The sequence below is a fragment of the Helianthus annuus genome, chromosome 3 (assembly GCF_002127325.2).
Source record: "Helianthus annuus cultivar XRQ/B chromosome 3, HanXRQr2.0-SUNRISE, whole genome shotgun sequence".
Classification (NCBI taxonomy): Eukaryota; Viridiplantae; Streptophyta; class Magnoliopsida; order Asterales; family Asteraceae; genus Helianthus; species Helianthus annuus.
Genome location: NC_035435.2, coordinates 167,948,089 through 168,020,177, shown reverse-complemented (window position 1 = coordinate 168,020,177; position 72,089 = coordinate 167,948,089). Strand labels below are relative to the sequence as shown.

At 38.3% G+C, this 72,089-nt stretch overlaps 3 protein-coding genes and 2 long non-coding RNA genes across 5 annotated transcripts; 2 read left to right on the top strand and 3 right to left on the bottom strand.

Moving 5' to 3' along the window:
* Positions 1 to 8,338: 8,338 nt before the first annotated feature.
* LOC110930668 (phylloplanin-like) lies at positions 8,339 to 9,813 on the bottom strand. Its single transcript, XM_022174015.2, has 2 exons — positions 9,598 to 9,813; positions 8,339 to 8,657 (listed from the first exon to the last, which is right to left on the bottom strand). The coding sequence occupies exons 1-2, from the start codon at positions 9,758 to 9,760 to the stop codon at positions 8,371 to 8,373; spliced, it is 450 nt and encodes a 149-aa protein (XP_022029707.2). The 5' UTR covers positions 9,761 to 9,813; the 3' UTR covers positions 8,339 to 8,370.
* Positions 9,814 to 11,281: 1,468 nt separating this feature from the next.
* LOC110930664 (phylloplanin) lies at positions 11,282 to 12,876 on the bottom strand. The gene is made up of 2 exons (XM_022174012.2): positions 12,660 to 12,876; positions 11,282 to 11,690 (listed from the first exon to the last, which is right to left on the bottom strand). Exons 1-2 carry the CDS (start codon positions 12,820 to 12,822, stop codon positions 11,413 to 11,415), a joined length of 441 nt encoding a protein of 146 aa, XP_022029704.1. The 5' UTR covers positions 12,823 to 12,876; the 3' UTR covers positions 11,282 to 11,412.
* Positions 12,877 to 19,575: 6,699 nt separating this feature from the next.
* On the top strand, positions 19,576 to 20,060 carry LOC110930667. The gene is made up of 3 exons (XR_002588043.2): positions 19,576 to 19,626; positions 19,821 to 19,919; positions 19,998 to 20,060. It is a non-coding gene; the product is annotated as an uncharacterized LOC110930667 (long non-coding RNA).
* A 13,401-nt stretch (positions 20,061 to 33,461) lies between these two features.
* On the bottom strand, positions 33,462 to 35,305 carry LOC118490256. The gene is made up of 2 exons (XR_004888928.1): positions 34,995 to 35,305; positions 33,462 to 33,847 (listed from the first exon to the last, which is right to left on the bottom strand). It is a non-coding gene; the product is annotated as an uncharacterized LOC118490256 (long non-coding RNA).
* A 5,019-nt stretch (positions 35,306 to 40,324) lies between these two features.
* LOC118490255 (glutathione S-transferase T3-like) lies at positions 40,325 to 41,865 on the top strand. The gene is made up of 2 exons (XM_035987735.1): positions 40,325 to 40,775; positions 40,866 to 41,865. Exons 1-2 carry the CDS (start codon positions 40,539 to 40,541, stop codon positions 40,995 to 40,997), a joined length of 369 nt encoding a protein of 122 aa, XP_035843628.1. The 5' UTR covers positions 40,325 to 40,538; the 3' UTR covers positions 40,998 to 41,865.
* Positions 41,866 to 72,089: the final 30,224 nt, after the last annotated feature.

The following is a 72,089-nucleotide window of genomic DNA, read 5'->3' as shown; positions in this document are numbered from 1 at the left end:
AGACGTAAAATGAGCATCACGATCAGAAATGATATCAATGGGCGTCCCGTGACGACAGATGATTTCCTTCATGTAGACCTTAGCCAATTTCTCGACTTTGAAGTCTTCACGAATGGGGAGGAAGTGAGCTGATTTGGTCAATCGGTCAACGACGACCCATATGCTGTCATGACCAGCTGTAGTGCGAGGAAGCTTAGTGATGAAATCCATGGCAATGCTCTCCCACTTCCAAACGGGAATTATTGGTTGTTCGAGCAAGCCAGAGGGACGTTGATGTTCGGCTTTTACTTTGGAACACGTAAGACATTTAGAAACGAAGGTGGCTATATCCTTCTTCATTCCAGGCCACCAATAGGAAGTACGCATATCATGGTACATCTTATCAGCACCAGGGTGAATAGAATATTTCGTGTTATGGGCCTCCTTCATCAGGAAATTGCGAAGATCGTCACGATTGGGAATCCAGATGCGATTGAGATAGTATAGAATACCATCGGGTTTGGACACGAGACTATTCTCAGCACCACATTGCATTTCGTTGTAGAGGTTACCCTCATTAACGGATGTATACTGGGCGTTACGTATGCGATTTTGAAGATCGTGGACGAGTTGGAAACAACGGATACTTTGGACGTGAGTTTTACGACTAAGGGCGTCGGCTACTACATTCGCCTTACCCGGGTGGTATTTGATTTCGCAATCATAGTCGTTTAACAATTCCACCCAACGACGTTGACGCATGTTTAGTTCCTTTTGATTGAAGATGTGTTGAAGGCTCTTATGGTCGGTGAAGACTACACATTTAGTACCATAAAGGTAGTGTCGCCAAATCTTCAATGCAAAAACGACCGCACCAAGTTCAAGGTCGTGAGTAGTATAGTTTTTCTCATGAATTTTGAGTTGCCTCGATGCGTAAGCGATAACTTTGTCACGTTGCATAAGGACACAACCAAGACCAAGGTTTGAAGCGTCGCAATACACAACGAAATCATCGTTACCATCAGGAAGCGTTAGGATAGGAGCATTGCAAAGCATGTCCTTGAGCGTTTGAAAAGACTCCTCTTGTTCGGGACCCCAAACAAAAGGTCTCTCTTTTTGAGTCAAGGAGGTCAAAGGAACAGCGATTTTCGAAAAGTTGGAGATAAAACGACGATAGTAACCAGCAAGACCAAGAAACGAACGGATTTCGGACGAAGATTTAGGTGCGACCCAATTTTTCACAGCTTCGATTTTTGCGGGATCAACGTGAATACCAAGTTTGTTGACAGTGTGACCAAGGAATTGAACTTCTTGTAACCAAAATTCACACTTGGAGAATTTGGCATATAGGTGTTCAGTACGAAGGAGTTCAAGAATAAGGCGCAAGTGTTGCTCATGCTCTGCTTGCGTCTTGGAATAGATGAGGATATCGTCGATGAAGACGATCACAAAACGGTCCAAGTATGCTTTGCACACGCGGTTCATTAAGTCCATAAAGACAGCAGGTGCGTTGGTCAAACCAAAGGGCATGACCACGAACTCATAATGACCATAACGCGTACGAAAGGCGGTTTTAGGCACATCTTCTTCGAGTACTCGAAGTTGATGATACCCAGAACGAAGATCGATCTTTGAAAAGCAGGTTGCGCCTTGTAATTGATCGAAGAGGTCATCAATGCGAGGAAGAGGGTATCGATTCTTGATAGTAAGCTTGTTGAGCTCACGATAGTCAATACACATACGAAAGGATCCATCTTTCTTCTTGACGAACAACACGGGAGCGCCCCAAGGAGAAGTACTAGGTGATACGTGGTTGAAAGCCGGTGATTGTAATTGTTTAATTTGATGTTTTTACGCAAGTTTTAGTTTCGAATTGCCTACTCTTGATTAGATTTGTGTTCTACAGGTCTATGGGAGTTTAAGGAGCTTTTCGGGAGCTTTACGGGTCACCGGAGCGAAAACGGAACCATCGGGAAGCGACACGGGTCAACCGGAAGCAAGAAATGCGATAAAGCAGAAAAATCAACATCCAGGCACCGTCGCTGACGCCCATTTGGGCCGTCGCCGACGGTCTTCATACATCACCGTCGCCAGAAAATGTCCGTAGACAGGAAGTTAGACCGTAGGGCAAAAATAAACATGCAGGCACCGTCGCCGACGGGGCTTCAGGCCGTCGGCGACGGCTCTTCAATCTCTGGATCGCGAATTTTCTTGTTTTGGGGTTTGGAACGAGCAAAAGGGGGGTTGTTGGCCATCAATTCGGGAGTTACAACATTTTTGGAGTTTGAAAAACATCTTTGGAGCCATTATTCATCATCACTTGACTACCAATTGATCACCATTCCATCTACCATCCAATTCCACAACCCGAATCAAGAACGAGAGCACCATCATCCTCTTGATTCAAAACCCTAGTTCCATCCCTCCATCAATTCACCACACCATTCATCCATCCACCATAATCACTCACCTAAAACCCTAATCCTCATCCATCAATCCATCTTCAAGCTTCACGATGATCCAATTCATGCTTCCAACATCCGGTGATCAAGTTTCTTCGATCATGCTTGGCTAATTTCTTGGAGGTTTCACCCCGGTGTAGACTTTTGTAAGGTTTAGGGTTTATTATGTTTTCTTAATGGTTTTGTGACAACTTGAATTGCGTTTGAATCTTAGACAATTGTCCTACGTTGGTATTGAATTTGCAAATTGTCGAGTGAATGATTAAATTTGACTTTGTGAAATGAATGCACGTATTTATGCTTTGTCTTTTGGTAGGATTTGTTAGTTCAAAGTAACGAAGTGTATCATGGTCCGTTGTTTACAACGTTGATAGCGATTGACACCTAAGCTTTGTGATTGCGACCCGTTAACGAACTATTTCAAGTAAAGCTAATTAAAATACATAGTAACCCTAAGTCTTGCAATTGTTGAAACCGGGTGTGAGCCTTGTTTTCTTCTTATTGCTTAAACAATCATTTTCACTTCTTGCATTTAGTAGTTAATTTTAGTTAATCGTTTTAGTAATTTCAACTCACATCTTTCAATCAAATCAAAATATTCGAAATCAAGTTAGCAAGCTTCATAAAAGTGACAACTATTCATCATTCAATCAAATCCGCACACAAACCACATACTCTTCGTGGTTCGACCCCTTGCTACCACTAGCTATTTGTTAAGGGTAATTAGGGTATATAAATATTATCTTTGACCGGAGCGCGACATTCCGATCACTAGGGCGTATGAAGCCTTTGTTAAGAAGCTCTTGAAGTTGACTCGAGAGCTCTTGCATCTCAGAGGGTGCTAAACGATAGGGGGACTTAGCGACAGGCGTAGCGCCAGGCACTAAATCGATGCGAAAATCGACAGAACGAGCAGGAGGAGGACCAGGAAGGTCTTCGGGAAATACATCCGGAAAGTCACGTACAACAGGAACGTCACTTATGCTTGGGCCTTTATCCTTCTTTTCCACGATGTGGGCGAGAAAGGCGAAGGTACCCTTGCGTAAGCACTTGTTTGCCTTGATATATGACATAAGCTTAAGGCCTTGAGAAGGCTTTTCACCATAGACGTGTAGAGAATCACCATTTGGAAGAGGCAAGCGAATAAACTTCTCAGAACAGACAACTTCAGCACGAACTCGCCCAAGCCAGTCCATACCTACTATGACGTCGAAACTACCCATTTGCATAGGTATGAGATCGATTGAGAATGTATGATCGTTAAGGATTAGAGAACAATTGGAGAGAACAGAATTGACATTGACGGTTTTACCATTAGCAACTTCGACAGCGAAAGATTTTGGCAACTTAGAGCGTTTACACTTGAGCAAAGACTCGAATTCTAACGACACAAAACTTTTATCGGCACCAGTATCAAATAGGCATGAAGCATAGACATGGTTAATGAGAAACGTACCAGTGATGACGTCGTTTGCATTTTGAGCCTGAGCTGTGGTGAGAAGGAAAGCTCGACCCCTAGCGGGTTCTTGAACCTGTTGTTGTTGTTGGGGTTGTGGCTGTGGTTGTTGCTGTCGAGGTTGTTGTGGTTGATATCGTTGAGGACACACATTGGCCATGTGGTTGGTATCACCACACGTGAAGCATGCTCGCACAGGAGCGACTTGATTTGGAGCCAAAAGAGCTTGGTTTTGGTAGGCCTGTGGGGGGATACGACAGTATGGCGAGAGATGCCCATACCGGCCACACTTGTCACACTTTCGACAATGAGCGTTTGGGGGGTGATGATATCGGCATTTGTCGCACTTTGGGTGCGTTCCAGTATAAACCTTGCGTTCACCATTGAAAGCAGGCACAGTTTGAAGGGGTTGTGGGTTTGGCGGAGTGACGACCGCGCAGTTTTGGCTTGAAGCCTTCCGCTTCTTGCCTTGGTTTCTCTTAGATTGCTGGGAGGGTTTAGACTCATTAGGAGAGTCAATGGTGGCTTGGTGCGCATTCTTTGTTGAAACCTTGTCAAAGGTTCCATGAAGAACACAATTGTTGTTAAGTTCGGTAGCTATGCGGTACGCGTCTTCAATGGTTTGAGGGTTGGCAGATGCAAGATGGTTTGTTAAGGAAGGTGCAACACAACGAATGAACTTGGCCACGGTTTTGGGGGCGGTTTCTACTTGACCAGGGCATAGAACACTAAGCTGTTTGAAGCGTGTAATCAAACCATCCATGTCACTCCCTTTTTGCGTGAGGTTCCAGAATTCATTTTCCAACTTTTGGAGTTCGTGAGGGGGACAAAAGTGATCCTTCATAAGTTGTTTGAGATCGTCCCACGGCATAGCGTGTGCGACCTCGTTTCCTCTCTTGTTACGCTCAGTTGTCCACCACTCAAGTGCCTTTTCACGAAACACACCGGTTGCATTCAATGTTCTCAACTCGTCAGGGCAACCACTTTGTAAGAAGGTAAGCTCGATGGAGTCAAACCAATTCATCATGGCGGTAGCGCCATTCTTGCCGGTAAATTCTAAGGGTTTGCAAGCCATGAATTGCTTGAATTGGAAGGTGGCTTTGGGTTTGTCGGCCTTTGAGTCGACCGAACCATGTGGTGAATCGGTTTGGATCTTGCTAACAATGTCGGGTAGGACCTTTGCAAATTGTTTAGCCATAAACTTCATACAATCCTTTTGGGACATGGCGGAGGAGGTCGAACCCTTCTTTGACCTTTGTCTCTTGGATGAACTAGAAGACATCTAAAAGATTTGAAAGAGAAGGGAAAGGATGAGACTTTGATCATTAATTGAAAACAAGGTTCGTGTATGCAACGCAAGTAGATGTTCAAATACCAAGTAAAGTTCACATAAAGCATAGGTTCCCAACACACATTCAACATGTATAGCACATAAGTTGCGAATAGGAAAATATAAATTTAGTTGGTTCATGAGAATTATTATTGTTTGTGATTGCGATAATGTGCGACATGATTAAAACGACATTTCGAAATGAATGAACGTTCAAGTATAAAATCACATATAAATTGAGATACATAAAAGAGAGGCTCAATAAAACATAGGAATGTTTCGGGTAGAGAAACGTCGACAATTCCAAAGTGGGTCGAAAGTCCTTTCGATTTAGAGATATTGTGCTTTGGCCTATAAGTAAGATACTCTCGTCGAGAAGCGATTAACGGTATCTTACCCTTCCGGTTACTACACATCTCTAAATGATTGGAACATTCGGGACTTTGGCGAGAATAAAAATCAAGGAATGGGACTTAATCGACAAGATGCGGGTTTCACCCCTAACTTGACGATTTCGTACCCTAAATGTGGTTGGTACTTGTCGGCCAAAATAAAATTTTGACACTTTGACAAGGGTCCACTAGAGTTGAAATGGAAATTACCATTAAGTTGTGGATGTCACTCCTAGCTTAATGGTGAAATTTCGTGCAAAAATAGATTAAAGGTAGAGTGAGAGTCGTTTACCAAATTGTGGGTTTCACGCCTATTTTGGTAAATTCGTCTCGATAATGTATCAAGAATATATAAAAATATAGCATAAGTGTATTTGTGTTTGCCTTAGGAAAGGCACATAAATTTATTAACAAGAAGTGTAGCTAGGAAGCATGTAAGATAGAGCACAAATGTTTTAAACAACAAATAAGAGACAAAGTTCCTAAAACTATAGACTAGGGCAAAAGCATGGCAATTTTCCTAATTCCCTATAGTTATGGCTCTGATACCAATCTGTCACACCCCAACCAATGGCGGAAACATCGGGATGAGACGAAGTGTGAAGATTGCTCGAGACATCATAACACTATTTGTGACAATAATTTAATAATCCAAGTTTCATTTCATAACTTCAACTAGTCAACATTACAAGAAATTCCAAATACAACAAGTTTAACCAATACAACATGATAACATAACAAAATTTGATACAACATATTCAACCCTAACGTCTATATGTGTATCTAGGCATCAACGCTACTTCTTTTATAGCATCATCATCAACCTGTAACATGTTTAAAATACAATTCAATGCAAAAGCAAAGGCGAGTATACAAGTTTGGTACGTACATAGCATAAGATAAAAAGTGTGAACAATTCCTCATGGCAAGCATATGATTCAAGATAAACATTAAATATGGCATGTGTCTAACATATCAAACCAAGAAAACGCAATATGCTCAAGACATAACCTCAAGTTTACGGGCGGGTCGTTAATCCTATAGCGCTACATATGTCAAGGTTTGGCTCGTACGAAGTTAATGATAAGTTCAACACATAAGAATAACCCAAGTTTAAAGTATCAAGTCATCACGTATACAAGCATGTTATAGGAACGTTCATGTGTTTAACAAAGTGTTCATGTGTAAGTTTTTCAATAGGTAAACATGTTACACCCCAAAAGTGGTAAAAGTAAAAAAAAAGGGGGAAGTACGAGTATACTCACGGTTTACAAGTGGTGACTTGAAGTTCCGAGAGGAAGTTTGTGGATGAATTAGTTCGGAGCACCTTGTCCTTCTACACAAGGAAACGTAGGTGTGTGAGTTTGGCGTATAACGGAAGATTATAGATTCGGGGTTTTTAAAATATAGAAAGTAACATAGGTGAAAATAATCATCTTGTACACATAACTCTTGTTCTTGACACTATTGAAACTCAAAAGAGTTGGTATGATTTCATGGATTCTAAGATCCATTAGAGTCGTAACAAGGGCATGGTCATAGATGATGTAACGTCCACTTAACAAATAACTATTAAGTCATCATCAAGTCTTAGTTACTTAGATGTATACATATAGAATAACTTAGATATTATATAGTTTACAAGTCTTAAGATTCAAGCATGAGGTAGGAGATTAATGTCTCCATTTAGGTACCTCTATTGTTCACCACTACACTTGTTGTTATAAACAACAAGGAGGGTCATGAACATACAAGTATCAAGGTATTAACAACAACTAATCTATAGCAAAACATCAAGTAATGAGTGGATTCTTATGAAGGATAGCCCAAGCTAATCCAACCATCACACATTCAACAAGTTTCACACTTGAACATTACTTGTGGGTAAAACCCTAATTAAAAACAGAAAGTTTATGAGGTTTTAACCTCTGATTTAGATGTCTCAACCATGTTTTTAAGCTTAACCAACCATAAGAGGGGTTGTAAGCATTAGGACATTGGTTTGAGATGTGTTTCACACAAGTTAGATGAAGTTTGCATAAGTTTGAAACAAAACAGAAAGTTTTTGGTCAATTTCGGAGCAATTCCAGGTCTGATTTCTCCAAGGAGAAGTCTAGGAATCGAACCCCATGATTATACAAGCAAGTAGGAAAAAGAATCGAGTGAATCGGATAAGAATTGAGTGAGTTATGCTCATTTTCGTGAAGGGGTGTCAATCTACTCGAACCTTTGCTTTCAGCTACGGTTTGGAGGATGTTTTGAGAGTTTTTAGTGTTGCAAAAGTGGTAGGGAGGCTGGTTATAAGTGGTATTTATAGGGGGAAGGATTAGGGTTTCAATGGGTTGGGCTTTGGAAGTGTTTAGAAGGGGTTACACCTTGAAACTAGCCCACAAAACCCAACTATATGGGGCTGAATTTTGCTGAATTTGGGCTGCCATGTTTCTTTATTTTTTTTTATTTTTTTAAAACATTATAATGAGTAATTTTGTTAGTTAAGTTGTGTAATAATATGCAACAATGTTTCCCCTAACTTGTAATAAGGTGAAATATGAAATAAAACATGATTTAACTAGGTAAAAAGTGTAATGTACAAGTATGTAACATGTTTGTAAGTGACAAGTATATGTCACATATTTACAAGTTCAACATATGTTTGTAAGTATCACAAAGAAGTATCAAATGATCTCATGATTAATCGTATTATGGTGTATGTATAGTATGTAACAAGGAAATGCAAGTTTTCATTCATGATCAAAATCTCGAGTTTACAACGAGTACTAGAAGGAACGAGTACAATGATACAAAGCTTCCAAAATTAGCAACACGAGTAAGACAAGCTATAAATAGAAAGTACAAAACACAGGGCGTTACAGTCGCGTTACAATTCGAGAGTGGTGTAGCAACAATAATCCTACAGGATGATAAAAGGTTGGTGAGAGTAACTCGAAGTGGATTGACAGTGATGTTGAATACTCCCTGCGCATTTGTTACGGCTGAGGCTATCACATTTCCGCCACAAGATAATTCGACTAGAGCATCTGTCAACATGGAAATATAGAGAAATCACAAATATGCATTTGGATTTTTAATTGTCTTAAGTAAACAAAGATAATAACTTGTATGTTTTAAAGTTGCTCTAAGGTTTTTTGCATGTCACTTGGTACACCACCCCTTGTCTCATCCACCACGATTCCCATGAATTAAACCATGGCAACCATGAGCCTACTTTCCATATTTAATATTTTCTTTCCTTTTCACAAAAATAAATTAAAGTAAGATAATAGTGGTTTGAGTCATGACCACACCATTAGGGTAGTACTGGTTTTGGATGATGGATTAAAAGTAGGTGACATGGCGCTGATGTGGAGGGTTATGGTGATCATGAGGGTCATGACCACACCCTATAGCCTAAAGGGTTATTTAACTCAAAAAGGTAATTAAGTTGTTTCTTTTGTTTATCAGAGCTATCTTTATGAGCAACTACTAAAAAGATCAATATCATTAATATTATAATATAATATACATGTGGGGTTAACTTATTGTAGGCCTTAAAATACAAAATACCCTTAACGCAAGAAGTGAAGGAGTGATTTTTTTTTTTTTTGAAAATTTCCCCGTCTCATTAAGCACGTATTTTAGTCCTAGAATAAAAAAAATCATAATTTTACAATAGTGGAGTAATTATGTAATTTTGTAGAGCAATTATAATTACCCTACAATAATTAATCTACTACTGTAAAATCATAATTTTTTACATTTTACAATTACACATGTATCATTCTTAAGTAGTAGGAAAAAAAAAATCCTTCATTCACTTCTTAGTTAAATAGACTTCTTACGAAAGGATATTTTGTATACCAAGACTCATTTTGTATTTGATCTTTACATGTATTACTTTAAATCATGATACTTGAAATTCTCATTGGTTTTAAAGGATGGGGAGAGTATGAACAATGAAGTTGGAAATGGTGGTCTTACTTGCGAAGGGAGGGGCATTAGCACTGCCATTCACAGAACAAGTTACAATGCCGCTGATGTTAACCGCAGCAGTAATAGTTCCGAGGCCTTGAGCTTCGTCAGCTTGTGCTGCTATTAAAACAAGGACCAAAATGGAGACTAAGATGGTAAATTTCATTGCCATTGATATAAAAGAGCTCTTGTACGTGCTTACAATTAAGGGATATGATTGGTATGATGCTAGCTAATATTGAAAGTTGCCTATTTATAAGGATGTTAAGGTATAAGGTAGACTCAAGTTGTTTGAAAACGTGATCATAAGTAATTAACTGTTATTAATCAAATGAGGACTTTTGTGAACCAATCTCTCAAGTTCGCATGGTGTCAGCCTAGTGGTATTTTGGGGGTGAGATAAGAGTTTGGACCAATAGGTCCTGGGTTCGATTCTCACAACGGGGGTTTTCCCATATTTATTGGGTTTCCTCCAGAATTGGTGTATAGGCATTATGCTTAGTGGAGATGGATATGATCGGGTGATTTCGCTGGTGGCACGATGATACTCCAGTGGTCCGTCAGTGATCCAAATTTTCCGTTAAAAAAAAAGTTCGGATGGTGTCATTCAACTTGTAGTATAAATCAACGCGCATGCTATATACATATTGTGGGTTTTCCTTGATTAATAACTTACACTTAAATGCATGGCAATATTTGTTGTGTTTTTCCAAAACCCATTAACCTTTTTATTACCTTTTCATCATTTCCTTATATGTTTCCATCTTTCTAGAATGTCAAGGACCGTTGGTCCCCCATATTTTTCTTTTCTTTGTTTATTTTGTTTCCTTTCTCATCCAGTGTATGTGTATCCCTCTTTTTAGAGAGGTGGGTTTCCTCATTGTAAGATAAAAAAATACAATCAATATCAAAAACCTTTTCTTTCAATATTTCAATTGTTTACGGAATGTGCGTTTTAATGAAGTTTAATTTTTTAAAAAAGATAAGGTAATACGTTTTTCTATTTCAAGTACTTAACTGTATTACATTATATTGTTTATTTTGTTGGGAAAAAGAAGGAAAAAAAAAAAAAACAGAAAGCTCTTTTTACAACGAAGCTTTAAACTATAGTGACACTTGAAACCGAATATGAATTATATATTTGATTGTTGGTTTTTTTAAAAAAAAAAACTTGATATGAAATTTTGTTTATTAATATCTTTACTTGAATATGAGTATTTTCTGACTTTCCGACCTGACGTGACAAGACCCGAAACTTCTAACGTCCGGTTATAATAAACTTCCGAGTTAAGGTTATTTTAGTTTTTGTATTTTCAGTTTTACGAGGGTTTTTAATCGATACGGCCTAGTTGTTCTTTTTTACGAGGATGTTTTACATTTTGGTATAAATTTTGTGGTTCAACGTTTTTACGGCTACTTTTTTTTTTCTGGTTTAATAGTCCCGCCGTAACGTGCGGGTCTTAAGTACTTGTGTGCGTGTATTTTGTATTTTATATTTTTAATACAAACATTCATTTATATTTGTTAATTTGTGTTTGTTTGTGTTTTTTCATTTATGTTCATTTGTGTTCATGAACTATTTGTTTAGAACGTTAACGACCAAACATAAAGGAACACGAACATATTCATTTTCTTAACGAACAGGAATGGCATATCATATAGAGGTATATTAGGTCACTAAACACATCATTACAAGCATTAGGAATTGGAGAGTACTATATAGAGATCAATATCTTTTTTATTGATACAGTATAGAAAGTTGATATTATTATATAGAGATCAACTTCTAACTTTATTCAAACATTGCAGATTAGTAATTTGGAATCAAACAACAATTCGAAATCGTATTGGGACTAAATTCACATTGTTGAGTATCCCACGAATGAAGGTCCCCGCGACTTGTAGCGCTGATTGAAGAGTTCCAGCTGTAGGTAGGGTCGCGTTACAATTCGAGAGTGGTGTAGCAACAATAACCCTACAGGATGATAAAAGGTTGTTGAGAGTAACTCGAAGTGGATTGACAGTGATGTTGAATACTCCCTGCGCATTTGTTACGGCTGAGGCTATCACATTTCCGCCACAAGATAATTCGACTAGAGCATCTGTCAACATGGAAATATAGAGAAATCACAAATATGCATTTGGATTTTTAATTGTCTTAAGTAAACAAAGATAATAACTTGTATGTTTTAAAGTTGCTCTAAGGTTTTTTGCATGTCACTTGGTACACCACCCCTTGTCTCATCCACCATGATTCCCATGGATTAAACCATGGCAACCATGAGCCTACTTTCCATATTTAATATTTTCTTTCCTTTTCACAAAAATAAATTAAAGTAAGATAATAGTGGTTTGAGTCATGACCACACCATTAGGGTAGTGGTTTTGGATGATGGATTAAAAGTAGGTGACATGGCGCTGATGTGGAGGGTCATGTTGATCATGAGGGTCATGACCACACCCTATAGCCTAAGGGGGTTATTTAACTCAAAAAGGTAATCAAGTTGTTTCTTTTGTTTATCAGAGCTATTTTTATGAGCAACTACTAAAAAGATCAATATCATTAATATTATAATATAATATACATGTGGGGTTAACTTATTGTAGGCCTTAAAATACAAAATACCCTTAACGCAAAAAGTGAAGGAGTGAATTTTTTTTTTTTTTTGAAAATTTTCCCCATCTCATTAAGCACGTATTTTAGTCCTAGAATTAAAAAAAAATCATAATTTTACAATAGTAGAGTAATTATGTAATTTTGTAGAGCAATTATAATTACACTACAATAATTAATCTACTACTGTAAAATCATAATTTTTTACATTTTACAATTACACATGTATCATTCTTAAGTAGTAGGAAAAAAAAAATCCTTCATTCACTTCTTAGTTAAATAGACTTCTTACGAAAGGATATTTTGTATACCACGACTCATTTTGTATTTGATCTTTACATGTATTAATTTAAATCATGATACTTTGAAATTCTCATTGATTTTCCGTTACACAGCTAGGCTAGGTTTTATAGGATGGGGAGAGTATGAACAATGAAGTTGGAAATGGTGGTCTTACTTGCGAAGGGAGGGGCATTAGCACTGCCATTCACAGAACAAGTTACAATGCCGCTGATGTTAACCGCAACAGTAATAGGTCGGAGGCCTTGAGCTTCGTCGGCTTGTGCTGCTATTAAAACAAGGACCAAAATGGAGACTAAGATGGTAAATTTCATTGCCATTGATATAAAAGAGCTCTTGTACGTGCTTACAATTAAGGGATATGATTGGTATGATGCTAACATTGAAAGTTGCCTATTTATAAGGATGTTAAGGTATAAGGTAGACTCAAGTTGTTTGAAAACGTGATCATAAGTAATTAACTGTTATTAATCAAATGAGGACTTTTGTGAACCAATCTCTCAAGTTCGCATGGTGTCAGCCTAGTGGTATTTTGGGGGTGAGATAAGACTTTGGACCAATAGGTCCTGGGTTCGATTCTTACAAGGGGTTTTTCCCATATTTATTGGGTTTCCTCCTGAATTGGTGTATAGGCATAATGCCTAGTGGAGATGGATATGATCGAGTGATTTCGCTGGTGGCACGATGATACTCCAGTGGTCCGTCAGTGATCCAAATTTGCCGTTAAAAAAAAAAGTTCGCATTGTGTCATTCAACTTGTAGTATAAATCAACGCGCATGCTATATACATATTGTGGGTTTTCCTTGATTAATAACTTACACTTAAATGCATGGCAATATTTGTTGTGTTTTTCCAAAAACCATTAACCTTTTTATTACCTTTTCATCATTTCCTTATATGTTTCCATCTTTCTAGAATGTCAAGAATCGTTGGTCCCCTATATTTTTCTTTTCTTTGTTTATTTTGTTTCCTCTCTCATCCAGTGTATCCCTCTTTTTAGAGAGGTTGGTTTCCTCATTGTAAGATAAAAAAATACAATCAATATCAAAAACCTTTTCTTTCAATATTTCAATTGTTTACAGAATGTGCGTTTTAATGAAGTTTAATTTTTAAAAAAAGACAAGGTAATACGTTTTTCTATTTCAAGTACTTAACTGTATTACATTATATTGTTTATTTTGTTGGGAAAAAGAAGGAAAAAAAATAGAAAGCTCTTTTTACAACGAAGCTTTGAACTATAGTGACACTTGAAACCGAATATGAATTATGTATTTGATTGTTGTTGGATAATGTGACTTGTCACGTGTCTTGACTCGGTAAGTGGTTGACCGAGTAATTGGGAACAGAAAAGTGGTACTGAAACATGTGTTGGCCATCCGAAACATCTCCACCATATACATTAGAGTAAACATTTGCAGCGGAAGGTGTAACATGATTTGCAGTCATGATGGAAATGAAATTGCAGGACAAAAAACAATGCAGAATGAATAAAGATGGAACGAAATAAGAGAGGGACACTTTCGATAAACAAGAAAATGTCTTGGTAACCGGAAATATTTCCCGGCAATAACTATTTAATCATACATATTTGGCGGTTAACTTTTGGCGGGTAACTGCCATGGCAGTTTGATATGAGAGCTTGACCGGCTTATCTTCCTAAACCGCTTATCATCTAATCTTGTAAGTTAGTGTCCTAATTATATGTCACAGAATAATTACATGTCCGAATACTAATAACAATACAAATATTAAAAACCTAACTAAGTTTAATATTTCTAACATAACCCCTTAAACTTGGTTATGTTTCAGAGCTTGATTCATGACGCTACGGTTAGCTTCCTCAACGGCTCATCTTGCATAATTAAAGTTGAATTTCTTCCGTCGTTTTACTTGATTCCAGTCATCATCTTCAATTCCTGCAAAGAATGCCGCCTGTTCTGACTCTGCACCTTTATAATTTTCACTTGCAGCAACACCCCGACCCATATCATCACTCTTTGTCTTCCTGTGACGTCGTTGAGAGGATTCAGCACCTTCATTCACCACTTCCTTCACGTGCACGTTCTCCTGTACAGTTTTGTATTTATAATAATACTCTAAAACATCCAGATACATTGCATATACAATCCTCATGTAGTCACCATCTTTATATTCGAATCCCTGATCTTTTGCAATGATTGGCCACATGTTCTCGGTAGTGACTTCTCGGTATCCGCCTTCCTTTTCCACCAACATATATAGACTTAAATAAAATTAGCAAAAGAAACACTTTCTACAACTTATTTTAATTTGTAGGACCGACTAAAATTAACTTCAAGCAGATGTAATTCGTGTAGTGCCTAAATCTTAGATAAAACCTCATAATAGCCTGCCTTCAGCAACTTCTAAAAACTTTTTAACTATGATCAACTAATGGTAAATAAAAGGTTGTACGAAGGAAAAAGAATAATCCAAACTGCAAATTCAAGGATAAAATTATTAATATAATATCAAATGTTGGGGGCGTTGACTTTTACACGATGTTCAGTGGTTGTCTCTTAGTTTTTTTAACTTCGATATATTATTTCCCTAACATTCTTTTATTCAAGTTAAGAGTACTTAAACTAAGGTAGGGTGTGTCAAATGTTGGGAGTCGACTTTTACACCATGTTCAGTGGTTGCCTCTTATTTTTTTAAGTTCGGTGTATTCTTTCGCCTAACTTATTTTTTCTAATCATGAGAAAATCTCAGGTTTAAAAAGTTGAGGATTCAATGGACGGTTTGAATGACACGCAGGCATAAGTTTGGTTATAAAATCTCCTAAAATGTTATTATATAAAAAGTCATTGCAATATGTTATCATTCTAGGTATTCGGAAAAGCAGCTGACTATTGCTAAATATTGATGTTTTAAACTAAATATAGGTATAGGGGTCATTCTGTAATTAGTAGATAGTCAGTTTATGTTATAATTAGATTAGTTAGTAAGTGCGAGGACCGGAAGCGACAAGATGAAAGTTTGTAACCTACAAACTTAATCAAGGGACGCCTCTCCAGGAGACGTACCTGTTCACATCGATGCCTACATCACAGAGACAAGGGGACGTGATTTTTCAAGGAGACACACCTCTTCAAGATCAATCTCATCCACAAGTTCAAGAATCGCAACCATTCATGAAGAGACACGTCTCTACAATCGCATTTGTAATCATCACTTTTCATTCAATACAAGCAAGTTTATTAATTCTTGATTCTCAATTCTTTTATATTCAAACCTGTGATTCGCATGTTCGATTTTAGGATTCTAAATGGCATATTAAGGTTTCAAGACCTTCATAAATTTGTATAGAAGAAAAACAGATACTAGACACGAAAGTGGGCCCACTTAGTGGGGTGCGTGTGAAGCTGGCACGATTTATTGTAAGCAAACTCTCTGTCACAGGAGAAGTCCCTTAAAGGAGTGAATTTTTTGCCACACGTTCTAGGGCCCTGGGTGGTAAACGACAGTACTGAAGATGGACCGATGGCAACAAAGGTGACGCAGACAGCAATGCGTCATGATATTATCAACAGGAGATACAATTAAAAAAATAAATGGCCAAAGAGAAGCATTAGAGAGAAGCACTGGTGGCTTTCCAGCCGTCCTTATTTAAAGTTCGCTACTTTGGTAATAACAAAGCCAAATCTTGTATAAACTGATAGCTAAATCTTTGTTTGTTCCCATGACATAAAACCCAATGATTTATTAAGTTATTATACTACAGTCATTATTAGTCTACGTAAATAAATAAGGAAGTTGGGACTTGCCCAAGGGAATACAATTGACAAAAAAAATGGCCAAAGAGAATACGACTGGGAAAAAAAGGCAAGAAAATGAAATTGTCGGAATCAAAAGCGGGTGGAAAAACTCAGCAGATGGCAGACAAGCTACAAACCACTCCAATCCAATTATCAACAATTAAGTTAGGTATAGTCGGTGGACTGATTTGATGCCCACCTACATTTACTTTAAAGAGTATATAAAAAGAACTAAAGTAGAATCCGATCCGAATATGTTCTGTTTATTGCAACTTATAAAAGAGACTGAAATATGTGATGCGCCTATGAAATTGATATCACATAGCCTAAAGTTGCAACTTGACATGCGACTTCGGACGAACAAAAGGGATCATTTGTATAATTGAGTAATTCTTGAACTAAACTTGTATACAAAATTTAACTAAGAATTGATGTCTTATTATTTCTCGGAATAAGATAAAAAGCATATATATATATAGAGGCCGGTTATCATACAAATACTCTAATCGTACATTATGTACGCTACAACAACAACCGTACGATCATCTCATTAAAAGCGCGTGTTTAAACAATTAAATTAATCAAATTAAAATTAATAAAAGAAACCGCCAAGGTTAGAATCGTCCATAGCGAGAACAAAACCCCTGATTATCAGCACACAAAAACTCAAAATCATACCGTAAAACCCAAAATCAAAAGCATTCTCCTTCTCCAAAACATTACCTGCAACTCATTGCGATTTCAACTACGATTCACTGCTACTCTCCATTGCGATTTCAACTACGATTCCATGAATATTGAGAAAAGAAGCAAAGCAAACAACGACAGACCACAAGCGAAGAAGATGAATCCGGGTATCTATTTACATTTGCGATTTAAAGTGTAATATACAGGGGCTTTAAAATCAAATGCGATTTTGTTTGTTTATTAACGTTTATAACTGAAACATATAGTTTTATAACATTATATATTGATAACAACTTCAATTTTGCTAGGGTTTATTGCAGGAATATTTATTTATTAGGTTTTGCATTTTTTATGCAGTTGTCTTAATGATACTGATGGGTGTGCGATATCATATAGGGTTTTGTTGTGGTTTTAATGACATTTGCGATTTCATATGATATGTCGAAGCTTTTTTGTTTTAGGTTAAATTAAATATGCGAATTGATATAAATGCAAATGCGATTTTATATCATATGTTAGTTGTATTGTTTATGATTTATAATGATTGATAGTTTAGGTAATGCTTATGTAACAAATGCGAAATCATAACTCATAAATGCGAATTGATAAAATAACACATGCGAATTGATATCTAACACATGCGAATTGATGACTTGTTGTGCATGATTAACTGATAAATGCGATTTTGTAAGTGCTTTTAACTATAGCATGCGATTTTGTAGAAATAAAATCTGATGAAGACTTTGAAGGACCAATATCAACTCTGATAAAAATTAAAAAGAATAGAAAGAGATTGGTGATTCAAGAAAGTTCAGAAGATGATGATTTTGTTAAGCCACCCCCAAAAAAGAAAAAACATGAGAAGAAAGAAGATAAAAGGAAATCAAAGATACTCACAAAAAAAAACATTCAAAAAAGGGGCAACAGCCTAAAACAGAACATAGAGAGTTTTTTCAAATACAGCAATGAAGCAATACTGCTGAGATGCCAACCTAACTCATATATGGATACTGTTAGAAGATTTTCAAAAAAACAGATAGATGATGTTAGGGATATGGGGTTTGGAGCTATTCTTGATATCAACATCAACCATATTTCGACAAGATTGGCGTATTGGCTAGTGAGAAACTTTGATGAGAAGTTCGATAAGCTAAACATCGGAAACCACCAAATAAAAATAACATCGAACACAGTTTATGAGGTATTTGGATTACCAAAAGGTCCAAAGAAGGTTGAAATAATAGCCGATAAGAGAAAAGTCAAAAAGCAAGACAAAATTGAAAAAAGTAAAGAACCGGGAAATGCGGTCCGGGATACATTCATCCGCCAGTGGGGACAAAACGCGAGACTTACCCATGGCTTAATAGCAAATACAATGGAAAATCAAAGAGACGGAGGGAGTCTGTTTAAATTAAATTTCCTTGTATACTGGATGACTTTCTTTGCAGAAATTACAAAGGCAACACTTGCAAATGATAGATGTTTGCTCGGTGTAGAAGATGTTGAGGAAATAAAAAATCTAGATTGGTGCTCATATCTACTCGAAACCTTGCGCCGGACACGAGCGGGCTGGAAGAACTATAAGATACAGTTCGTAGGACCTGTTGCCTTTCTTACGGTATACATTACTACATTTAATAACATATTTAAAAATACTAGTTTGTTCTTTTATATAATTAAATAATCTTGCGATTTATACAGCTTCTTTACACGCATGAATACAACAAAAAGCTTAACCTGTTTGAGAAAGCCGTGGAGATGCCTGTTATTCGTTATATAACATCTTCAGAGATTGATAAAGTGGAAGAACATATTTCGGATAACGGACCTCTATGGATATCAAGTGAGAGTGAAGAAGAAGAAGAAAGTGAAGATGAAAATGAAGAAGAAAATGAAGAAAAGAATGAAGAAGAAGAGGGTCCTCCGGAGGATGATTATACACTACGACCACCGGTTGACACGACGATAAGCTACAAAAGAAGGACTGCGCGCGCAGTACAAAACGAAGAAACCGGGGCAGAGCCAAAAGATAACGAGAACATTGATGATTTCATGGATTTCAGTTTTGAAATCAATGAAATGTCTCAGATGAACATTGACTTTGAAGTTGGAACGCAGACGCAGAAAATGATGGATTATTGCAACATTCCTGCTCAACTTTCACCGTCGGTATTCTATGACACAGCCCACGAACAACAACTAGAGGCTTCGAGAGCAAACAAAAAGGTAAGTGTAGAAAAATATTAATTTAACTTATTTAACTTAATCAATTATATTTAACTTCTATACTGATATTACAAAATCTGTTGAAAAAGATGAAAGCAAATGTAAAAAAATACCTTAAAATGGTTCGAGATGTTCAAGAGATGAACAACTTAGTGTCAGAGGCAAAAACTAAGTGTTTTTGGGATGTTGAGGTTATGAATGCTTGTAAGGAGTGGGATCAAACGCTTCAGAATAATCCTATCTGTCTGCCACTTGAACCGGTTCAAGAGCATGAACCTGCAGCCTCTCCTGTTCATCAAGAACCTGAAAACCCAGCTTCTGAGGTTCATCATGAAGTTGCTACAAACAAAGAAGGTAGAGAGGATGAAGAAGCACAAAAAGTAAAGAAGCACAAAAAGTAATATCCAGTGTTTTGGTACAATTGGCATCAGAAGGTAACACATGCGAACTCAATATTAACACACGCGATATAATGTAAAAATTCACTAAAAATTATGCATTTGCGAAACCTATGAAAAACACATGTGATACTATCAAAAACATTTCAACTTTGATTTCGCACACGATGTCATGTATACACCTGCGATTTTGATTCTGCTGTATTAAATAAAATAATTTTAATCTATAGGTACAGTGCAACCAGATGATGGAGGAGTCACAGACACCCTTATTGCAAAAATTCAAACAGTGGAACCGGGTGTATATGCTTACCAAACAACTGCCAATGGTAATAAAAACCCTTTACTTTATGAGAAAAATTAAACATCATAAATTATTGTATATCTTAAATTACTCTGGCATGCAGAAACTGGTGAAAATGAAACTGTTGTCGAAGAGACAGTGAACTTGGCAGAATCTACACAAAAAGTCCAGGAAGAAGTGCCGGAAAAAGACCCCCAACAACTCGATACGGACGTTGAAGTTGAAAAGGAAATGGAACCTGAATGCCCTCAGATAACTGCTGAAGAATTGCATTCAGTTGAGTTGGTTTTGAGCATAGGACCAACATTGGAAGAAGATAAAGGAAAAAAACAAACTAGAGGGAGAAAAACCACAAAGCCAAAGCAAGTTCCAAAACAAGTTATACCAAAAGGGTTAAACGAACTGCTTTATAAGACAATAGAACAATAAGAGGTGAAAAAAGATGTGCAGATCTTGGAGACAAATTTTGTTCACCTTACTGCAATAGAGTGGTGAACATGCATGAAGCACTCTTGACCCAAGAATTAAGTGTGATCCGCTTCACATTTGCTACCTTTGCAGGCTTGCAGTAAGTAGAAAAACATATATCAACAAACAAACATCTAATAAAAATATACACAAAACAAAAACTAATTATTTATTTTATGCCTGGCAGAGAAGAGTTTTACCGATCCAAAACTGAGGTTGCAACATTCAAAGCTGTGTTTGAAAGCTTCTTCAGGGAACAATACGTAGCATCGAACGGAATAGATGCATTTGTAGATATTCTAAACCTTGAAGAGAAGAAAAGGGATAGAAAATCGTCACCACACAGATTCTTCTTGTATTCCACAATGATGGTATGTTTTCATATACATTTTGTCATTTGAAATTTTAAAACATAAATGCATAATAAATGATTTCGCAAACTAGTTATATCTAAATCGCATGTATTATGGCAGAATTTTTGCTTTTGAAACATTTTCATACTGTTTGTAAAATATCGCATGTGTTGTATATACTATTCGCATGTGAAAAAAATCAAATGTTTGCCTTTCTACTACTGTTGTAACTTCGCATTTGGTACATACACTATTCGCATTTGGTACATTGTTTGCATGGATTTTGACTCTGGTTACATAACATACAGCCGAGTATCTGTTACGACGAGGAGAAATACACAGACAACCAACGACTCAAAATATTTGCCTCGAATTTTGAAGACATGTTAAATAGATATGAGGTAAAAAAACTTGAATCGGTTGACCTGGTCTTTATTCCGGTACTTCAAGGTGACCACTTCTATGTCTTGTGCTTCAACTTAAAAACCGGCAAAATTGACCTGATTGACAATTCAGCTGCAAAACAAGAGTTTAAGGAAAGATACAAGGGGCTTCCAGACACACTGGTAATACAAAACCCTATACTTATACATGTTATATTTTATGTAAAAGCTACTAACACAATGTTACAATGTTACAGAGAAGGGTATTGGTTTTATACCTAAACGATGCTTTAAAACCAACACCGGCTATAGAACAACTTGCAACCTCAGTGATAGAAAGAAAGGAAATGGTTTGGAGGACGAAGAATAACGACGTAGACTGTGGAGTGTTTACGATGCTTCACATGGAAACGTACAAGGGAGACCAAAAACCATGGGTGACAGGATTTGTGAATGAAGATGAAGTAAACAACAGACAGAAAGCACAACTTCATCTCCTAAGGACAAGATATCTCAGCAAAATCATTCTATCAGAACACAACATGCATCGTCTAAAAATAATTAAAATGGCCAATGCTTTCGACAAAAGGCCAGACAAAGAGAGGTATATGAAAGATCTGGATAAGATAATCCCAGAAAGGATGAAAACATATTTTGACAGGGACAACTAAAGTTCATTTGATGATGTACTTATGTTACATATTTCAACTGTTTCAACTGTTTCAACTGCTTTAGTTCTCTTATTAATTTCGAATATATATTGGTGTTTCTTAACTGGCAATTGTGTTCTTATTTCGCATGTGTTTTGTATGAAAATCGCATGTTTCACATTGAATTATTAAAATTTGCGAAATACAATTCCATTATATGACAAAACATGCTAATTTATTGGAACATACAAAAAAAAAAAAAAAAAAAAAACAGTTCATTCAAAAGATGAAAGAAACTCTATTTTCATCTTCATTGAGCATCTTAATACAGTTATTGCACCAGCCAACTCTTTCAACTGTTTCTCATCCCTCTCACCCAAATCCACCATAAACATAACTGCAATTTCTTTAAGACTACTCACTTGCATCTGGGATAACAAGTTCAGAATTTCTTGTCTTCTCTTCATGTTTTCTGTACACGAGAAATGTTGGCTTCTAACATCTCTTGACAAGTTTGATCCTCTTGAATCTGTTGCTGAATCCTTTTCCTCAAAACCTGCTTGATACTTGGTTCAGAAGAAGAAGAAGAAGAGGATGTTGGTAGATCTGCCATTTTTTAATTGGATGTTTTCAATAGTAATGAAAACATAGAATATATAATAAAAAAAAATTATTGATATGAATTACTGAAATCAATTATTGAACTGAATTATTTGATTTCAATAATTGAAACACACCGTGCAAAAATAAAAATAATTACTCATAAAGATTGGGAAATCAAAAGCTACAATTGATAAAAATCTTTAAGGTTTGCGAAATCTCGAATTAAAGTTGCGAAATTATATATCAAACTTCATTGTGTGCGAAAAGACTATATTTAAACATGCGAATTTATGCAACAGATCCATTCCTTTACTAGTTGGATTATTTTAACGCATCACATGCGATATATAAAAAGACACATGCGATATAGTAACACAACAATTAATTCCAATAAACACTTAACTTCTACCCCTGGTTATAAATCTAATAATAAAAAAAAACTTCAAATGAAAAAAAAAACCCAAAACTCACCTAAATGACGAATCAAGCAGTTTCTGAAATGGCCGTTCTGTGTGGAATCAATCAAAACCCTACAATCGAATTCAAAAACGAAGAATACTTGAATGGAACGGTTAGGAAACGAACTCCATAATTGACGGGATTCAATGATTAGCAGTCGTAAATGTTAGATTAGAATGTCTGATATACCCTTATTTGTTAAAATTGAACCAGGACACGTGTATGGCTGCTGTTGTAGCGTACATAATGTACGATAGTGAGATTTGTACCATACTCTTTACCTATATATATATATATATATACACAATTTTGATAAAGTGATCATATGTACAGTCGAGTAACTATAAGCATAAGGGGATTAGATTTGATTTTTTGAGGTAAAACATGCTGGTTCTTTACAAATTGAATGGATTATACTATTTTTGGGTTTCTGGTACTTGTTCACTTAGCTCAATCCACAACTGTAGCACTGTAAGTATTTTGCAAACTATTATACACAGTTTTGACAAAATGAAGTTTAGTAACAGCATCCATAGGTCCTATTTAAATACTAAACTGTAATTTTCTTATATGCTTTATTTCATATCAAAGAATAAGTGATTTACAAATTTAATAAAGGTTCAAAGTTTATATCCCCTGTGTATGCGCATTATTTGCCTGCTTATATATTTTCCAAATATTTAAATATTTCATGGATGTTTTAACGCCGGGCAACCCCTTTTGAAGTTGCTGGGTTTGAACATCTAATTGTAATACGTGTAGAAAAAACTCTTAAGTTGACGCTAATTAACTAATCAAGGAGTCCTGAATCCTAATTACACAATGCCCTAAAATATCATAACCTGTAAACCATCATGCATTCAAATAAAAAAGGAACCAGATTCTATACTTAAAGTCCGAGACGCTGGGAAATTGCGACAACTAACCTGGGTTGAAAATTGAAGAAGCGTGGATGATATATCAGGTCCAGAATTGAGTGGGTAATGAACCGGTACCGGTACCGAATTTAGCAAACCAGGTACATTTTCGGTACCGATTCGGTACCAACTTTGGACTTTTTTGAAACTGTACCAGAATTGACCGGTTTTTACCAATGTTTTCAAAACCGGACTGGAGGTCGACCCGGTAGCCTTACGGGGTCAAAGGCCGGACCGGTCTAACCGGATTTAAGACCCGGATTACGTCATAAATTATATGAAAAAATATATAAAATTTAGAAAAATAGAAGAAGATGAAATTAAAATTTATTAAATCCATGCTTTAAAATCATATAAAAATAAAAAAAAATAAATAGATTATTATCAAAAATCACAACATTTGATTTTTTGTTTCTTATAAATGATCATTTTCCTAATTTCAAATAGTTTACTTCTTTTGTACTCATTACCAAAGTTCTGCAACTAGTCTATAAGGGGAGAGAGAAACTCCTCCACCACCGTATTAGAAAAAACCCACCTCTTCCACTACCACCACAACCCCCTTCCTCACCTGTTACCATGTCCACCCCTCAGCTCAACACCATACCCACCTCACCTTGTCTATCACTCTCACCAACCAAAACACCACCACCATCATCAACCAAACGCCACCACCATTAATCATCCGCCCCATCTCTTCCCCTTTTTCCAGATCCGGCGGAGATGAACAACCACCATCACAACCGCCCCATTTCTTCCACTTTTTCAGGCGATGAACAACCACCATACCAGCCGCTCCATCTGTTCCCCTGTTTCAGACATGACCGGCCCGACCAACTCACTAAGAACCGCCGGCCCAACCGCCCGGATCCCGGCCCGACCACCGGCCCTTTGTTGAAACGGCCCAAAACTAATAACCGGCCCGCTACACTCTCCGGGTCCCGGCCGGACCGGTCCGACCGGCCGGCCCGGTCCGGGTTTAAAAACATTGGTTTTTACACTAAAATACCGGTACTGTACAGGTTCCGAAACGTACCGGGTATATTTTAAGTACCGAATTACCCGTACAGGTTCACAACAACGTGGGCTATGCCCGCGCAGGTTCAAATCCTGCCGATGACGTTTTACCTTTTTTATTTTTTTTTGCTTTTCATGCGAAACCGTTTTAAAACCCAAAACATAATTTTTTATTCAATCAAAGAAACAGATCTCGGATTTCTTTACTTTGATCGTTTTCATCTCCTCTTCACAATCGGAGTTAATTTCTAATTCACTACAGCGTTACATTTTGGAGTAATAATCCACCAATTCAACTCACAACTGCAATTATCAATTAGGTCAATTTATATTCATTATTTTTGCCTATTTCGTTGTTTCTTGTAATAAGTTAGATACTGGATAGTTGTTTTCTGCATGCATTCAAATAAAAGTAACTATTCAACATATGAAATCCAAAGAATTAAAAATCATTGACAAAGACAATTAGTGTAATGCAAAGACAATACACAAAGAAGAAACCCTAGCCTGTGAATTAAATGGAAGGCAAGCAACAACACTGACCTGAACGGCAAATCTGATAAAGCACCGGCACTGAAAATTGCTGCAACTTTAAATCCTTCTAGGCGATTTGAAGTTCTGGAGCTAAAATTCTAGGGTTACATGTGATAGCTTTGTAAATCTTCAGCTTTGAGGTTCCGATTGCTGTACTTTGAGAAAAAGATGGAAGAAAGCTTTAACAACAAAGTAAATGACACGTGAACTACAGGGAAAACGTAGGGTATACTCGTGTAAAGAAGAACATAGGCTAGTGAGGAACATCAACCAGAGCGAATTTCATCTACATTCAACAAACTGTTACAGATTTAAGAAGCTCCGGTGACGCCTCGTTGTTTTGGTCGTCGAGTTCGTTCCAGCCAAATATCAAATTCGTTGCCGTATGCCTTCTCTTTCGCGCTGGAGAAGTAGCGATGCCGATGGTTTCCTCCAACTCATGTAGAGTGCCATTGGGTTAAGTGTGTGTGAGAGATAAGTGTGAGAGATTAATAAATGGAGGATGTACGACGCTAATAATCAAAGCAAAGTAGAAGGGTTAAAGTGTAAATTGTTGGTGGCAAAGGCCACCGACTTTGTACTTTAAGATAGATAGTAATATGAGTACTTTCTCTGATTTTCCGACCCGACCTGACAAGACCCGAAACTTCTAACGTCCGGTTATAATAAACTTCCGAGTTAAGGTTATTTTAGTTTTTGTATTTTCAGTTTTACGAGGGTTTTTAATCGATATGACCCAATTGTTCTTTTTTACGAGGATGTTTTACATTTTGGTATAAATTTTGTGGTTCAACGTTTTTACGGCTACTTTTTTTTGGTTTAATAGTCCCGCTGTAACATGCGGGTCTTAAGTACTTGTGTGCGTGTATTTTGTATTTTATATTTTTAATACAAACATTCATTTATATTTGTTAATTTGTGTTTGTTTGTGTTTTTTATTTATGGTCATGAACTATTTGTTTAGAACGTTAACGACCAAACATAAAGGAACATGAACATATTCATTTTCTTAACAGACACGAATGACATATCATATAGAGGTATATTAGGTTACTAAACGCATCATTATCTGTAATTTTGTTAAAGATGAGGGATTCAAGTGTAATCTAGATAAGAGGATTAAATTGACGGTATTTAATCACTTGACATTCTGTAACTATTAAAAAATCTAGGATAATGACTAAGTACGTTGGGCTTCAATAAGACATTATCTACTTGTACCTTTAAACCCACACATCAATACTGAGAAAGACAACTTTCAAAACATCAAAAAAATGAGTAGTTTGTCATGGTACTTTTGGATTTCTTTAAAATATTATAACTTATAAGATACAACAAGAATACGTAAAAGAATTATAAGTTTGTTGTGGAGGGAGAAAAGTGTAACTAATTACCTATAATTACGTTAAAACTCGGGGATTTAAATGTAATAAGATGAGGGACTAAAACATAATTATTATTGTTTAAAAGACCAATTTATTCTCATTTTGGGGGTGTATTTATAAATCTAGAGGGAAAAATGTTTTTATTTTTTAGGTATCTTAAATGTATCTCCCTATACATTATAATTATAATATAGTATATAGATTAATGAGTTTGATAGTTGAAACTGATTGAATACTTAGAAACTGAAATTGAATATGAACTACATACTTGATTGTCGGGTTTTTTTTTTTTTTTTTTTTTTTTTTTTTTTTTTTTTTGAAAAACCTGATATGTGATTTTTTTATTATTAAAATCTTTACTTGAATATGAATACTTTCTCTGATTTTCTGACCTAACCTGAAACTTCTAACGTCCGTGTCACAACCCCCGACCCCATCCTGGGAGATGGAGCCGCGAACCAGTCAGATGGTATCGGTGTTTATCAATTTGGCAGCGAAAATTTTCATCAGGACCGTAGTTAGGAAATATTTATCAGAGTTTAAAACACCATATTTTTATAATAAACAAATGGGATAAAACCCATGGTTTATTTACAGTACAATTTATAGGAATGAACCCCAATTATTGAAATGAAGTCTCATTTTTATTTTGGTAACTTTTATAGCCACTTTTCTAAGCCTTCGGTGCTCTCTAGTTGGCTTCTAATTGGCTTTCACATTTTGTTACCTGAAACGCGTTTAAAAACATTTTATCAGTGGGAAATACTAGTGAGTGAATCCCAGTTTAATCAAGAAGAGTTTTATCATTTACAGTATTGAGAGCGATTACAATGTTTATGTCTACACAATTACTCATTCAGTACTGTCAATCCTGACCGGTGGGTCATATTACACATTGGCTAACTCTTTGTCCAATGGTAACGTGTTCCACACTTTGTATACAAAACCCCAACATACCGGCAGTAATTGAAGACTACAAAGACTCAATCACTGCTTAATCACATTGTAAAATATTTAAGGTTTTGTAAAAACAGTTTATAAAAAGGAGATTACTCACATTGCTAATTTAGGTATCGCCTTGTGACTTCCTGGTTATAATCTAGTTAAATAAACAATGAACACGCGTTAGTATAATAACCCATATTTACATTAGTTATACCCTCCCCGAGACAGAACTCCAACGACTACGTCGGGCAGAACCTCGACAGCCGTTACGGAGCACTAGATTAATTGGGCAGCGTATCTAATACGTAACCGGGGGTTATGATACTTACATCGAGGCAGAGCTTCGCTATTTAGGGGATATAATGCCCGTGTATAATTTTTATTACTTCAGAATTGACAGAGATCGAGAAAGATGTGAGCGAATTGGATTGAAGGCTGATGCTCCCAATTTATAGGATCTGATCGACCATCTCTCCCGCCCCGCGTAAGCCAAGGGCTGCTCTTACGCGGCCCGCGAGCTAGGGGTGTAGGGCGTAGGCTTGTTGATTCGCCGGTATAGGTTCGACATAGGGCTGCCACGTGGCAGCTCAGGGTGCTGCCTCGTAGTCAAGCTGTCGCGCCCCACGACGGCCCACGGGGTATCTGTCGCGCCCCGCGACGAACCATTAAATTTTGTTTTTATTTTATTGTTATAAAATTAAAGGTATTCGGGACCGGTTTTTCGTCTACGGGGTGTATTTTAGGAGGTGCAGGGGTGTCAGGGCTGTTTTAGGAAGGTTGTTATTTAATAAAAATTTATAATGTACTCGCGTTAAGTATAGTAACCTAATTCAACTTTATCCCTACGTTACGAGACAGAACCCCAACGTACTTAGTCGGGCAGAGCCTTGACATGCGTTGGTGGGTCCTAAATCAAGCAACAGGGTATCAGTAATCAGGGGTTAAAACACTTAAAACGGGGCAGGGCTTTGTTATTATTTAGGGGTGAATTGCTAAAAAAAGGAATTTATTAAAAAGACATAGAGATCGAAAGGAAAGATAGAGACTGAGCATTTATAAAGGGGAAAATCACGAAAATGGCCACTGCAACGCCGTTTTTGCAAATTTGGCCACCCGACACCCCTCGACGAGTCGTTTCAATATGCTGAAACGGCACAAGAATTTTGGTTAACGGCCACCCAATCGTTGTTTGACACGTGTCCGACAAAGCCTGTAACGGCTTGAGAAGCATCCAGTTAACGCCACGTGTCCGACAGTGTGGAAAGATCTTAGCCAAGCCGTTACAATCGGCTCATGTTCAAAGATCTTAGCCAAGTTCCTTCAACGAGCCAAGCCGTGTTCTTACGATATAACCGAGCCGTTACCGTACACGCATGGACCCCACTTCTGCCAGCCGAGCTGTTACAGCTGCGTCCGAGCCGTTTCGCTTACCTGTTTGTGCCGTCTCAACTGCTCCGAGCCGTTTCAGCTGCTCCGAGCCGGTACAGCTGCTCCGGGCCGTTTCAATATACGGTTCGAGCCGTTTCCACTGCTCAGAGCCGTTTCAATCCTTTACTTTATATTTAGTGACCCTTATATATTTTTTCTATTTGTTTGTGCAACATATTTATCTAAAGTTATAAAAACATTTAGCTTTTGTAGAAGGAAGTTTCCAACTTAAAATTATGAAGATTCGTTTGGTTGTATACAACGGCGGAAAGTGGGAAATCGTTAACGGAAAGTTGGAGTATGTTGCTGATGCTGATTCAAGTAGACGTGGTTTAGAAATTGAACCCAACCTTTCATACACTGCTCTTCTAAGTAAAGTGTCAAACATGTGTAGTTGTACAAACATTACGAAGTTATCGTATCGGTTGTCTTCCTTTAGTGATCCAATAGATATAATAAACGATGAAGATCTTGCAATTTTTTATAATTTTGCTATGGAAAATATTTTTGAAATTTATAAATTATATGTCGTTGAAGGGTTTTGTGCTGGATCATCTAGTTTTTCACCTCCAAAAAAATTTTTAGTTCCTGATTTAAATTTCTGTACCGATGAAGAAAATTATGATGTTGTAAACGACTACCAGCCAAATCCTGATAATTCATTTGAAAATTGTTTGCGATCTTCATCAATTACTTTTGAACCAGGTCACGTATTTAATAACAAAGAAGACATGAAACTTGAGTTGGGAAAAAAATGTTTGTTAGAACACTTTGAGTTTAAAGTAGATAGATCCTCTAAAACTCGGTACCAAGTGTCATGTTTGGTGCACGGTTGCGTTTGGCGTTTTCGTGCAAGGAGTTTTGGAGATAGTGGGGTGTTTTTTGTTAAGAGTTTTAACGATAAACACACGTGCTCGAAGACGCTAACGTACCCACATGTTCGTCAGGCAAACCCAAATGTTGTTGCTCATTATTTAAAAGAACCTTTAAAAGACAGTGGTAGAATATATCGTTGTAATGAAATAGTGAAAGATTTTAGACAAAGATTCCAAGTTGAGATAACCACTAGTCAAGCTTGGCGTGGAAAAATTCTGGCACTAGAGCTTTTACAAGGATCAAGCAGAGACTCGTTTGCAGAACTACCATTTTACTGTTACAATCTAGAGCGGGCAAATCCTGGTTCTGTTACACATATCAAGACTGATGACGAGCGTCGGTTTGAAATGGTCTTTGTCGCGATTGGTGCTGCGGTAACTTATAGCAGTCTCTGTTTTTATTTTATTTCGACAAACTACATGTTGTTGACGTTTTTTAAATAATTTTGTTTCAGATTCGTACCTTTATCTGTAATCTAAGACCGGTGGTGATCATTGATGCTGCACACCTAAAGGGTGAATTTAAAGGGACGTTATTTTTAGCGGTCGGGATGGATGGAAACAACCAAATTTTACCAATTTCCTATGGAATAGGAAAATCAGAGGATGGTGAATCTTGGACATGGTTTCTGTCAAAGCTTAAAGAATGTATCGGTGAAATACCTGAAATGGCCATAATTTCGGATAGAGCGAATTCTATACATCTAGCTGTTAGAAACGTCTTTCCACATGTTTATCATGGGTTATGCTGTCGTCATTTAATGATGAACCTACGTTTACCCGATTGTCTGATTTTAACGAGTCATTTAATGCTCTTTGTCTTGCCGTTCCTAGAGTACGTCACACTCTAACAAGTATTGGGTTCGGTAGATGGGCAAGGGCGCATTGTCCAGGCAATCGATATCATTATATGACATCTAACAGCGCGGAGTCTATTAACGCTTTATCTAGACACTCGCGTAAAATGCCGGTAACACAACTCTTATAGTTCTTCCGGCAATCTGTACAAAAGTGGTTTTACGATCGCCGTTTGAAAGGTATTCATGAAAAACATTTACTTACACAATGGGCACAGAAGAAAATTTTTAAAAAAATTGAAGGGTCTAAAACCTGGACGGTTGCTGGGATTGAGTTAAACAGTTATTCTGTTGCAGACAGTGGAAAGGGGGGTTTAGTTGACTTTGTTAATGGAACCTGTAGTTGCCGAGTTTGGCAGGTTTCTGGTTTACCATGCGGGCATGTTATTGCCGTGTCAAAATTTTTAGATGAAACCGATTGCAGTAAGTATTGCTTCCCGTGTTACTCAAACGAAGTCTATAAGAAAACTTATGAAGAAGCGATTTATCCTCTTCCTCATAGATCTGAATGGGAGACTCCAGAAGACCTTATCAATCTTCAACCTCCGCATATGACAAAACGCCAGGCTGGTCGTCCTCGAGAAACAACCGGATCTTATCCCGCGGGGAAGAACCTACTCCCATGTATTGTTCCCGGTGTAACTCATACGGTCATCATCGGGATGTCTGTCGGCAGCCCATGCCGTCAGAAATTCGTACTCGCAAAGACCCAGACAAAGGGAAAGGGAAAGAAACCAATGATCCTGATCATTTTACACAATCTCCTTCTGATTATATATATCCGTCTTTTAACTTGGGAGACTTTTAATACTTTAATTTATTTTGTGAATTTTAATTTAATTTCTCAAGTAACGTAGTAAGTGTATTTAGTTGCAAATAATTAATATTGAAAATCATTTCATTAAAATATGTTATTAATTTTTTTATATTACATGCATACATAGAACCATTAAACATTAACAGGTGTGAGGCGCCCGGTGTAGAGTTCATCTGCCATGTATCGTCTGTGTCTGTATCTGAAACAAGCATCCTGAAGGTTTTCTTCGGTCCATGTTAAAGAACGATCCCAAACAAGTTTTTCCATTAGCATACATATGATGACTCCTGAATTTCTGCCAATACGATATGTTTGATCAGGCCACACGAAATCCCCTACTATTTGCATGGAACGCGTCTCCTTTATTTCTGAGTGTTGCCAGTACGATATACGTCCGAGAAACCACAAAAATAGAGACTCAAATTCTAGCACAATTTGATGTACTCTTCTGTGTACGCAAAATGAATCTCTGCAATTAATCGTGTCACAAGTATTGGCAAAAAAAATTCTTAATTGTAGTGACTTTATATTTATTTTAAAAAGCAACCAATTTTGTTCGTTGTCCGGTATAGGAATGTATACCTGCAAAAAGTGAATAATCTTAGGTTCTAAATCAATGTTGCAAATAAAAAAACAAAAATTCTTAGCAAAAAAATTAAAGGGAATATTACATCAAACACGTTTAAGTTCTTATTCCAAAAAAAAACCCTGACATTTAACTAATAATCGGAATGGTCTTCCGCTTCAGAATCATACTCTACTCCTTTTTCCATTTCCGCACGATAAGCTTCAAAACGCACTTTATCGTACAGTCTTTCGAAATCCAATTCCTCGTCCGAGTCTTCGTCAGCAGTAACCGCCAAATTTTCTTGTGGAATAATCTGGTCCAAAGGACGCTGTCGTTCATCGGGGTTAGGTAACGGATCAAGCGCCTGACACTGACCTGAACCGCTAAATGGTGCTTCACGTGTTGGCTGTTGCACCGGGTTTGGGGGGTTACGAGTTTGTGAATTGTTTGGTTCGGGGTTATCTGAGGGTGGGTTTGGGTGGTTAACCGGTTGGAAAATGTTGACGTTGATATGAACGTGTAGATGAATGTTGTTTTCTTGATTCGCCATCAGGTAGAAAAAAGGGGGATGCCAGTTGAGTAGTGAACCAACATGTGTTTAAATAGGTGTGGAGTAAGACTAAGAGTCGTGCATCAATATCTTGTTCATTTAATAAAAAACGGATATAATAAAATAAAAAAATTGATATAGCCTACCGTATCAATTTCCCAGAATGGAGGATATGTTGCTGTAGAACCATCTGCGTATCTGGTTGCATCAATATCTTGTTCATTTAACATGTCGAAGAAATTTGGCGGTAGAACTGTCCAACGATAATCGTTTGACGACAGCGTCCTTGCATTTATTTCAATCTCTCGTTCATACATGAGTTTGTTACACCATGCTTTTACGTGCTAAAAAATAACGGTAATTTATTTATTACAAAAATAATGAACCCAATAATGAAACAAATTTTTATTACGAAAATATTTATTATTAAGGTACCGTTTTTTGAATAAAACATGCTCTAGTAAATCTAAGAAGTCCCTCCCACCAATCTTTTCCTAGTGGTGTTAACCCCGCGTATGAAGAATAGCAAGTAGGATTATCCCCATCGTAGTAAAATTCAAGAACATTTGGAGACCATTGGCGATCCCGATTCTGTTGATTGATCGAAACGGAAGGAGGAATACTTGTCATTGGTAATGGAGGATATCACATGTGTAATAAAGGTGGAAGTTGGAACGCCAACATTTGTTATGTAATTATTTATTTTATTTTTTTCCGTTAAACTGTTAAGTGAACAAATTACATAAACAACCAAAAAATTTAAAACATGTAATTATCATTATTTCTTAATACAAATTACATAAAAGATATAACATGTAAAAAATACAAAGATAACTTCGCCAAACAAGTGATTCAATTTCATCCACATAATTTCTCATCGGGACCCTATCTCATAACCGCAGAAATGGCTAGTAGAGAAAAAAACTCGGTCTCCAAGAAAGCAGTCTTCAGATAACTTCACCAAACAGCTGCTTAGAACTTAGAACCTCCCCGAGAGCAAATTGGACAACAAATTTAAAGTTTGGAGTGAATCAAATCCCTTCTTCTGGAATTCGAGTCAAAACGCTTGTAGCAATGATAAAGATGCGTCTTTTGCTCGATAGTTCCATCCACACCACTCACTGGGTAAGTAGAGGTGGCATTTCTGAAGAGAAAGACACTCCAATATGAGTAACAATATCAAAACCGAATTTGATAACTAAAGCCCAGGAACACGTTTTTACACTATCAGATACGTGTTATTTTATAAATATTTCTTGTCTTTGATACACGAAAACATCTATGACCGAATAAATACTCCTCTCAGAGCGTAAGGTATGGGAACTATTACGCGTTCTCTCTACATACACACCTATACTACTTTATCTCTATATCGACACTCCCGTTTTACTCACGCTAGAGCATGCTACCTCCGGTTGAAACAACCAGACCTTGAAGCACCAATGGCGCTCCAGATCACGCAATACAACACATTCTTTGTTGCAACAAATCCCACAGTACAAATTGGATGCAACATAGACAATAAAAGGGAGCCATCACCCCTATATAGGTGATGGGTTGAAATTTAAGATAAATGGTGAATGAACTATCCTTGAACATTCTTATCATCTTCGTAATTCAGCAATAAGTAGCGTATTTTCTTCTTAATTTATCTTTTTCTGGTCTCATCGCTAGTGAGTGCTTAACAGCCTAAACTTGTATGTAAAGAGGGCTGAAGCCTAAATTTTTTTGCATTAAATGTTAAATTTGTAAATGGGCTTGAATGGTGTGGTTTGTTACCTGGCTGAGTAAAAACTACTCGAGCCTCTTGTGACTTCAACATGGGAAGACCAGCTTTAGGTCCATCCCTGGCGTCCACAAAACTAATAGAGACTGCACTCTTATATTGATCGTCTAGCATCACCAGAAGCCACAAGTACCTCTCTAAACCATTTATTGGCTTCAGCTCGCGACATCAACTGTTTAAGCGCTTAACAACATATTTTAATAGATTTCAAAGTTACCTACATTCTAAGTTTCAACTGCAAATAACTTCACATACAAAATCAAACACACATTCATTCATACATTTACCTAACATTTCAAATCTCAAATTCCTAAAGCAAACTCTACAACAAATCTGACAACAAAAAACACCCGAACATAGGAGTGAAACTCTCTTATTAATTAGAAGAAACCAATGATGCAAGACACAAAGAAAGCTAAAATCATTAAAAAATTCAACCAAATTTCATAAAAACGGAAGTCAAATGTATAAGAGGAAATGGAAGATAACCGGTTAACTAACTTACTTATGAGAATGGCCGATTTCTCCGGATTAGCGGTCGAACCTGCTGAGGTCTCCGAAAGCTTTGCGGGAAAACCAATTAAATTGATATGCTTCTTGTCGCCGATGCAACTGAAATCTCGTCGGCCACCAACACCGCCAAGAAAGGCCGCATTCACATCAGACAACCTTTGCTGAAGAATGACCCGACGAAACCAAGAAAAGAATAGCGGTGGAGAGATCGAAGACGGCACGTATAACCCTAAATCCTCAATTAGCGTGCGAGGGCAGTTTTATGTTTTTGTATGTCACCGACTATTGTTTTACTTTGACGGTTGTCGGTGGTGTAGCCACCGACTTTGTGTTTGAAGAGTTTATAGAATAGAATAAGGTAATATGAACGTACACATTACTTAGTTAATATTATTTATTATTTTATTAATTTATATATTATAATTAATTCAGCTGCTTCATTTATTTGGCGCGTATAACTTTCAAGATATGGCGTTCTATAAAACAATAAATATGTAATTAGAACGAGAATAATCTTATCTACATTTTGAACCAAGTTTTATTAAAAACGGAGTAAGTTCAAATATAATGTATTTTTATAATTTAATTATTAAATGGTTCCTAGGTCCGTCTAGGTACTTTATATTTCTATTGGTCAATTTACCCATGATCTATTCGTGTAATAACTTTATTTTAAATTTAAAAATTTTGGGAATGTTACATCCTCCCCACCTTGTTTTAAATCTCGTCCTCGAGATTCACTGAAATATATAGGAATACTTTTAGTTCGTCCTAGGTCCTAAGTATATTTTGGTCCTTTGCTTTGAATTCTACTTTACTTTGACCAGAACTGTTCTCTTTGTTTTGACTTGTATTGAAATCCTTCGTTTACTTCTATATCTTTGAAGAGACATAACTAGAGATTCATCAGCTAGGTTATATACATGAAATATATCATGTATTCCTGTCATTTCTTCTGGTGATTTTAGCTGATAAGTTACTGATCCTATTTATTTAATGACTCCGAATGGCAAATCTTAGTAGAATTTATAGGTGAAAAGAGTCTTTATAAGTGCATCCAGTCGTGGTTATTCTTATCTTCAAGTGTTCTTACTGAAGGTAAGATTATTAGCGTAAGTTTTAGATGTTTTGTGTCTTAGCACACTTTTAGCTACAGGTTTCCTAACGTGTCAATGATCTAAGGTAATGCAAGGGGAACTCTTATAATTTCGATGGCGTCCCAGCTTAAAGAGTTCCTGTCGTTCATCTTGTCCCACAAATTACGAGACGGATGATCAAACGAAATAATGTTTGATATTGGAATTATAGATGTATATGAGAGATTCCTGATAAATAAATCTAAAATTATCATTGACACACCTGTTCGTGATTTATCCCTAATTGTCAATCATTATGGTCTTTGGATTTCCTCATAGATATACATATCTATATATATTTCACATACTGTAATATACACACCATTCATAAGGTCAATGTATTTAACAAATTCATATTTCCAAAAACAGGTCAGACATTAGGTCATGGTACTATTTAGGAAATTCCATTAACATAACATATACCTCATCTCACCCGGTCTTGCCGGAGAGGTACCCCCATCTTATCCGGACAAGCTGGAGAGTCTACTACACCATACCCAGTCTTGCCGGAGAGGTAATTATCATTGTGTTTCCCTTAAATAGAATTTCTCTCAAGTCATGATTTTAAAAGTGCATCATTTATTATGACTTATATCAAGAAAAAGGAAATTAGTATTCTCATGATGGATCATATTTTAGAACCGAGTAGTACTAATAAACAAGAAATAACAGTGGTCAGGTGTTATCGCTTATTTATCATACTTGCACTGTTCTAGTCATCATCCGCATGACATACCAACACCCGTCACACTTTATTTACACATGTAATTTAGCTTATCTCGAAACTTATATTAAGGAATTTTTTTTTCTTAGGTTCAAGTCTAAATACTATTCTGGGTGTTACGAGTAAATATCAATATCCTAACTCTTTTGTTTAAGCATAGATATTGTTATAGTTGTGACTTTCCTTTGTTTGGAAAATGGAGTTCTGATAAAAATATTAGTGTCTTCATTGATACTATGGTTAGGTTCGATGTAATGAGTATGCTTACAGCTAACTTTATTTAAGCTTACATATTATTAGATTCCGTCGCAAGGAATATTTTATTGAGACAGATGACATTTTAAAACATAATAGGTTTCATGATTTGTTCTTATAATGACTTCATGTTTTTATATGAATCACCAGTGATATTTTTTCTTAGAGGACCCGGGGTGGTCCGTGTTCGGCCCCCCATCACGAGTGATGGGCTTTTGCTACACCGCCGCCACCAACAATATAACGCGTGGAAATGTAAACGCGTGCTGGCCATAACGCGTTGAACTTTTGAGTTTTATAGGGTATGACTTGTACATTGTGCATTAATACTTGTATATTGGAATCCCCATCACTAGTGATTCCACCCCTAGTCCATTTCTATCACTAGTGATGGAAATATGGTTGATGACATGGCATTAGTTGATTGGATAGTGGGAGTGATGGAATCCATCACTAGTGATTCCACCCCTAGTCCCCTTATGTTTATCTACAGAAGATATTTGATTATTATATTGTGTATATCTTTAAGAGATTCTATTATGTATATGCATATATGTGTATTTTTATTAATTAGAAACATAAAATTTCAAATTTCTTGTTAATATCAAAACTTACATAATATTTATATATACATACACACCTATATATAATATTAAATTATTTTGTAATATCTTTCATTTATATATATCTGATAGTACCAATTATCGAGCTTATTCCCCTAGCTTTATTTACCCTTTTTTTTATAAAAGTAATATATTGAAATAAACTTTTGTTAAATTTATTGAATATAATATTTTGGAATTAAAGGATAGATAAATAAAAATTTAGGGAAATAAATTACTCAAAATATAAACTTTCTGAACTCATGGGAACAATTTCACTTTTAATTAGTGGTTTGAACCATATTGGTTTAAGATATTAAAACCTAATTCTTAATTTGTTGTATATTATATTATTTATTCAAAGAAGTATTATAGTAGGTAGTACAAAGTTTGACGTTTTCTAAAATTGATTCTAAATACATTAGGTAATTAAATAATATACATATTTTAGTATAAATATTTCCTATACTTTTGGATGGTTTTGGGATTAGATTTCATTGAATAGTACTTCCATTTGCTTAATATTTGGATTTTATGAGTTTTAAATGAAAATAAGCAAAACAATAAATTCATAATTGGGAAACATGAAACGCTTTTAACTTGAAAAATTAAGATTAAAATGGTTAATGGCAATTAGGCTAGAGGGTATGGTGATGGTCCTCCAAGGGAGGATGATCCGCCACGTAGGCGCCACGTCATAGTCCTCCCAAGAATGGTCCATCCCACAAAACTAGAGGGTATGGAGGATGGTCCTAGTCATAGTCCTCCCAACCACTTTTATGTTTTTTATTTTTTTAATCTTCTACTTTTTTTTAACATTTAACAAATAAACTAAAAAAAATATTTTCATTAATATTAAAAGACATTACATAAACTAAAAAAAAACATAAACTTAAAAAAAAAACATAAAATTAAAAAAAAAAGACATTTTTGGATCGTCTCACCCAATGTTTTCAGAACCGGACCGGAGGTCGACCCGGTCGCCTCACGGGGTCAAAGGTCGGACCGGTCCAACCGGTTCGACCGGATTTAAGACCCCGATTACGTCATAAATTATATAAAAATATAAAAAATAGAGCCAATATTTTACCATTAAGTACTTAGAAATATACATTTTTGTTTTTCTAGAAAAGAAAATTTTCGAAATGAATTCAAATTTCTACAAAATATACTAACTTTAGCCCAAATCTCATATATTTTAATGTTTAATCGTTTGGACAGGTGTATTCTACTATTCTCAACCACAAAACCATAGGTTGGAAATAGTACAAAACCACATAAACCCACAGTTTACAAGAAAACCTTTTCTTATTTAGAAAAAAAAAATACCCAAACCAAAATTATCCTCATCATCTCTCTACCAGTCTACCCCCATTTCCATTCTACCTCTGAGCATCTTCATCCTCCTCCTTACAACCACCACTGCTTCTCTTCAAACCCTAAACACAAACACCTTCATCAACCCAAAACTCCCACCCATCACCTTCACAGATTCATCCAGGTCTGAGCTATTTTCATTAACCTATTTTTTTATTTAATGGTCATAATCAGCGAAGGGGGCCCACCATTTGGTTCGTCTCGAACGTCAATAACCCGACGGAGAGGACGGGGACGGGATGAAGACGATGCAGGCGGGATGGGGGGACGGCCGTCGCCGAGGGAGGACGGATGGGCGACGGTAACCATACCGTCTAGCCTTAGTGATTTTTATGAGAATGTTACGAGCAAAAATAATAAAACAATTAATTGAGTTATTAAAGTTATTGGCTAAAGGGTGTGGGGAGTATGATTAGGTCAATAATTGCCATGTATTACCATTAATAAATTGCTACACCATCCTCTTGTTTTATCCACCATGTCATGGTAACTATAAGCCCCCTTTCCTTTTTTAATATTTCTTGTTTCTTTTTTTACAAATAAATTAAAATAAAAGAATAGTGGTTTGGGTCATGACCATACCCATAGGGTAGTGGTTTTGAATGATGAATTAAAAGCAAGTGACATGACGCTGATGTGGAGGATCATGGAGTCTATAAGGGTGATCGGGGCACTCGCGGGGAGGGGTTTCGGTGACCCCATTCCCCAATCGGGAACACCGCCGCCATCACCGCGGGGACCCGATTCGGGGAGGGGTTTCGGCGCTTGTTCACCGCGTTGAATTGGCACAAAGAACGAGGAACGGTCATTTTTTAAACGGTCAAATTTGAAAAAAAAATCAATTTTAAACAAATATAAATAACCACACCCACCACTAATTTTTTATACTCTCAAACCACACCCACTTCACTAATTTTTTACAACACTCACCACTCTCAAACTTTTACCACACCCACCACTCTCAAACTTTTATACTCTCAAACCGAGCAATGGAGAACCAACCCCGCGAAGCCAAGAAAAAAAGTAAGGGACGGGGCTCACAACCGTCTCGTGGTGGTTCGAGCGGTGCAAGTGCACAACCACAACCCCCTTTCGGATATACTTCACAACCCCCGTTTTTTTTCCAACAACCTTCACACCCCTCCTTTTACAACACCCAACCACCCAACCTTCAACCCAATTTCGGCTATTTTCAAAATTTGTTATCAATGGATCCTCCTCAATCCCCCGCCTTCGACCCATATGGTCTTCGTTCCCCACAAGTTCCATCTACACGAGGAAATGTTGAACGTCCTCTACCTATTTACGACGACGAGGAGGAGGAGGTAGTGCCCGAAACTCAAAATTTGGGCGACGATGAATATGACACCGGCGACGATGAATATAATGTGGATGAAGACGCCGACAACGAAGAAGATGACGCTCGGGATAAAAAGGGAAAAATGGAGAGCCAAAAATGGACAAAGGTCCAAGAAGAGGCGTTGGCGAAGGCGTGGGTACATTGCTCTACCAACAAAAAGAAGGGCAATCAACAAAACCGCGATAGTTTTTGGCGTAAGATTTTAGATCATTTTAACGCCACCATTGGTGGAAGTAACCGGACCGTGCATCAAGTACGGTCTAAATGGGGCCCGATGATGACGAAAATAAACTTTTTCAACGGCCTATACCAACAAGCGGTAAAAATTATATTTTTTAACGTTGTATATTTTTTAATTTTCTTTACTAAGTTCATATTTTTTTAACACTTATTATTTTATAATATGTAGGATCGCACAATAGGAAGCGGGTGTAACGATCTCAACTTGATGAAAGTCGCTTTAAAGGAATTTAAAGAGAGATATCCGAACGGTTTTCAACATGTCGAGGCATGGGAGGTCGTTCGAAAACACGAAAAATAGGCCCAAGTCCCATTGTTGGGTGAGGAAGGGGAAGGTTCGGCACAAAAAAGAAAGCCCGTTGACGTGGACCTTTCCATACCTGTTGGACCGTTCTGATGTCCTAAAACGTCAGTAAAAGCAGTTCATCTTCACATACGAAGGCGGAATCAACGTAAATGAAGTCAAACACAACAATTCCTTTCAATTTTTCCTTCTATTACTGTTTGCAAGTCTTTACAACAATTCTGAATATAATTGGACAGCACCTCGACTCACAAACACATCAACAACTACTCTGATCGTTTGAGAATGACCAATATATATAGGCATGGGTTGTCCGTTTGAATCATGTTCAAACGGCCAAGTCTCAAACGGCCAGACAACCTCAAACGGCTAGACTAACTTCAAACGGCTAGGGTTCTTTCAAACGGCCAAGATTAAATCTAACCTAAACAACCCTATTTTAACCGTGTTTATACAACCGTTTAGCCTATCTAGACACAAGACTTGATAAGACGTAGTCAGCAGACATTTCGTGCACCAACAGACTCCCCCTTGGATGTTGACGTAGTCTTTAGCGCCTGAGTCTTTAGTCTTGGTCTTTTCTCCAATTTTGTCTCTTCATTGTATCAAGTCAATCTTCACAGGTTCAAAAACTTTTCCTAGTTCCATCTTCAGTCTTCCCTTTGGATGTTGATCCAGACTCCCCCTTTCAGAGACTCCCCCTCTCAGTATGCTGGGATCTGAGGTCTTGTTCTGGTTCAAGCTTTGACAATTAGCTTCCATGGGAATAATGAAGTCTCAAAACCTGTAACTCAACACATAACATTACACTTCTATCTTTTCAACAATAAACCACAAACACAATCAGTATTAGAAATCCACTTAAGTATTCAGGTCCAAATTAATGACCCTGATACTCAATTAATCTACCAAGTTCAATTTAATGACCTTGGTTGATCATTCAACGAATCAAACTGATTTAAAACAACATTTTCAATCTTTTTCTAAAAATAACAAGTATCAAATTAATGAACTTGTTTTTGACTGTGACAACTGATGTGTGTAAAATGCAACATATAAATCACATCAATTAAGGCATTAAAACTAACCCTTTTTAAGTACTAATGTTGGAAAAAGAGTGTTTTTGTCTTCCTTTTGTATTTTCAGGATGAAATGAGCTCAAAATCACAAAAGAAGCAAAAAGACAACTAATTCTAGCATAAATACAAGAAAAGGAACAAAAGTAGACTGCCCGGACCCTCAACGGCACCTCCCAAGGCAAAGAAGAGAAAACAGAGACTGAACACGCCCCGTGTCCAGCGAACACGGGGGCGTGCCCAGGAAGCAGCAGAAAAGACAAACCAGTAGAAGCTTCCATTGCCCACCACGGGGCCGTGTCCAGCGGGCACGGGGGCGTGGTGAAAGTACAGCAGGCGCATTAATTGTAATTGCGAATTACAATTAATGAAGAGAGAGAATGTCAGACGGGCACGGGGGCGTGTCCAGCGGACACGGGGCCGTGCCCAGCCTTCTGTTCAGCCTATAAATAGGGGTGCTTGGCTTCATTCCATTTCATCCCTTGGCACACCACCTCTCTCACACTTCATCCACCACCCACCACCACCATAACACCATCATCCACCACCATCATCCATTGTCCATCGTAGAGTGTGTGAGTCGTCTCGGGATCCAAGATTGATCGTAAGAGTTCTTGACAATCAAGGCCATGTTTGCCTAAGTCTCTTACATCACTTGGTGAAGACAAGTGTTTAGTATAATACTTTTTATTTTTAATCTTTTGCACTTTTTATTTGGTTTTGTATTAATGACTTTAATAACTAGTTACTTATGTTGAAGGTGATCTTTCCTTATCGTTTGTCCGTGGTGTCTTGGCGTTATTTTACTGTCTATATAAAATAAAAGATTTTCACCATTCATATCTCCACGGTCTATATGGAGGTATGTTGGCTACCTGGTCGGGGGTTAAGGGAACGGTTTGGTAAGGGTCTTGCCCTTGTTCTGCGTTTAGAGGTCCTGCTTGCGACCTGGGTCAAATTTAGTAGGATCTCCTTCAATGCCCATAGGTATTGGATGGCGGGGATCCAAACTCTTTGACCCCCTCATAAGTTAACTACTATTAATACTATAACCCGGCTATTTAGGACTGTATCCCTGCTGACTCAGACTACTTAGCCGAGGGTAACGTCACCGCCGAAAGCGGGGCCTACCACAATTTGCATTAATAACTTAATTCATTATCTTTCAATAATCCGACCCTTTAGGATTGTATCCTTGCTGACTCAAACTACTGGGTTGAGGGTAACGTCGCCTTCAAAAGAGGGGCCTACTACAATAACTAAGATAATCTCTTAAACAAGTGCAAAAGTGCGAAAATAATCAAAGGTTATACTAACACACGTGTCGGATCCAAGTGATTCATCTTGTCTATCTGTTTTTATTTTATTTTATTTTTCAGCATTTAGTTAGTTTTTATTTTTCTTAGTTTAAAACATTTTTCTCATTTTTTTGATTTGGTTAGACGTTGAGGATAAACCGGTATTAAAAGCTCTTGTGACCTTGGACGACCTCGGTATCTTACCAACACTATACTACGTCCACGATGGGTGCACTTGCCCATATGTGTGTTTAAGTGTTAGTAAATATCGTGTTTTATAAATTTAAAACTTGGCTAAAAGTGTAAAAAGGGGCTTAAATATATATCAAAATTATAACACACTTCACGCACATCAAGTTTTTGGCGCCGTTGCCGGGGACACAAGGATTTTAAGAAAGTAAGGAATCAACGGCCTAATCATATTTTTATTTTTCTTTAATTTTTTAGGATTTTTTCTTAGATTTTCAGCTTCTGCAGAGCTCAACACGGGGCCGTGCCTGCTGAACACGCCCCCGTGCTCAATCATTGGAACTGGCAATCCTGTTTTAAGTCAGACAGTAAGCTGAACACGGGGCCGTGTCCACTCAACATGCCCCCGTGCCCAAGATTCAGTTACTGAAAACAGAACCGTTAGATCCCGGCGGTTGGTAATTTCTGACACAAACATGAGTGATAGTAATTCTTTTTACTTTCGGCACTCTTATGGTTTGTGGTGTCGATTATGTGGAGGCGAACATGAGGAATTAAAATGTTATTTTCTCAATTATAGGCCCCACTATATAGACCCACCGATTCCTTGTAACCTTAAGAGGGGCGAAAGTAAAAATAAGCACTATCTCTCCCTCGAATGCGCCCAGCCAGATATTCTAGGAGAAATGCTCCTTGACGAGTTATTTCAACTAGAAGAACTAATTCTCAATTGGTCAAAAGAACTTAGGAAGGATTTTATAGATTCATCCTAAGATGATGACCATGAGGAAATGTTGGAACCGCATTCTGACAACCTCGTTGCTCCCGAAAATACCTTCATACCTAGAAAAGACGTGGACGATAGTCGTCCCTGTGTCGATTGTGCCGTGAAGGACTCCCCATCGACTTCGTTCGGTGCATACATAGACCTGAGCGATTCGGCATACACCTTCTTTAACGAGATCCCGGAAAAGGGTTGGACTTGTCCACCTAGAATGAAAATAGGAATTACCCTCACCGATAACCTCTTGCGTTCTCGTCTTAGTATAGGACAATTAAGGTATCTTAGGCACTTTGGGGTTGTTCCAACAAATCAAGAACCACCCGATATAAATAAACTCCTTAGTAGCAACAAAACTCCATGAAACAGCCTACCGACACGGGGCCGTGCCCGGTCAACACGCCCCCGTGTTCACTCAGAAGATTCTCTGCTGATTCTGTCAGAATACGGACAAAATGTGTCAGGATTTTCTCTGCACACGGGGCCGTGTCCAGCGAACACGGGGCCGTGTCCAGTGTGCTGTCGTTTTCTTTAAATGCAGCCTGAATCCTGCTCATTTTTGACCACTTCACCAAGCAGAGATTCCTGGGATCTTCACATATACCATCCTAGGTAAGTGCTAAAAGAAGGTTCCTAAGGACCATCTTGTCTTTTCCACTTTTGTTCATTTCTCCTTCTTCCAAAAATTTTTCAAACATCCCCTCCATGGAAGCTTGGAAACCCATGATTCCAATCTTCTATGTAAGGTTTGTAGGATTTTTGGCTGCATATTCTTGTATAAAGTTAGTTCTATAACTTTGTTTTAAATTATCTGAGCTTAGAACACGGTAAAAGTGTATTGAAATAATTTAAAAACCTAGAATCGTTAGACAAAAATCCTGCAGACAGCTGAACACGGGGCCGTGCTCACTGAGCACGGGGCCGTGTTCGAGGTACTGTTCTGCAAAAGTTTAGTTATCTTCGGCTTCTTTCGCAGAAAATGGCCAGCAGAAATAGCGGAACATCTTCGAGAAATAACCGAAATGGAAGGAGGTCGTCCACGGCGGAGGATTCCCTAGTAAACTACGTTTACGCTTTGAGGGAAGCCATAGACGAGATGACGGGAGTGGAAGAAGCATTGGTGGACCGTATTAATCATCTGACGGTAGGTTTAGAGGGCTGCCTGCGAGAAGTAAACCTCCTGCACCAGAGGTTAAACCTTCTCGCTTCCCCGCCTTTGGTTCCGGTGATAACCCAAAGGGCGTGGAATGTAGTACCCGAGGTCATCATTCCAGCCGAATGGCACGCCATGCACCAAGTGCCTCAACCAAGGGTGGTGCAAGGAGTCCCGGTGAGCATTCCTCCTCAAGACACAGAAGAGAATGAAGCTACCTTCTACCTCCCAAGGGAGATAGAAGAATGGCTTTGAATAACAACCGAGGAGCCATCGGCTAGAGAGTGTTACTACATCGGGAAGCTATTCCCGAAATTTTCCTAAATAAGTAGAACCCTTATGATAACCTCATGTATCCCCTAGTTATTTAGCTAACTTAATGTAATATCTCTCTATGTTTGCAATATTATGATGGTTTTTAAGATTGATGGTTGTTTTGCGAATAAAACACACTCATGGTGGTAATGGATGAAAAAGGGAACGAAAAAAATGGAACCATGCACGAAGAACAGAGCAACCCGACACAAATCTCCAACACAGAAGGCTCAACACGGGCCATGCCCAACCAACACGGCCCCGTGCTGAGTCCCCTGCAGAAAAACACCCAGTTCAGGTAACTGGACACGGGCCGTGTTCAGCGGACACGCCCCCGTGTCCAGGCTTCTGTTTCAATTCTCTAATTTTTGTTACTGGCACTTGACCACGGGGTCGTGCCCGGTCACCACGGGCCGTGTCCAGGATGCCAGTAACAAAAATCTTTGCTTTTTAAACCACTTTTACACATCCTAATCGACCAAAAACCTTATTTTTGGACACATTGAGGATAATGTGTAATTTAAGTGTGGGGGGGGGGGATGCTAAAACCTTGAATTTTGCAAATCCTAAACATAAGCCTTACACAAAACTCTATTGGAACCGCTAAACACCCCAAATTTTTTCAAAAACTTTTTCATTTTTTTTATTTACTTGTCTTAGTTTAAGTTGGGAATAACAAGTTCTAAAAAGGTTATATTTTTACAAGTTTACAACCGATAGCGTCGTGATAACAAAGAACCAACATAAGAAAATTATGAAACGGCATAACAAGTCTAGTTAAAAATTCGATTATATATACTTGGTCACATTAAAAACCCATTCCCACAAAAGTGAGTTTTGAGCCTTTATTGAGCATAAAAATATACATATTTAGACTAAATGCTCATTTTTCGTTTCTTGTGTGAATAGCCACTTGTTTCTTACAAATCTAGAACTTGCCACAACAATACATTCTCGGTCCTTACCAACTTAAACCCAAGTAAGTAAATGATGGAGGCATTAGGACTAACCATTTTTCTTTCAAAACCATTATTTTTCATTTTTTTTATCACCTACCCAAAATCCCCCTAGATAGCCCCTTTGAGCCTAAACCTTTCATTTCATTACCCCAAAACCCTTTTTACCCACCAAAAAAACCATTTTTATTTTTCACCCTTTATTTTAGTCACAAGCTCGGTTCTTCGTAAACTCGCCTTTTTATGTGAAAAAAAAACAACAATGATGAAGTCAAAAACAAACAAAAGCTATATAAAAGCTTGTTTGGAGAAATACTTCAAAATAAAAAGTCGCTAAAGACAAGGTATTTTACGAAAACCGACGCTTTTTACGATTTTTCGCCCTTTTTACTAACCACTAACCCAACCACCCACCTTTAACCCAAGCCTAACCCTTCACCCCAAAAGTCCTCTTGATAATTACAAAGGTAAAAAGTTAAAAAGGAGGAGGATTGATTGCTTGGCAAGCCTATGGAAGGCGTAAGTTCCATGCCGCTCTCGAGTGATTCACTAAAAAAGTACACCTTCGGCCGAGTGTTGAGTGATCCACCGTGAGGTATGTGAACTTGTATATAAATGGAATTTTAATAAGGCATGCTATGCCCAAATAAGTAATTTATCTTATGAAACGTTCAAAATAAATCATAACGAATAGGATTGTAAATAAATAAAAATAAAACTTACAAAGACCTTGGATTCCCGACACTCTAGGACAAGCTAAAAACTTTCTCTTCTACCTATTCCATTTGGGAGTGTAAGCCACATTTAAAGAGTTTTGCTTGAGGACAAGCAAAAGTTCAAGTGTGGGGGTATTTGATGTGTGTAAAATGCAACATATAAATCACATCAATTAAGGCATAAAACTAACCCTTTTTAAGTACTAATGTTGGAAAAAGAGTGTTTTTGTCTTCCTTTTGTATTTTCAGGATGAAATGAGCTCAAAATCACAAAAGAAGCAAAAAGACAACTAATTCTAGCATAAATACAAGAAAAGGAACAAAAGTAGACTGCCCGAACCCTCAACGGCACCTCCCAAGGCAAAGAAGAGAAAACAGAGACTGAACACGCCCCGTGTCTGATGTGTGTAAAATGCAACATATAAAACACATCAATTAACGCATAAAACTAACCCTTTTTTAAGTACTAATGTTGGAAAAAGAGTGTTTTTGTCTTCCTTTTGTATTTTCAGGATGAAATGAGCTCAAAATCACAAAAGAAGCAAAAAGACCACTAATTCTATCATAAATACAAGAAAAGGAACAAAAGTAGACTGCCCGGACCCTCAACGGCACCTCCCAAGACAAAGAGAAGAGAACAGAAGTCTGAACACGCCCCGTGTCCAGTGAACACGGGGGCGTGCCCAGGAAGCAGCAGAAAAGACAAACCAATAGAAGCTTCCATTGCTCACCACGGGGCCGTGCCCAGCGGACACGGGGGCGTGTTGAAAGTACAGCAGGCGCATTAATTGTAATTCGCAATTACAATTAATGAAGAGAGAGAATGTCAGACGGACACGGGGCCGTGTCCAGCGGACACGGGGCCGTGTCCAGCGTTCTGTTCAGCCTATAAATAGAGGAGCTTGGCTTCATTCTCTCTCATCCCTTGGCACACCACCTCTCTCACACTTCATCCACCACCCACCACCACCATAACACCATCATCCACCACCATCATCCATTGTCCATCATAGAGTGTGTGAGTCGTCTCGGGATCCAAGATTGATCGTAAGAGTTCTTGACAATCAAGGCCATGTTTGCCTAAGTCTCTTACATCACTTGGTGAAGACAAGTGTTTAGTATAATACTTTTTATTTTTAATCTTTTGCACTTTTTATTTGGTTTTGTATTAATGACTTTAATAACTAGTTACTTATGTTGAAGGTGATCTTTCCTTATCGTTTGTCCGTGGTGTCTTGGCATTATTTTACTGTCTATATAAAATAAAAGATTTTCACCATTCATATCTCCACGGTCTATATGGAGGTATGTTGGCTACCTGGTCGGGGGTTAAGGGAACAGTTTGGTAAAGGTCTTGCCCTTGTTCAGCGTTTAGAGGTCCTGCTTGGGACCTGGGTCAAATTTAGTAGGATCTCCTTCAATGCCCATAGGTATTGGATGGCGGGGATCCAAACTCTTTGACCCCCTCATAAGCTAACTACTATTAATACTATAACCCGGCTATTTAGGACTGTATCCCTGCTGACTCAGACTACTTAGCCGAGGGTAACGTCACCGCCGAAAACGGGGCCTACCATAATTTGCATTAATAACTTAATTCATTATCTTTCAATAATCCGACCCTTTAGGATTGTATCCTTGCTGACTCAAACTACTGGGTTGAGGGTAACGTCGCCTTCGAAAAAGGGGCCTACTACAATAACTAAGATAATCTCTTAAACAAGTGCAAAAGTGCGAAAATAATCAAAGGTTATACTAATGCACGTGTCGGATCCAAGTGATTCATCTTGTCTATCTGTTTTTATTTTATTTTTATTTTTCAGCATTTAGTTAGTTTTTATTTTTCTTAGTTTAAAACATTTTTCTAACTTTTTGATTTGATTAGACGTTGAGGATAAACCAGTATTAAAAGCTCTTGTGTCCTTGGACGACCTCGGTATCTTACCAACACTATACTACGTCCACGATGGGTGCACTTGCCCATATGTGTGTTTAGTGTTAGTAAATATCGTGTTTTATAAATTTAAAACTTGGCTAAAAGTGTAAAAAGGGCTTAAATATATATCTAAAAATATAACACACTTCACGCACATCAAGTTTTTGGCGCCGCTGCCGGGGACACAAGGATTTTAAGAAAGCTTAAAATCGACGGCCTAATCAGTTTTTCAAAACCTTTTCAAAACGCGCGCATTTTTTTCTGCATTTTAGTTTAGTTTTGCATTTACAGTAGCTTGAACACGGGGCCGTGCTCGCTGAACACGCCCCCGTGCTGCATATTTTTAGAGTAGATACCCAGATACAGAGTCTGACCACGGGGCCGTGTTCACTCAACACGCCCCCGTGCTCAACGTGACCAGTTAATTTAATTAAAACGCCCAGATACAGTCCCTGAACACGGGGCCGTGTCCAGCTTCTGTTTCCGTCTTATTTTTGTTTTCTGGTCCCGAGACTCAGTTGTAGTCTGTTGAGTGATTCCTATGGATCAATACTCAAGAGATTACAACTACACCTATGATGAGGATGATTATAGAGGTAATTATTGCACTAATTGTCGTAATGCACGCTCGGTTCAATATAATAACTCATATCAACCATCCAATTCATACAACCATTATGAGGAGCCCAGGTACGAGCCACCAACTTCATACACATCCTATGAAGACCAAAGGTATGAACCTCCTTCCTCATACTCATATTTTGATGAACCAAGGTATGAGCCTTCATACTCATACTTTGAAGATTCAACATATGAGCCACCACCTTCATACATTTATTATGAGGACCCATGGCGTGAACAACCCACCTCATATGAGTACTATGAAGAACAAAGTTTCGACCCTTATCCATCATATACTTACAATGAAGAACAATGGTGTGAACCATCTACTTCATATGAGTACTATGAGGAACCAAGGATCGAACAACCGGATTCAAGCTTTGAGGATCCAAATTCTTTCAATCTCACCGAAGTAACTAATAGGATATTGGAACACATTAAAACTATCGAACGTTGCATAAAAGAATCTCGCGCAAGGGAAGAGGAATCCCGCGCGAGAGAAGAGTTAAAAAGTAATAATAACGTAGAGATAGTTGAAAATGTAAAAATGGAAGAACAAGAAAGTGAAAAACAGACACATGAGTTAAACAACGAAAATGGTGAGTCCGATAATGTTAAAATTCAAGAAGAGTCTAATTTAGAGGAAATTATTCTCTTGTCACCTACTTTCGAAAACCATTGTTTAATAACCCCTCATGCCAAGTTTTTAAAAGAGTTAAACACTAGTGCTAAAATCAAAGAAATAGTAAGTGTTAAGTTAACTAATGATCAAACCTCGCTAATAAAGGAAGATCCTTTTGAAATTAACATCACACCGGTTCCATGTTTCTTTCAAAATTCATTTATTAGTAATGTCACTATTGATAAAGATCTTTGTGTTAACATAATGCCCAACTACATTTTTGAAAAGTTAAGTATTAGTGATTTTACTCCACTTCAAATACCCATTTTTCTATCCGACCGAAAAGTAATGAAATCAATCGGTGTAGTCGAAGATATTTTGGTACAAACAAATCAAATGGTAATCCCAACCGACTTCGTCATCTTAGATGATGCCCCCCTAGTCTTGGGAAAACCTTTTGTACAAACTCACAAAGCTTTGAAAAACCGGAAATTCAACAATCTAACTCTTCAATTAGGGGCATTCAAAAGGAGCATAGATCTTGAGCGCTCAATGAAATATCCTTTTGGCAACAATGACCCCCTAATTGAAGATGAAGCTGAACCACCTGATACACACCACGAGGAAGACCACTTTGTCGACGAAGAGGTAGCCATAGAACAAACTTTTAAAGTTCTTGATCTAGATGAGCCACGAAATAAGGTGTCTCCTAAAGACCCAACCATCGAGCTCAAAGAACTTCCTAAGGGTTTGGAATATGCTTTTCTAGGCAAAGATGGTAGTCTACCTGTAATTATTTCGTCTAAATTAACTAGCATAGAAAAAGAAAAATTAGTTAACCTACTTAAAAAACACAAAAATGCGATCGCTTGGAAGCTTGTAGATATTAAGGGAATAAGTCCTTCCATGTGCACGCACAAAATTTTAATGAATGATGACTACAAAACGGTGATTCAACCACAACGAAGAGTGAACCCCAATGTTCAAGAAGTGGTTAAAAATGAAGTCATCAAACTACTCGACGCCGGACTAATCTACCCTATCTCCGATAGCCCGTGGGTAAGTCCCGTCCAAGTAGTCCCAAAGAAAGGAGGTATGACGGTAATAACTAACGAGAAAAATGAATTAATACCCACAAGAACCGTCACAGGATGGAGAGTCTGTATAGACTATAGGAGATTAAATGAAGCAACAAGGAAAGACCACTTTCCTTTGCCCTTCATTGATCAAATGTTGGAAAGATTATCCGGCCATAAATTTTATTGTTTCTTAGATGGTTTTTCAGGTTACTTCCAAATACCGATAGCACCAGAAGACCAAGAGAAAACAACTTTCACATGCCCCTACGGAACTTTTGCATATCGACGCATGCCATTCGGTCTATGTAATGCGCCTGCAACATTCCAACGTTGTATGGTCGCCATTTTCCATGATATGATTGAAAAAACCATGGAAGTCTTCATGGATGACTTTTCCATCTTTGGAGACTCATATGATCAATGCCTCGATAATCTTGAACGAATGCTATCCCGATGTGAGGAAACTAACCTCGCCCTTAACTGGGAAAAATGCCATTTCATGGTAACAGAGGGAATAGTACTCGGACATAAAATCTCAAGCGAAGGAATGGAAGTTGATCGAGCAAAAATTGAGACTATATCTCGATTACCTCCTCCATCCTCCGTGCGAGCAATCAGAAGTTTCCTAGGGCATGCCGGATTCTATAGAAGGTTTATCAAAGACTTTTCGAAAATCTCAAGACCTCTAACAAAATTGCTTGAAAAAGATGCACCCTTCATCTTTGACAAGGAATGCAATCAAGCATTTCTAACCCTCAAGGAAATGCTAGTCAATGCACCTATCATGATAGCACCAGATTGGAAATTTCCTTTCGAAATCATGTGCGATGCAAGCGACTTTGCTGTTGGAGCAGTATTGGGACAAAGAAAAGAAAAACATTTCCACCCAATATATTATGCTAGTAAAACTCTAAATGATGCACAAGAAAATTATACAACTACAGAAAAAGAGTTACTAGCGGTGGTGTTTGCTTTTGATAAATTTCGTTCTTATCTTGTTCTTTCTAAAACAATAGTTTATACAGACCATGCAGCCATCAGGTACCTCTTCAAGAAGCAAGACGCAAAACCCCGTTTGATAAGGTGGATTCTACTCCTCCAAGAATTCGACATTGAAATCAAGGACAAAAGAGGAGCAGAAAACACTGCTGCAGATCACCTCTCACGCTTAGAAGACCCAGCTTTGGAGACAACCAGGGACGAGCAAATCAACGAAAAATTTCCCACGGAGTCCCTGGAAATGATGGAAAGCAGACAAGAACCATGGTATGCCGACTACGCTAATTTCTTAGCCAGCGGTATAGTCACCAAAGGATGGCCACATCATCAAAGGAAGAAATTCTTTGCTGATGTAAAGCATTACTTTTGGGAAGACCCCTATCTTTTCAAAATGTGTGCCGATCAACTCATCCGAAGGTGTGTCCATGGTAATGAAGCACGAAGAATACTCCGTCATTGTCACGAAAGTCCATACGGAGGACATCATGGTGCCGCAAGTACCGCAAGAAAGGTATTTGATTCGGGATTCTACTGGCCAACCATTTACAAGGATGCACAAAACCTTGTAAAGACATGTGATGCTTGCCAAAGATCAGGTAATATTTCTTCCAAAAACGAAATGCCTCAAAATGGCATACTCGTTTGTGAAATCTTTGATGTGTGGGGACTCGATTTCATGGGACCTTTCCCACCTTCAAAAGGAAACAAATATATACTTGTGGCAGTCGACTACCTGTCTAAATGGGCAGAGGCCGAAGCTCTTCCAACAAATGATGGAAGAGTAGTGGTAAAATTCCTAAAAAAATTGTTCTCTCGTTTCGGGACACCAAAAGCTTTAATAAGTGATAGAGGTACCCATTTTTGCAATCATCAACTTGAAAAAATATTAACAAGGTATGGGGTCTATCACCGGGTCTCAACAGCATATCATCCCCAAACAAATGGGCAAGCCGAAGTGACGAATCGAGGTTTAAAACGAATACTTGAGAAAACCGTAGGGATAAATAAAAAAGAATGGGCTGACAAACTAGACGACGCTTTATGGGCTTTTCGAACCGCTTATAAAACCACTATAGGCACAACCCCATATAAACTAGTCTATGGAAAAAGTTGTCACTTGCCAGTAGAAATCGCTCACAAAGCCTACTGGGCAATAAAAAACGTAAACCTAGACTTAGAAGTTGCCGGTAAAAATCGATTTTGTCAAATAAACGAATTAGAAGAACTTAGGAATTATGCATATTCTAACTCCGAAATTTATAAAGAAAGAATGAAAAATTTACATGATAAATATATTAAATCTAATGAATTTCGGGTTGGAGACCAAGTTCTATTGTTCAATTCGCGACTTCGATTGTTTCCTGGTAAGTTAAAATCTAGGTGGTCGGGACCTTTTTCAGTCACCCATGTTTTTCCACACGGTGCAGTAGAAATTAAAACTCGAAATGGGATACCATTTAAAGTCAATGGCCAACGGCTGAAACTCTACAGAGGATCCATTGAGGATGAAGAAGAGGAAATCGCACTTCAAACGGTCAACGAATAAACTCATACCCGACATGTTACAGGTAAGTATACATTCGAAACCAGTAAAATCATCTAACCACTATTCGGAGATAAGGGGCATGCACACGAGCACGTAAAAATAACTAAAAAAAAAAAAAAAAAAAAAATTCAAAAATTTCACCCGGCACGGGGCCGTGTCCACTGGACACGGGGCCGTGTCGAGGCGACTGTCGGGATAAAACCCTCTTTTTCTATCAGTTACACCATTCCACACGCCCCGTTTCGCCGAAAACTCTCTGGTTTAGAGCGATTTTCTGCCGATTTCGAACGTTACCACCAAGCCTAACAACGTCAAGGTATGATTCTATCCTTCTTAGTAGTTAGATTAGTTACTTTCATGTAGTTAAAACATCAAAAATTGGGGGAAATATAGGGTTCTTCATGTTCATCCGGATCAAACTCAAAATTTTTGATGAAAATTGTTAGTAGTAGTTTAGAGTAGAGTAGTAGGAAGTAAATAGCCATGTATTGTTGATAGATTTGTCCGATTTCCAACTAAAAACACAAACCCTTGTTCTTGAACCGAAAAACACAAAATTGAAAGGGTAAATGGTTTGATTTTGGAAAAATGACACTTAGGGTTTCATTTTCGGGGGAAACCGCTGCTATTAGGCTAAAAATTTTCATGTTTTCGAAACCGGGACGAAAAAATGAAAATTAGGTGTTACAGACGCCTGAACACGGGGCCGTGTTCACTGAACACGGGGCCGTGTCCAGCCCACTGGTTGCAGTTTTCGACCCGAATTTCCATGTTTCGCACTAACTTTCGCTATATTCTTTTCAGATGTCCAAATTCACACGGTTCAATGCCAGCGAACTTGACGCCAGGGCTCGCTACGAGATCCTACAAACAAGGCCCGAAGAGTATCCAAGGCGGGCATGTACCGATCTTCTGACAATGGTGAACCAACTGGACCGCTTCAACAACATAGTGACAGGTCCACTGCACGTCGCATTGACTACCCGACTTCGGTCGGTCCATCAATGCACATTGGAGTTCTATAGCACGTTCATCTTCAACTCGAGACGCGACCCGTTTGATCATGAGGCGGTCGAGTTTCGATGTGGGGGTACAACCTATAGAACCTCCATGGCGCAGTTCGGATCAATCATTGGGCTGTACAAAGACGAAGAAGCGGGGAATGAAGAGAATACCGGGGGATTGCGAGATTTGGACGCAACTGAACGCCAAGCCGCATGGGCTCAAATCGGTGAGGGGATCTACAACTCCAGCAGCACAAAGAGTACCAAACTGAGAGACCCGTTATATCGCTACATCCATAGGCTCCTCACGTACTCGCTGAACCAACGCCATGACAGTAGTGGCGTTGTTGGGGTTAGAGATTTGGTTGTCCTTCACTGCATCCACAACCGGAAGCCTCTCGATGTTCCTTACCTCCTACTGCGGAACATGCACTTGAACCGCCTTGCCTCTGCTCCTACACCAATCTTCTTCGGGGGATGGGTGTACCGTCTTTTCAAGCACTTCGCGAACATCCCGAAGTCCTTCGAAAGGAGCCCATGGTCGGGACGGGTTGATTACCATATCTGCCGGGCCATGAACTTGCTCTATGAAGCGGAGGACGGGACGGTGAGCTTTCAAAGGACGCAAGGCTACGCATGGAACCCGCAAGAGGCTCTAGTTCTTCATGCACCACCTCCACAGTACCAATACCCTCCCCAAGGCGAACAGGGTCAATCCTCCTCTCAAGGAGGCGGTTTTCCTAATTTCCAAAGTTTGCATGATCTTTTGCAGGAAAACCTCATGTGCACCCGGAACACCTACAACCTCGCCAACAACACACACCTCCGGGTAGGAGCTATCGAACGCAGCGTCAACGATATACAAGATGATATCGGTAGCATCCGGGAGTACATGGCGAGGCAGGGAGGCGGAGGTGAAGACAGTGATGAAGATATGGAGTAGGAGGCTGGGAGGAGCAAAGGGCTAGCTGGTGATGAGCCCACAGGTTTGATTACCCTTCTTATCCATCGAACAATTCATGGCCTGCGTGCCATTTGTCAAGACAATTTACTTTCCTTAACTACTTTTTATCTTTATTTTGTTTTTACTTTATGTTTGGATAATGTTTGATTATGGTAAGATTAGGATGGTTTGTGTTTGGTTGGATGGTATTGAATGCTTGAACAGGTGCAATGCAGGGGTTAGAATGCTAAACATTAGCACTCGCAGCCCTAGGAGGAAGAAACCGGGAAAAAACCCCAATTTTTCTGGCTAACAGACTGTCCACACGGGGACGTGTCCAGCCGACACGCCCCCGTGTCCATCTCCCAGTTCTGCTGTTTGGCTACTGACCTGCAGATTTTTGTCGGACACGTGGCCGTGTTCACCCAACACGCCCCCGTGTTCACCCTCTGTAAGTTTTTCGTTACTGGCAGTTCGCCACGGGGCCGTGTCCAATGGACACGGGGCCGTGTCCAGAGCGCCAGTAACACAAATCTTTGTTTTTAAACACACTTTTACATATTCTAATCAACCAAAAACTTTATTTTTGGACACATTGAGGACAATGTGTAAATTAAGTGTGGGGGGGATGCTAAAACCTTGGAATTTTGCAAAATCCTAAAACAAGCCTTACACAAAACTCTATTGGAACCGCTAAACACCCCAAATTTTTTCAAAAACTTTTTCATTTTTTTTTTATTATTTACTTGTCTTAGTTTAAGTTGGGAATAACAAGTTATAAAAGGGTTATATTTTTACAAACTTACAACCGATAGCGTCGTGATAAAAAGAACTAACATAAGAAAATTATGAAACGGTATAACAAGTCTAGCTAAAATTCGATTATATATGCTTGGTCACATTAAAAACCCATTCCCACAAAAAGTGAGTTTTGAGCCTTTATTGAGCATAAAAATACACATATTTAGATTAAATGCTCATTTTTCGTTTCTTGTGTGAATAGCCGCTCGGTCTTTACAAATCTAGAACTTGCCACGACGATACATTCCCGGTCCTTACCAACTTAAACCCAAGTAAGTAAATGATGGAGGCATTAGGACTAACTATTTTTCTTTCAAAACCATTATTTTCAATTTTTTTTTTTACCTACCCAAAATCCCCCTAGAAAACCCCTTTGAGCCTAAACCTTTCATTTCATTACCCCCAAAACAATTTTTTTTTACCCACCAAAAACCTTTTTCATTTTTTTCACCTTTATTTTAGTAACAAACTCGGTTTTTCATAAACATACCCTTTACGTGACGAAAAAAAAAAAAATGAAGTCAAAAACAAACATAAGCTACAAAAAGCTTGTTTGGAGAAATACTTCAAAAATAAATGTCACCAAAAATAAGGTATTTCACGAAAAACCGACACTTGTTACGATTTTCGCCCTTTTTACTAACCACTAACCAACCACCCACCTTTAAACCCAAGCCTTCACCCCAAAAAGACCTCTTGATATTTACAAAGGTAAAAGTTAAAAAGGAGGAGGATTGATCGCTTGGCAAGCATATGGAGAATGTAAATCCGTGCCGCTCTCGAGCGATTCACTTAAATATACACCTTCGGCCGAGTGATTGAGTGATCTCCCGTGAGGTATGTGAACTTGTATATAAATGGAATTTTAATAAGGCATGCTATGCCCAAATAAGTAGTTTATCTTATGAAAAGTTCAAAATAAGCCACGACGAATAAGATTGTAAATAAAATAAAAATAGAACCTATACAAACCTTGGATTCCCGACACTCTAGGACAAGTTAAAAACTTCTCTTCTACCTATTCCATTTGGGAGTGTAAGCCACATTAAAAGAGTTTTGCTTGAGGACAAGCAAAAGTTCAAGTGTGGGGGTATTTGATGTGTGTAAAATGCAACATATAAAACACATCAATTAAGGCATAAAACTAACCCTTTTTTAAGTATTAATGTTGGAAAAAGAGTGTTTTTGTCTTCCTTTTGTATTTTCAGGATGAAATGAGCTCAAAATCACAAAAGAAGCAAAAAGACCACTAATTCTATCATAAATACAAGAAAAGGAACAAAAGTAGACTGCCCGGACCCTCAACGGCACCTCCCAAGACAAAGAGAAGAGAACAGAAGTCTGAACACGCCCCGTGTCCAGTGAACACGGGGGCGTGCCCAGGAAGCAGCAGAAAAGACAAACCAATAGAAGCTTCCATTGCTCACCACGGGGCCGTGCCCAGCGGACACGGGGGCGTGTTGAAAGTACAGCAGGCGCATTAATTGTAATTCGCAATTACAATTAATGAAGAGAGAGAATGTCAGACGGACACGGGGCCGTGTCCAGCGGACACGGGGCCGTGTCCAGCGTTCTGTTCAGCCTATAAATAGAGGAGCTTGGCTTCATTCTCTCTCATCCCTTGGCACACCACCTCTCTCACACTTCATCCACCACCCACCACCACCATAACACCATCATCCACCACCATCATCCATTGTCCATCATAGAGTGTGTGAGTCGTCTCGGGATCCAAGATTGATCGTAAGAGTTCTTGACAATCAAGGCCATGTTTGCCTAAGTCTCTTACATCACTTGGTGAAGACAAGTGTTTAGTATAATACTTTTTATTTTTAATCTTTTGCACTTTTTATTTGGTTTTGTATTAATGACTTTAATAACTAGTTACTTATGTTGAAGGTGATCTTTCCTTATCGTTTGTCCGTGGTGTCTTGGCATTATTTTACTGTCTATATAAAATAAAAGATTTTCACCATTCATATCTCCACGGTCTATATGGAGGTATGTTGGCTACCTGGTCGGGGGTTAAGGGAACGGTTTGGTAAAGGTCTTGCCCTTGTTCAGCGTTTAGAGGTCCTGCTTGGGACCTGGGTCAAATTTAGTAGGATCTCCTTCAATGCCCATAGGTATTGGATGGCGGGGATCCAAACTCTTTGACCCCCTCATAAGCTAACTACTATTAATACTATAACCCGGCTATTTAGGACTGTATCCCTGCTGACTCAGACTACTTAGCCGAGGGTAACGTCACCGCCGAAAACGGGGCCTACCATAATTTGCATTAATAACTTAATTCATTATCTTTCAATAATCCGACCCTTTAGGATTGTATCCTTGCTGACTCAAACTACTGGGTTGAGGGTAACGTCGCCTTCGAAAAAGGGGCCTACTACAATAACTAAGATAATCTCTTAAACAAGTGCAAAAGTGCGAAAATAATCAAAGGTTATACTAATGCACGTGTCGGATCCAAGTGATTCATCTTGTCTATCTGTTTTTATTTTATTTTTATTTTTCAGCATTTAGTTAGTTTTTATTTTTCTTAGTTTAAAACATTTTTCTAACTTTTTGATTTGATTAGACGTTGAGGATAAACCGGTATTAAAAGCTCTTGTGTCCTTGGACGACCTCGGTATCTTACCAACACTATACTACGTCCACGATGGGTGCACTTGCCCATATGTGTGTTTAGTGTTAGTAAATATCGTGTTTTATAAATTTAAAACTTGGCTAAAAGTGTAAAAAGGGCTTAAATATATATCTAAAAATATAACACACTTCACGCACATCAGTGTCCAGCGAACACGGGGGCGTGCCCAAGAAGCAGCAGAAAAGATAAACCAGTAGAAGCTTCCATTGCCCACCATGGGGCCGTGTCCAGCGGGCACGGGGGCGTGGTGAAAGTACAGCAGGCGCATTAATTGTAATTGCGAATTACAATTAATGAAGAGAGAGAATGTCAGACGGGCACGGGGGCGTGTCCAGCGGACACGGGGCCGTGCCCAGCCTTCTGTTCAGCCTATAAATAGGGGTGCTTGGCTTCATTCCATTTCATCCCTTGGCACACCACCTCTCTCACACTTCATCCACCACCCACCACCACCATAACACCATCATCCACCACCATCATCCATTGTCCATCGTAGAGTGTGTGAGTCGTCTCGGGATCCAAGATTGATCGTAAGAGTTCTTGACAATCAAGGCCATGTTTGCCTAAGTCTCTTACATCACTTGGTGAAGACAAGTGTTTAGTATAATACTTTTTATTTTTAATCTTTTGCACTTTTTATTTGGTTTTGTATTAATGACTTTAATAACTAGTTACTTATGTTGAAGGTGATCTTTCCTTATCGTTTGTCCGTGGTGTCTTGGCGTTATTTTACTGTCTATATAAAATAAAAGATTTTCACCATTCATATCTCCACGGTCTATATGGAGGTATGTTGACTACCTGGTCGGGGGTTAAGGGAACGGTTTGGTAAGGGTCTTGCCCTTGTTCAGCGTTTAGAGGTCCTGCTTGGGACCTGGGTCAAATTTAGTAGGATCTCCTTCAATGCCCATAGGTATTGGATGGCGGGGATCCAAACTCTTTGACCCCCTCATAAGTTAACTACTATTAATACTATAACCCGGCTATTTAGGACTGTATCCCTGCTGACTCAGACTACTTAGCCGAGGGTAACGTCACCGCCGAAAGCGGGGCCTACCACAATTTGCATTAATAACTTAATTCATTATCTTTCAATAATCCGACCCTTTAGGATTGTATCCTTGCTGACTCAAACTACTGGGTTGAGGGTAATGTCGCCTTCAAAAGAGGGGCCTACTACAATAACTAAGATAATCTCTTAAACAAGTGCAAAAGTGCGAAAATAATCAAAGGTTATACTAACACACGTGTCGGATCCAAGTGATTCATCTTGTCTATCTGTTTTTATTTTATTTTTCAGCATTTAGTTAGTTTTTATTTTTCTTAGTTTAAAACATTTTTCTCATTTTTTTGATTTGGTTAGACGTTGAGGATAAACCGGTATTAAAAGCTCTTGTGTCCTTGGACGACCTCGGTATCTTACCAACACTATACTACGTCCACGATGGGTGCACTTGCCCATATGTGTGTTTAAGTGTTAGTAAATATCGTGTTTTATAAATTTAAAACTTGGCTAAAAGTGTAAAAAGGGGCTTAAATATATATATCAAAATTATAACACACTTCACGCACATCAACAACAACCAAACTTTCAACAAAGTAAGCTCTCCTCGGTTTTTAGCTCAGAATCTCCTGCATCTGTTTCATCTTTCTAGAATCCGACAATCAACTTTCCACTCTGGTTTGTCTAAAATAAAGCAGAAATAAAATCTTTTTGGATTTTAATGTGATCTAAACTAAGAAATGAAATAACAGAAAACTTAAATTGCAGAAAGTAAACTATTTACAAATTTATTTTTGGCGAGCGTGTCAGGGAATCATATCAGCTTTTCAGACAAATTACTAGTACCGTTAAGCTACATTACATACTCAGACTTAAACAATTCACCTCAATTGTCGATATACTGATCCATCTTAAATTCTCACACAAACTTCAATCTATTCAGGATACAGTTTAAGTGTCGTAAGAACTTAGTTCAATTCATGTGTCCCACCTCTTGAATATACTCCCGTATCCAGAATCCCAATATTCAGTCTTACAGGCAAGAATACTACAATGATGTCTGTACATAAATTAGGGGTTAAATGCGAGAACTGAGGGATCTCAGGTCAGAACTTCCGTTCAGCAGAGAGATATCAGTTTCGACTTTGCAGTGTGTCCCCTTTAGAGGATCTTTTCAGCTACAACAGATGATTATCAATTTTATTGTCTAATCAGTTGAGGGCTTTATGCTATATTTCAAGCATTTTGGATAAAGTATTAGCCAAGGACTAGGTCAGAACTACCGTTCAGCAGAAGTCCCGGAATAATACCCCAGACATCATAGAGTATAAACACCTAGTATATCAGAATACGAGATCTTTCAAACGAGATTTCAGGGGTTACCTATATATCCAAGTAGTGTTCCCCACGAATTTCACAAGTTTGAAATTTTAGGTTTATATCCCGAATAAATTTACTAAATGTACGAAAACCTATCGACACATCGTTAGTGAGATTGTTTAACTCATTTTGTCTATCCAAATCTTTAGCATACAGTAATTGTCTAGCTGATGTACTATCATTTTCCCTATATACACAAGCTCTTTTTAGATTTTATCATGTTTTTGTATTTTTGCATTTTTTACTGTTTTTGTATTTTTCTGAAAATAAACTATGTACAACTATCTATCTCCCCCTAAATACCAAAACACGTAAAAAATCGACAAACCATCGCAGATTGTCTCTCGTCTTCATCCGCAACAGTACTCTCATCAACGCTCACAACCCCATCCGACACTGAAAGCAATTTCATACCATTAAGTTTTAACAAATATTGAAACCGATTTTTATCAAAAGCTTTGGTATGCAAATCAGCTTTTTGTTCGTCAGTGTGGATTTTCTCAATTCGTATCAACTTTTTCTCGAAACAATCGCGAATAAAGTGATGACGAATTTCTATATGTTTAGTTTTAGCGTGATGTACTGGATTTTTAGTGATATTAATTGCGGCCTCATTATCAACAAACAGAGGTGTGTTAAGAAACTGCAAACCGTAGTCGCGCATCTGTTGCTGTATCCACAGGATTTGAGAGCAGCAACTGCTAGCAGAAACGTACTCCGCTTCACATGTAGATAGCGCCACAGATGTTTGTTTCTTACACTGCCAGGTAACCAATCTAGGACCAAAAAACTGGCATCCTGCAGTTGTTGATTTCTGGTTGACTTTGCAGCATCCGAAATCCGAATCGGAATACCCTTCGAGCGTAAAATCGCCTTTCCTAGGATACCATAACCCCAATGACGGAGTACCTTTCAGGTAACGTAATATCCTCTTGACAATAATCATGTGCGATGCTCTCGGGTTAGACTGAAATCTTGCTGCGAGGCACGTTGGGTACATAATATCAGGACGTGAAGCAGTCAGATACATCAAAGAACCTATCATGGAACGGTAAAACGTTTCATCAGCCCTGTCTCCGGTGAGATCTGGGTGAATCCCATGATTAGTCGCAAGTGGGGTAGCAGCTGGAGTAGAACTTGACATTCCAAATTTCTCTAGAATATCATGCACGTACTTCGTTTGATGAATGAAAATTCCATCAGGAAGTTGTTCAACTTGTAGACCCAGAAAGAATTTCATCTCCCCCATTGATGACATTTCAAATTTCTGCTTCATCACCTGTCCGAAGTCTTTACACAATTTCTCATTCGTTGACCCAAAAATTATATCGTCCACATAAATTTGTACTATCAGAAGATGACCATCAACGACTTTAGTGAAGAGAGTGGCATCCACTTTTCCACGTATGAACTGGTTAGCGAGGGTGTTGAGACAAAGTCTCGTACCAGGCTCTCGGCGCCTGATGTAAACCATACAACGCTTTGTCCAGCAGATAAACTTTGTTCTTGTGGATTGGGTCAGTAAAGCCCGGCGACTGACCAACATAAACCTCCTCTTTGACCTTCCCATAAAGAAACGCTGATTTTACATCCAACTGATATACTTTGAAATTCTTCCAAGACGCAAATGCTAGGAAAATTCTGATAGCCTCTAGTCGAGCTACAGGAGCATAGACTTCGGTAAAATCAATCCCCTCCTATTGACTAAAGCCCTGAACAACGAGTCGAGCTTTGTTCCTTACAACCACTCCTCTGTCGTCCCTCTTACATTTGAAAAACCATTTTGTATTGATTTTCCTTTGACCATCCGGCAAATCAACTAACTTCCACACCCCCAACTTTTCAAACTCACTTAACTCTTCTTGCATCGCTATGACCCAAGAGTCTTCAGTAAGCGCCTCTTTGTAAGTTCTCGGTTCCACCTGCGAGATAAAACAACTTAATGAAAATTCAGTTTGTAAAGGTGCTACTGTAGAATAAAAACATGTTAAGCCCTGGTCAATTTGACGTCTCGTGCGAACGCCCGATTGCAATTCTCCTATGATTAACTCCTCTGGATGATAAGAAAGAGTTCGCGGCATCACTTCGCTTGGAACATCTACATTTCCCTCCAGATTAGTAACATTCTGCCCTGCATCCTGTTCACCAACTTGGTTTGTTTGACTTGACAACTGGATCTGCTCCCCCCTCAAGATCTGAATCACCATGGTCAAATACTGGCATGTTTTCAGCTTCTTGATCATCATTCACCACCGACTGATTACCAGGAGCAACTTCATCATCATGCTCACCAGCATTACTAGGACCTGCTTCATCGTCATTTGAAGTCTCCCGAGGTCTTCTAGAATACTCTGCTGGGAACCTAAGCTGCGACTCATACTCTCGCAAAATATCCAGCTCATCAAAGAAATCTTCTTCTTCCTCAGATTCTTCCCTCATGTCAAACGAATCCCAAAGTTTGTCATAATGATAACGCCATGAATCACCAGGATTCTGTGGCGGCATAGTGTACCCCTGACATTCAACATTCGCTGCATCAATAATCCGCTTCTCGCTTGGAACGAAGACACGTCGCATAGGACTTAAATAACCAACAAAGATTCCCTCAATGCTCTTCGAACCAAACTTTCCATTAGGCTCTATCACCGTACAGGGTGACCCAAACGGTTCTAGATACTTCAAATTCGGCTTGCGTTTATTGAGTAGCTCAAAACACGTCTTGTTGAACTTCTTCACAGTAAGAACTCTGTTGAGAGTATAGCATGCAGCAGAAACAGCTTCAGCCCAGAAATTAATTGGTAACTTAGAATCTGCAAGCATCGTTCTGGCTATCTCAATTAGCGTCCTGTTTTTGCGTTCTGCAACTCCATTCTGTTGCGGAGTGTACGGAGCACTAAACTCATGCAGTATACCTCGTTCGTCACAAAATTCTTCCATCTTACTGTTTTTGAACTCAGTACCATTATCACTTCGAATTCTACAAATCGGCCTCTGGTACATATTCTCAATTCTTTTAAACAATGCCATCAGGCTGTCAAACGTTTCGTCTTTGGATTTCAAAAACATAACCCAAGAAAATCTGGAATAATCATCAGTCACGACCAAGCAGTAGGAATCTCCTGTTATACTCTTGACATTCACTGGACCAAACAAATCCATGTGAAGTCGTTCCAATGGTCTTAAAACTGAATTGACTTGCTTTGTAGGGTGTGACTTTTTCTTCTGTTTGCCTTTGACATAACTTATGCACTCCCCTTCCAGATGAAAACCTTTGACATGCACTCCTGTGACCAAATCGTTATGCACCAAGTGATTCATTTTCCTTAAGTGAATATGCCCCATCTTTCGGTGCCATAACCGTGATTCTTTCTCCGTTGCTCTAGACACAAAACAATGAGCCTGACCCGTGGTTGTAGTAGCGACGCTCATGTCCAACACGTACAGATCGTTGACTCTTGGTGCCCTCATGATGATCCACTCTTCAGGTATCACAAATCCCGGTTTCAAGATCAAACATTCTTTGTCGGTGAAATGAGTAGTATACATCCTGTCACATATCTGGGAGATACTCAGCAGGTTGTTCTCCAACTCAGCGATGTAGTTAACTCTCTCAAACGTTATGACTCCATTCGACAACGTTCCTTCACCTATGATCCTTCCTCCTTGATTACCCGCAAAACCCACATAACCACCATTAATGTTATTCACATCATACAGCAATGCGGTCTTCCCTGTCATATGCCTTGACGCTCCACTATCCATTATCCACCTGGATACAAGTTTTGGAAGATCCTGCACATAACAAATCATCACTTAAACAACTTTAAGAAAGATGTCGATTCATGCTTCGCTAACCAGGAAGCTCCGGCAATTCAAACTGTTTAGTCAAACATGGTGTCCACCCAGGCTTCATCAGCCTTAGGTGTAACCTTGACTCTCGCAATTTGAATTTTGAAATTTTCAGCCTTGAGAGGTGGAAAATTTGCATCATAATCAACCGTAATTGATTCGTCAGCCTTTTTCACCTCAGAAGTTGAAACTTTCTTCTCAACTTTTGTTTCAATTTTAGGTTTCCACACCCGTTGAGTTAATGCAACCCGTTTGTACACTGTGTCATTTTTAGTTACCAACTTCTTTACGGGTTCATTTTTCACTTTGATGTTATCAATTTTAACATTCTTCTTCTCAACAAACATCGGTGATTTACCCTTCTCATCAACCTTTTTCTGTTGAAGTTTCACAGCTTCAGTCTTAGGCTTCACATAAGTACACTTTCGTGCAATATGACCAACTTTTTCACACCTAAAACAAGTACGAGTATCAGCTACTCGACTCGTGCCTTCAGACTGAGCCTGTGAAGCTCTCTTCTCAAAAAATTCTTTGTTAGATTTTGAAAAAATTTCTTTTTCTTCATCAGCAAGTGAACTTGAACTGTTCACAAACTTTTTCTTTTCGACAAACCTCTTGTTTGGAACATTTCTATTCTGATATGGTTTACCCCCCTGATAACTACCCGACCAATTATTTCTGTTGTTATTGTAAAAACGTGGTGGATAACCAGTTTTCTTGTTGTAAACCATGTCTTTCTTTCGACTCAGATTGTTCACAGCTGACAACTCGACTTCAACAAGTTTGAAAACATTTGTCAATTTGTTCAAGTTTACATTCTCTATCGGAAACTCTGAATCCGAAAACAACTTATCCGAACCCATCATCTTGTACATGACAAGGTTTGATTCTTCATCTAAGTTGTTCTTGGACTTTTGTTTCGGAATGTATTTATCCAAGAAACACCCATCCTCCTCTGAAGTGTCACAATCCAGTTTAAGCACTTTGTCAACCACACTTTTCACCACATCATTTTGGACACCCTCGTCATTGGAAGACGTGAACGTGACATCAATGTTCTCAGGAAGTTTAACATCACTTTCTTCTTCAATTTCCACCAAACTAGACTGCTTTTTCGTGTAGTTGTCTAAAATTGGCGGTGGAACTTTGTGAAACCCTACACCCGTTCCATCAGAAAACACATCCTCACCAGCTTTGTTTTTCCCTATAGGTTTGGGAACAATATGCTGCAAAACAAAGCTTGCTGAGCTATAGCTGTTTAACTTCAACTGAATTCGTTCGTTTTCAATTTCAGCTTCTTGAACTTTAAGTTTCAGTTTAGCAATTTCATCTAGTTGATTGTTAATTGATTCTTCTTTTATTCTCACCACAGCTCTTAAATGTTCATTTTCTTTAAACGTTTTGCCATTACGATCATCACTATCTTTCACAATAGTCTTAAGTTTTTCAAACTTTTCTGAAATCTGACGGTGTTCAAGAATTAACTTTTCATTTTCACACTTTATTTTCTCACGTTCAGTTTTATCAAGTTCAATTTGAGCCGTTAATTCTTTGAAACCGTTCGGTTGAAGCTTTTACAGTTTTGTCACGACCGAGAATCTGATCCTCAACACTTTTAACTTTTGTTGTCAGATTCTTGATTTTCTCATTGTTAAGATACGTGACAGTGCTACAAAAATTGCATTGTTTGGTGCAATTTTTGCATTCAGCATTTCCATCAATCTTGTTACCTGACGCATTTGTTGACACACTTTGACTGACCAGCCCCTTTGACTCAGTAACAGAATTAGGGTCTACCTCAAGTGCTTTCGCAGCCAGCACCTTGTCAGCCATCTTTTCCAGGTTATCTGCCGTCAACTCCTGCGTAGTATCAATCAAGCCAGTATCAATCTGCTTTGCTTTCTCAAACTCTTCTTTTTCTTTCTTCTCTTTCTCTTCTTTCTCCTTTCTCTCCTTTTCTTTTTCTTCTTCAATCATCTTCTCAGTTGGCGTTCCCCACCACTTGTGCTGCCAGTATTCATCTTCTTCTTTGTACTCTTTGATGGTGGCTTCGATATCTAGCGTTTTATCATCAATCGCGATGTTGCCATACCTATCAAGGTAGCATTCTCTATCTGGATCCCATCTATTTGCTCTTCTCGCTTCCAAATAGATACCAGAAAGTCTGATAATCTTGGTTTCAGCAATCATCTTCCGGTATTTATACTTCTGTTCTTCCGTACGCTCGTCTTTCCACGGTATAGGTTCATCATTACTTGCCATGAATGCGTAACCCACCGCATCTTCTTCCGGTAGAACTTCTTTACTCCAATCGTACCCTTCATCATCATAAATCACAGCCAGAGCCCTTGATTTGTCTTTGTTATCTTCAGACTGCTTCAATCTGGGTGGCTCAGATTTATTTTGATGGTAGATTGCCTTTTTGTAGTAATCATCTCTAAACGGATTCTCTGACTCATCAGCGTATGCATTCCTGCATTCCCGCTTGAAGTGACCCTTCTGCTTACACTTGAAGCACGTCACCTTTGATTTGTCGAACCCTAACTTTGTAGATGGTCCACCGATCATTTTTCTCCCAGTAATCTCCATGAAGCGTTGAGCACGTCGAACAGCACTTGCCATCGCCCAACGAATGTCGATCAGCTCCATTTCTTCGGGGTCTATCTGGTCGTAATCTTCCTTCGTCAGATTTGTGTTCCCGATCTTACCAGCCACCAACCTTTCGTAGGATTCCAACACAGATGCCAAGAAGACCATTTGTTGCTTAGCCGACTCCTCATCAAAATTCTGTGCGTTTTTCAAATCTATCGCGATATTGCAAGAAAACTTCGCATCAGAATGATTTGCAGAAGACGTAGATCCACTGTGATAACCACTGTGGCTTCCGCTGCTTGGACTGCTTTGGCTTTCTTTACTTGCTGGAGAAACATTCTCAGCAGAAAATGCAGTTTTCGGAGAAGTAGCTTTCGGCATCAAGCTTTTCGGATAGTACAGATCCAGATTTTGCTGATAAGATGAGTGATTAACTTTGTATGTTTTCTTCAACTCTAGCTCATGGCTTTCAAGTCTTTCAATCACCACATCTGGAGTCAGATTTTCCGGAGCAATAGTGTTCTTCAACATCAGTGCGTAATATCTCCAATCCACTTCGTCTGGTAATGAATCGAACAATTTATCAACAATTTCTTCATCAGAATACGTGATCTTATGTCGTCCAAGCTCCAACTTCAGATGACCAAATCTTTCAATCATTTTGCAAACCAATTCATTTTTAAGACAACCAAACATGTCGAACTCTTTTCTAAGAAGTTTCGTTTTATTTTTTACAATCTCTTTGCTTCCAAGACACTTCTTTTCGAGTTTTACCCACAAATCTTTAGCATTGGAGTAATCTATCAGCGAAATGATGTCTTCTCGCACTGACTGAAACAATAATACCATACACTTTTGCTCGGCCACAAAACTCTCAATCTCTTCAGCCGATCTCAATGCTTCACCATTCTTCTTTCCCTCGGCATATCCATTCTTTATACTCTTCCAGCTGGGAAAAGTGAATGCCATCAACCAGTCTTCGAACTTTGTTGCCCACCTGCTGTAATCTTCTATAGCCATCAGCTTAGGAGGTTTGTTAAATGTTCCAAATGCGCTTTCAGACTCCCAAGCTTCCTTCTTTCTTTCTTTAGGTGGATTTTTGTCTACATTGCTTGAAGAAGTATCGTTGTTTCCTGAACTACCCATGAAAGCATGCATGTCGCTGAACGGATTCAAGAAAATATCATCCATCGTGTATGTACCTGTAAAATCAAACAACACTTAGAAAAATTTTGATTTTGTAAAATATCAAATTCAAACGAAACAAACTTGTCCGTTTGAAATAACAATAGCTTCAAACGGAATGTAATCAAACAGTTGATCAAGTTTTCAAACGATGGGACTTGATTTCAAACGACAAGACTTCAAACGATAGTGTTTCAAACGATAGATTTCAAACGACAGATTTCAAACGATAGCTGACTTGATCGTTTGAATATACACTACTTTCAAACGATAGGTTTGATTTTCAAACGGAATGGCTCTGTTCAAACGATATGTTCAAACGATGGGTTCACTTTCAAACGGTCTGTGTGATTTCAAACGATAGATTCAAACGACCTGTCAGTTTCAAACGGATGACGTCATTATTCACCGAACAGTTTCAAACGGACCAGTTAATTTCGATTAGTTTTAGGTCGAATTTTAGTTCCAAACTTTCAAGGATTGATTATCAGTATGTTTCGTTTGATGTATGAACGTTTCAAGCCATTTTAACCGTGACAACTAGTCAAAATCAGAAAAGAAAGGTAGAAATGAGATAATCCGGCGATTTCAAGCTGTATTCGGTATGAACTCCTCGTCCTGAGCTCTGATACCACTTGTTGGACCGTTCTGATGTCCTAAAACGTCAGTAAAAGCAGTTCATATTCACATACGAAGGCGGAATCAACGTAAATGAAGTCAAACACAGCAATTCCTTTCAATTTTTCCTTCTATTACTGTTTGCAAGTCTTTACAACAATTCTGAATACAATTGGACAGCACCTCGACTCACAAACACATCAACAACTACTCTGATCGTTTGAGAATGACCAATATATATAGGCATGGGCTGTCCGTTTGAATCATGTTCAAACGGCCAGGTCTCAAACGGCCAGACAACCTCAAACGGCTAGACTAACTTCAAACGGCTAGGGTTCTTTCAAACGGCCAGGATTAAATCTAACCTAAACAACCCTATTTTAATCGTGTTTATACAACCGTTTAGCCTATCTAGACATAAGACTTGATAAGACGTAGTCAGCAGACATTTCGTGCACCAACAATACCCGATATGAACGAAGACCCCTCGCCACAAAGAACATAACGACGAGACAAGCGTCAAGCGACATCGTCCGAGGGAAGCTCGACCGAGTTGGCGGCACAATTCAAAGAGTACACCGCCATGAAAGAAGCGAAGCACGCGATTGAAATGGAGGCGATTAAATTGAGGAAGAAAAGAGAGTCGGAGGCTCGCGAGCTCATATCGGAACAACGCGAGACGATGAGAAACTACAATTACGATCGAGATATGAAAACATTCCTCAAGCCGCACGACGATGCTCTGCCAAATATGTTGCCGTTCATCCTCGCCCGAAAGCGCGACATCGCTAACAAGTACGGGTGGCCGTGCGATTTCTAAAATTTTTATTTTCTAGTTTTAATGTAATTTTTATTTTCTAGTTTTAATGTAATTTTTATTTTCTAGTTTGAATGATTTTAATTTTCTAGTTTGAATTTAATTTTTATTTTTATTTTCTACTTTGAAATGTCTTTTGTTAAATTTTATTTAATTTTTATTAATATTTTTTTATAAACATGAATAATTACAACAAATAAAAAAACAAAAAGAAAATAAAAAACCAAGTCCCCTAAGAGGGGGGTGCCGCCATCAAATTAGGGTGTGAGGGGAGTTTAAGAGGGAAGTTGACGTGGCATAACGTAATTGGGTGTGCGTAAGAGAGGGGACTCCCCTAAGAGGAGAGTGCCCCTCTCACCTAAGGATCATGACCACACCCTATAGCAATATCATTTAAGATAACTAATTAATTTGTTTTATTTGATAGTGTCATCTACGTACAAGTGAAAGAAACAAATACATGGAGTTTTGAATTGTGACAAATAAATCAAGATGGAGTGCGAAGTGTTCTGAGTTGGTGCAATCAAAAGTGCAAACAAAAGGGTTGATGGTGATACCACTGTTTGAAAGGAAAAAAATAATAATCGAAAGGGGTGTAGTAAGGACTATGATAGAGGTCTTGAATAACAAAAGGGAGCCCATGTGGAGAATCCACGACCCATCACAATTTTAACAAAGGGCCACACAAGAATTAATTGGGACGTAAGTTATAGAGAAAAAAAACAGCCTAGCTATTTTGGACGATTGTTTTGTGGGCTAAGAAGAATGGAACCATGCAGCCCTACATTATTTAACGGCGGCAGATAAAAAGAAAAGGGTGGTATAAAATATTAAATGTTTACCCCTGTGTAATTTATGGAATGAATATAGGGTTATGTTTTATAATATATAAACTTACGTTAATATAAAGTACATAAGTGATCAAAAGATGCTATGGTGTTTCAAAAAAAGGTGTTGTTA

What these genes read in the sequence shown, in the direction of transcription:
- LOC110930668 (XM_022174015.2), bottom strand. Translation starts at nt 9,760, where the DNA reads ATGGCAATGAAATTTACCATCTTAGTCTCCATTTTGGTCCTTGTTTTA. An exon ending in TAATGCCCCTCCCTTCGCAA is followed by an intron (nt 8,658 to 9,597) that starts GTAAGACCACCA and finishes CCATGTTGACAG; the next exon opens with ATGCTCTAGTCGAATTATCT.
- LOC110930664 (XM_022174012.2), bottom strand. Translation starts at nt 12,822, where the DNA reads ATGGCAATGAAATTTACCATCTTAGTCTCCATTTTGGTCCTTGTTTTA. An exon ending in TAATGCCCCTCCCTTCGCAA is followed by an intron (nt 11,691 to 12,659) that starts GTAAGACCACCA and finishes CCATGTTGACAG; the next exon opens with ATGCTCTAGTCGAATTATCT.
- LOC118490255 (XM_035987735.1), top strand. Translation starts at nt 40,539, where the DNA reads ATGGAGAGCCAAAAATGGACAAAGGTCCAAGAAGAGGCGTTGGCGAAG. An exon ending in ACGGCCTATACCAACAAGCG is followed by an intron (nt 40,776 to 40,865) that starts GTAAAAATTATA and finishes TATAATATGTAG; the next exon opens with GATCGCACAATAGGAAGCGG.